Raw genomic sequence first — 72,089 nt, 5'->3', positions numbered from 1 at the left:
AGGGGAGGAACTGCATTCAGAGATGGGTACAGTAGGTGTAACAGCAATGGCACCAGCAGACAGTGGCCCTCCCACAACAGCCTGGCAGGGAGGCAAGCAGGCTCGTATGGGGTTAGCCCAGGAGTGCCCAAGATCCTATGGGGCGCCTCAGGCTATGTGTGCACCACCACATGCCAGTCCTTTCAGCGTGAATCACCAAATCAACTGGACTCATAATTTATACTCAGCTTGGGCTGGGCACAGTGGCTCATGCCTATAATCCCAGCACTTTGGGAGGCTGAGGGAGGCAGATCACCTGAGGTCAGGCGTTCGAGACCAGCCTGGCCAACATGGTGAAACCTCTGTCTCTATTAAAAATACAAAAATTAGCTAGGTGTGGTGGCAGGTACCTGTAATCCCAGCTACTTGGGAGGCTGAAGCAGGAGAATTGCGTGAACCCGGGAGGCAGAGGTTGCAGTGAGCTGAGACTGTGCCATTGCACTCCAGCCTGGGCAGCAAGAGCAAAACTCTGTCTCAAAAAAAAAAAAAAAAAAAAGAAAGAAATTCACACTCAGCATCTGTGGCCCAAACTCTATCAATTACTTTATGATAAAATCACATCATGCTGTTTATTAATTAGTGCCTGTGGTCTCCAGTAGTTTAGGGGATAGGTGTGTGGCCAAGAGAAGACACCTCACTACATGGTAGCTATGGTTTGAATGGGGGTAACCCACAGTGCAGGGTGGGAGGGTGGTTCCTGGACCTAAAAACCAATACGTCAAGGTAAACTCAGCCAGGAAAGAAAAACGAGTCTACTGCCAAGTTCAAAGAGGCATGAATTGGGAGAGGATGATGTGGTGATGTTATTGCATGGTCTTTGAGCTTGTGGTCTGAACTTGCTTAGTAGACCATTTTATATTCTCTTCTCTAAAAAAAAAAAAAAATCAACATTTCCCAGGTGTTTGGCATCCTGCTAAATGCTTCACATGCATTATCTCCTTTAATCCTCTCATGAACCATATCAGTACTGTTCTCACTTGACAGATGAAGAAATTCCATGCTTATCCTGTACCTACAAATTCTTCATGCACCCGTTCCACTTGATGAAGCCCCAAAGACAACATCTTTGTGTTTGTGCTTCCCGTGTGGACAGCCAGCAGGTCTTGCTGCTGGACCTCTGTGCTGTGGTGGTGAAGTGAGTGCAGACAGCAAAGCAAACCACAGGGCAGCACAGGCTGCTGCAATCCTGAAGCAGGATCCTGGGGCTTCAGTTATATTGAGCTGTGAGCACTTGCAGACAGATATGGCTGTCAGTCCCCCTCTCCTCCAAAGCTCTGAGGGAACCCACGCTGAGTCTTCAGGGCCTGACATCTCAAGGATCTCCTGTCTGGGAAATAACAAAGTGGCTGCTCCTGGCCAAGCATGGTGGCCCACACCTATAATCCTAGCACTTTGGGATACTGAGGTGGGAGGTTCGCTTGAGGCCAGGTGTTTGAGACGAGTCTGGGCAACATAGTGAGACCCCGTCTCCATGAAATTTAAAGAATTAGCCGGGCCTGGTGGCATGCACCTGCAGTCATAGCAACTTAGAAGGCTGAGGCAGGAGGATCACTTGAGCCCAGGAGTTCAAGTCTGCAGTGAGCTGTGATGGCACCACTGCACTCCAGCCTGGGAGACAGAGTGAGACCTGTCTCTAAATGAACAATCAACAAACAAACAAAAACAAAGTGACTGTTCCTCCATCAAGGAGTCATGGTTAGTGGTTAGTATGAATATCTTGTATTCTCATCTCACTGCCACAAGCCACAATTTAGGGAATCTCCTTTACATTCAAGCATGATCACATATTCCCCATACGGGAAGAAGGGCAGACAAGGCTGCTGAGCCTCAGAAATAAAAGGATCTGCCTCATAGTTTACTGGCAAAGGAAGGAGTTTCTTCCCAGGTTTGACCACTTTTCACTCTACAAGTTCAATGTTTCTTAATCAACTTGGTTCAGATCTATACATGATGATTCAAGGTACTGTTGCAGTAAGATGCCATTTGTGTGCTCTTGGGAATGGTAGGGTGGGGTACAGGACATTGGGTGGAAGACAGGTTGAGAAAGACCCCTAGACAGCTGGCAGCCATCATCACCAAGAGAGATAGCAGAAAAACAAGTGGAAGCTTCAGTTGGGATTATGCGAGAAGAGAGGTCAACATTGGCACCAACCGGACCAGCGACACTCCTTCCATTTGCACACCTGGCTGTTAGCACAGAGAGTTAGAACCAGGACTCCAAGATGAAAAGAAGTTTGAGTGCTTCTTAAGAAATGAGCCAAGGACCTGGGCAGAGGGCAAGTCCAGGTTCGGAGTCCACTCAGACCTAACATCAGGGTAAACCCCACTTGCCCAGGCCAAGTGTATTAGTCAGCGTTCTCTAGAGGGACAGAACTAATAGGATATATGTATATATGATGGGAGTTTATTAAGGAGAATTGACTCAGACAATCACAAGGTAAAGTCCCACAACAGGCCGTCTGCAAGTTGAATAACAAGGAAGCCAGTGGTGGAACTGTCTGAGTCCCAAAACCTCAAAAGTAGGGAAACCAACAGTGCAGCCTTCAGTCTGTGACCAAAGGCCTGAGAGCCCTTGGCAAACCACTGGTGTAAGTCTAAGAGTCCAAAGCTGAAGAGCTGAGAGTCTGATGTTCGAGGGCAGGAAGCATCCGATACAAGAGGAAGATGAGGGCCAGAAGACTCAGTAAGTCTGCTCTTCCATCTTCTCCTGCCTGCTTTATTCTAGCAGTGCTGGCAGCTGATTAGATGGTGCCCAACCAGATTGAGGGTGGGTCTGCCTCTCGAAGCCCACAGACTCAAATGTTAATCTCATTTGGCAGCATCCTCACAGACACACCCAGGAACAATACTTTGCATCCTTCAATCCAATCAAGTTGACATTTGATATTAACCATCTGACTGAGTGTCCTGGAAACAAATACTCTAAGTTCAGTAAATCCCTCTCTTTCTCCTTCTTTCCTTTTCTCCCCCTTGTCCTCTTTTTTCTTCTCTGCTCCCTCTGTTGTAGCATTTTTTAAAAAATAGTATTTAGTTCTTGGATAAACTTTTCAGAAGAGAAACTGTGCCATAGATACCTGGACTAATTCATTTCCACACCTAAGGGGTGTGAACATCTGTGGTCTACAAAGAACATGGGTCTTCAACTCACCAGTGTGCAAAGTAAAAATCAAAGCAACACTCTCACCTTACTTCTATCCCCCCACTAATAATGTTTAAAAAAAATCTCAGATGGGCATGGTGGCTCATGTCTGTAATTCTAGCACTTTGGGAGCCCGAGATGGGGGAATCTCTTGAGCCCAGGAGTTCCAGACCAGCCTGGGCAACATGGTGAAACCCTGTCTCTACAAAAAATACAAAAATTAGTTGGGTGTGGTGGCACCTGCCTGTAGTCCCAGCTACTTGGGAGGCTGAGGTGGGAGGATCTCTTGAGTCAAGGAGGTTGAGGCTGCAGTGAGTCATGATCACACCACTGTACTCCATCCTGGGTGACAGAGCGAGACCCTGTCTCAAAAACAAACAGGTTGGTGCGGTGGCTCACGCCTGTAATCCCAGCACTTTGGGAGGCTGACGCGGGCAGATCACGAGGTCAGGAGATGGAGACCATCCTGGCTAACACGGTGAAACCCCGTCTCTACTAAAAATACAAAAAATTAGCCAGGCTTGGTGGCAGGCGCCTGTAGTCCCAGCTACTTGGGAGGCTGAGGCAGGAGAATGGTGTGAACCCGTGAGGCGCAACTTGCAGTGAGCTGAGATCGCGCCACTGCACTCCAGCCTGGGGGACAGAGCGATATTCCATCTCAAAACAAAAAACATAAAACAAAACAACAACAATAAACAAAACTCAACCTCAAACCATTTCATTAAAATTCATGAGAAAGTAGACATTGTATCAATGTTTCAGAAGTCATACATGTGATTAACTTATCCAAGCAACAAAAAGCAATCATATTACAAAACTATATTTAGCAATTCTCTCTCTCTCTCTCTCTCTCCCTCTCCCTCTCCCTCTCCCTCTCCTTCTCCCTCTCCCTCTCTCTTTTTGAGACAGGGACTTGCTATGTGGCCATGGCTGGTCTCAAACTCCTGGGCTCAGGTGATCCCCCTGCCTCAGCCTGTCTAGTAGCTGGGATTACAGGCAGGCACCACTGCACTCAGCTGGTTCTTTAATAAACACACCATGAATAGTGTTCTCTCAGGAGTCACTTCTAGAGACTCATGGGGTTACAGATCTTCTCTGAAGACTGTAGGACTTTGCAAGCATCAGGAGGCAGCCTGGATAGCGCCAGGCAAGAAAATGACCCATTGGAAAATGCTGAGTCCACATTTAATAACTAACATTTAAGGGGTGCCCGCTATATGCCAAACACTACACTATCATACTAACACATATAATTTTATTTAGTCATGAAACGGCATTGAGAGGCAGATATTAACAAAAAGGATCTGAGACTCATAGAAGGAATACAACCTGCCCGATTTGGCCCTGGCAAGTAAGTGGGAGCACTGGGCTTTGAAATGATGTCTTCTGAATTGAATTCCTGGGTTCTTCCTAGCCTACTGTCATTGCTTTGAATTCCTTGGACAAAATGACCCACAAAAGTACAAATCTTTACCTTCTCATTGCCTGTGTCAGCTATGGTGAAGAGAATAAATACAGGTGGGGAAGAGCCAAAAATCGGGTGCATTTGTAGATAGGTTGGTGCATGAAACAAACAGGAAGATATAAAGTCTTTTCTTCTTGGGTCATCAGACACTAATTAGGAGCAATGGATAACGATGCAAACCTATGAAGGCTTAATGCAGTTGCAAAGGGTTCACAATATGAAGCTTCAATGAAAGAGTGACTTTTTCCACAAACTTAATGGGGAATAGTTATTCAATACCTGGTACAAATGGTGAGGGTGAAGAAAGTTGTGATTTTTTTTTTTTAAGAAAAAAATTTGTTTTGCTGGGAAGTCATGAAGAAGCAATGTCATCTCAGAGACCTAATAAGGCACGATGGTCCTGGACTTAATGGCTGTGGGAGCTGTTCATTCGTGACCTCAGGACCGGGCTGCTGCTTCCTGAGAGTTATTCCACCCTGGAGTTAAGACTCCGCTGTGCTAGGACCACTGTGAAACCACAACACACACCTAGTGGTTCTATTTTCATGGACTGAGAAAAGCAAGTTGGAGCCACTTCCTGATCTGGCTGCCTTTGCCCAGAGTCTGTTCCCGGGGTGCGGCATGGGGGCTGTGACCCTGAGGTCCTGCCCTCTCCTTCTCCTAGTCCCAACCCAAACCGTGAACCAGAAAATGGAACCCTGGCCAGGCCTGGTCTGAGGGACCATGTTCACATTTGACATCTTTGTGACTCTGGCAGGTCACAGACCCATCCCTCTCTCCTTCCCCAGCCCCCTCAGAATCTCCAGGGTGCCTGTGGCTGAGGTTTGGGTCCTCAGGATGGGGCAAGACTGGGGCAAGTGTGGTGGCCCATCAGTGAAAGAGCCTGAGGGAGGGTGATGGAGTTTGGATGTTGTCCTCTCTGAATCTCATGTTGAGTTGTAATCCCCAGTGTTGGAGAAGGGTCCTGGTGGGAGGTGATTGGATCATGGGGGTGGAATTCTCATGAATGATTTAGCACCATCTTCTTGGTTCTGTCCTCAAAATAGTAAATGATTTCTCATGAGATCTGATTGTTTAAAAGTGTGTGGCACCCCCCACCATCTCTCTTGCTCATGCTCTTGTCTTGTGATGTGCCTACTCCTGCCATAACTAAAAACTCCCTGAGGTTCCCCAGCAGTTGAGCAGATGCTGGTGCTATGCTTCTTGTACAGCCTGCAGAACCATTAGCCAATGAAACCTCTTTTCATTATAAATTACCCAGCCTCAGTATTTCTTTAAAGCAATGCAAGAATGGCTTGACACAGAGAGCATAGCTGAAATTATTAGGAGAAAGTCAAAGACCAAAGTCATGAACACCAGCTTGAAAGTCAAATTAAGAGTTAAGCCATCCCCAGAATGTGGGACAAGGCTTGGAAGTGTGCAGAACTGGAGTGGAAGGAGAGACAGGTCAGGGTAAAGGGAAGCAGACTCCAAACTCTGTATGATTTCCCCACCTTGGAAATTCGTTGCTCTTCCTGACCCACCACAGGCGAGCCACCCTGGGCTTTCTTTCAATCCCTCACATATCCCAGGCTGGCTCTGCTCGCAGGACCTCTGCACCTGTTGTCCCAGCTGCCTGGAATGCCCTGTCCGATATTCTTCTTAGTACTTAGATATCAGCTCAGATGTGACCTCTCAGAGAAGTCTTTCTCATTCTCCCCAGATAAATGTAGTAACTTTACCTCCTAAGTCACAATTGCATTGCCCTAACTTCATAGTATCAATTACCGGTATTACAGTGCTGCATGTGTGTATGTATGGATGTCAGTGGTCTGTCTTCCCCAATGAGATGGAAATTCCAAGGGGGTGGAGACTTTGCTTTGTTCTATGCTATATCCCTAGCACCTAGGATAATGCCTGACACTTAGCAGGCACTCACTAGATATTGCTGAATGAATGGAGATCCTGGTTGATGGCTGGGACTGGTGTGGAAGTGTAAATGGCTGTCTGATTGGCTGCTGGCCATTGATCAAGGATCAAAGAAGTCTTTCTGCATAAATCTGGGGAAATCTGGGGAAGAAGGCGAGGACAAATTTTCATCTCATTTGGCTCAAAGTAAGAACCAGTCCCTGCTTCCATTGCAAAAGGGGAAGAGGAGCACTTGTCTGGGTGTAATCAGATCCTTGGGATGAACTGGTACTTGCTACGCTGGAACACCAAGTAGAAACATGGCCAGAGAAAACAGATTGTCTGAAAGCATCGTATGGAAGGCACTATGAAACTGAGACAGCCCTGTCTGAAATGTAGGAGCAGGGTTTGCACATAGGCTTATGTATTCGAATATGTGAGCTGCTATTACAAACTCCCAAACATATAATGACTCTAACAGAGTAGAAGCTAATTTCTCCCTCACTGTCATCTCAAACAGGTGTTCCTGGTCAGCAGGCAGTTCTCTTTTAGACAGCAACTAAGGGATGCGGGCTCCTCCATCAAGGCTGCATCAGCTTGACATGCAACTCCTACGGTTCCCATTTTAGGCTGCCTGAAGCCAGGAGAAGAGGAAGGAAAGGGTGAAGAAGGTGTACTAGCTTGCTAGTGGGCTCAGCCCAAAGGACACGTACCAATTCTGCTCCTGCTCCTCATTGTGGAGCAGGACAATGTACCCCACTACACACCAGGAAGCAGGAAGTATAGTTTTGGCTAAGCAGTCACTTCCCCTCATAACACCATGCCCTGGAAGGGGAAGCGTCTGTCGGGGCGGATGCTTAACCTCCCTCCCAGAGGTTTGCAGTGAGATTTTCTCAGGGATCACATTGCCCATTTACTACAGCATTAGTTTAAACTGGCTGTTCTATGGAGCAGAGCTGGTGGCCAGTGGGACTCATGACAAAGGCAGCCAGTGGAACACATGGATTATGCTTCTCAGTGGTTTGGCAGCTAGGGTTGTAGAGATTGGAGAGTGTGGGTGTGACAGGTGTGGCAATCTCCCACTGATGCCATCCCTGAACCTTCCATCTCTATCCCTTGGTTTAGCAGCCCAAACTAATCCGGTTCTAGGTCTAGCTTTCCCAGGTACCTGGGACCATTTCCCTCGAGTGTCTCTGGCACTTGCAATCTCTGAGTGGGTAGGCCCATGGAGGTCATTTTGCTCTCTGCTTCCTCTGTCCCTCAACCCAACCCCCTACCTGCCAGTGTTCTGAGAAGGGAGCAGACAGGATGTGCTATTCCACATCAGAAAAGTGGTTTTCCTCTCCCTAGTTCATCAACCAAATGCAGGAGAGGAAAGGATCAACATTAACATGGGCATCTGAACATGAACAGCAGTTGAAGAGATGTCAACTATGAATGTTGTGAACACATTTTCAATGACTCTATAGGAGTATGGGAAATGGCTTTAAGTTTTAGAAAAAAAATTGTTTATTTTCCATTTACTGAGTATCATTTTGTATTATACAAATAATCTATGGATGACAGTTTAATGCTGCTCCATGCAGTGCTAATTTGTTAGAGCACTATTTGTCTCTGGAGCATTTTCCTAAAATAGATGTGTGTGTGTATGTAAAATAATCAGTTGCAAAAAAGTCATATAACTTGTGTTTTTTAATATAAAACTTCCATTCTCTGAATGTTTTTGAAGCTAGGAGCAACATTACAAGCTCTGAAAGAAACACCAAACTACAATTTTGAATCAATTCCTTGGACAAAATTAGATATGATGGGTTCCAATTCTAATTTATGGGAAGCCTTGGTAGGCTCTATGTTGAGGTGAGCCCTTTGAAAATTTTAGTACAGGTTGCTCTACTGTGTGTCTCAGCTAGGTAAACATGAGACAGGTACCATCACTGTCACCAAAGATGATGATGAATCCAGATCCCCCTTAGAGACCAGCCTGGTGAGGCCAAGGTCCCTTTTAAAATTAAAATTAAAACTAAACATGCTCTGTTTCTTATCATCATGATTGCAGTTTCTTTCTTCATGTTTGCTGACATACAAGAAGCAGCAGCAAAAGTTTTTTAAGTAATTCCATTTTATAATTATATAGTTTTAACTTTACTTCCTGGGAAAGCAATTCTTTAACTGAAAAGCTCATAATAACCAAAAATATTAAAAACTGTGTTTGTTGTAGGAAACCATAGTCGTTTACTTTTCATTTTTTTTGAGACGGAGTCTCATTCTGTTGCCCAGGTTGGAGTGCAGTGGTGCGATCTTGGCTCACTGCAACCTCCACCTCCTGGGTTCAAGTGATTCTCCTGCCTCAGCCTCCCAAGTAGCGGGGATTACAGGCACCCACCACCATGCCTGGCTAATTTTGGTATTTCTAGTAGAGACAGGGTTTCACCATGTTGGCCAGGCTGGTCTCGAACTCCTGACCTCAAGTGATCTGCCTGCCTCGGCCTCCCAAAGTGCTGTGATTACAGACGTGAGCCGCTGCGCCCAGCCTGTGGTCATTTACTTAAACCACAAATTGTTTGTATAGAAAATTGAATTTGCTTACTTAAGCTGTGTATGAACTCCCCAGTCTCACGTTAATTAACCCACCACTCTCATAAATGAATTCACTAGCTTTATGTTAATTGACTTTCCATTGGATATACTGTGTCTATTCTCTTGTTAGTCAGAAAGCAACCAATTCTAATCTAGTTTTCTCCCTGTAGGACTGTTTGAAATAATGGGTGGCTCATGCAGATTTTGACCCAAATATAGTGCAGAGCTTCATTCTTCCATAATATCCTCTGGGACAGTAAAAGCTAACTCTTCAGATTATACTTTTTTCTCTATATACATTGATTTTTCTATTTCAGGGCAATGGTCATTAATGTACCACACTGCAAATATTTTCAAACAATGACTGCTTTATCATTCTGTCCTGAATTGAGAGTATTTTGCAATGCATGTTGTTTACTCTGCCTGCCAATTATTTTGTGTTCTGGTGAATTGTCTTAACCCATAATAGTTCTCAAAGGTGTGTGAGTGATAGTGCTGGACCACCAAGAGCCACATGAGAATATCCGTGGCGTCTGGAGTTTATTCAAGGACATCGTGGAGGAAGCAGAGGGTAAAGTTCAGGAAGCAGTTGTGGCTTTGTGGATGTCCTTTGACATGATGAACAACACCATAAAAACAATTGCAACCTGGGAATGATTGGTTAATAACAGAACAAATGGAGGTCAGAAGAAACTGGGCAGAGAGTCTTGTTTTGACTTCAGTGGATTAGAAGAGAAAGCCCCATTATTACCAGGGTACGATTCCAGGGCCACATCTTTACTAAGTGAAATGTTACAACCACCTTGAGGGTCTGATAAAGTCAATGCTCAGTTTCCAGGAATGTGTACCCCTCCCCAATACCTCCACCAAGTCAAAGTCGTATTTATTTACGTTATTGCGTATAGTTAAAAAAACTAACCATCCAGTGAGAAGACAATGAAAAATGCAAGTCTCTATCCTCTGTTTTCCAGTTCCATTGTCTAGGAGTGACCATTGTTAGAGTTTCAGAAATTTCTAATACCTATATATGCATATAGGTGATTCTAAACAGGGGCAAACTTCAGGCCATACATTCAGGTGGCAGGAAGTAGAATTATTAATAGTATTTTTTCCTATAACATAAATTACTTCTATTTTTAAGCTGCCATTGGGAAATGTGAACTTAAGCACAGGCATTTCAGGGTTTACCCCCGCCCTTTCCTGGAGTTGTGACTGAGGGGTGGTGACTGAGGGGTGTGACTGAGGGTTGGTGGATGGAGGGTGATAGGGTGCAAGGTGCAAAGTGGATGAGGCAGGAGCTCCTTGGTGTCGCCTGCCACCCAGCATTTTGGGGCTCTTGCCCCATTCAGTATCCAGCCAGTGGTTCGTGCAGAGAGCTGTTGCAGACTTTCTCATTCTGGCTTCAAGGCCTCTGAGATCTGGCTTCTCAGTTACTTCTGGGACCCTTCTGGGTGCCTCAGGAAACACTTGATTCTCCCCATTCCTGAGTGGGTGTTGCACAGGGGAAGTGTGCGATGTCTCAGGGCCACGCCACTCAGTTGTCTCTGCTCTTCTGCTGCCATGTCCTGCAGCACATGAGGAACTCTGGAATGTTTGCCACCTCCCTGTAGTGAGGCTGTATCTTCTCTGCTCTCAGATCTCCCAGTGTGTCTGGGATTTCTACCATATCCTTCCCTGGTGCGTGGTTGGGGAGGGCCCTTTCTTAGGGACCCAATTGCAGTTAACTCACTTCCCTTTCCTGGTCCATGGAATCTCTGTTTAGTCTGAGAGTGAGCAAAAATGGGTTCAGCTGAGCATGCATTCTTCCAACATGATGGCTTGTGGCACAAATGATGTGATTTCAAAAGCCAGCTTCTTATAACTCAAAAACATTAGCTTTTGAAACTTTCAAAGCTATCATGCCTGCAGAATCAATAGCCTATTTAAAAATTCGAAAGCCAGGAATTGACATCTTTGTTCTCTGCGTAGTGCTTCTCTGAGGCAGTACATGTAGAATGTTCTGACTGCAGCTGGAGTGTCAGAAAGGTCACAGAGAAACAGGAAATATCAAGAACAAAGATTACATCACTATTCAAATAGTTCACCACTGTAAATGTTTATCCTTTGAAAAAATACTCACAGGATCAATATTCACCCTTCAACACCTTGTCTTTTCTGTTTCTTTGTTTAATTGTATATTTTGGAGACATTCCCATATCATTGCATATGGACCAAACTTACTCTTTTAAACATTTGCTTACAATTATTTTATATGGCTGCATCATAGTTTATTAGGTGTTTTCTTGTTTCTTTCTTTCCTTTTTTTTTTTTTTGAGACAGGGTCCTGCTTTGTTGCCCAGGCCAGAGTGCAATGTTGAGATCATGACTCACTGCACCCTGGGACTCCTGAGCTCAAGTGATCTTCCCACCCTGCCTCCCTAGCAGCTGAGACTACAGACACATGCCACCGCACCCAGCTAATTTTTAAATATTTGTTGAGATGGGGTCTTACTATGTTGCCCAGGCTGATCTCAAACACCTGGACTCAAGTGATCCTCCTGCCTCAGCTTCCCAAAGCACTGGGATTACAGGTGTGAGCCACTGCATCCAGCCTGGTTTATTTGTTATTACAAAAAATGCTCTGGCTGGGCATGGTGGCTCACATCTGTAATCCCAGCACTTTGGGGAGGTCGAGGTGGGTGGATCACCTGAGGTCAGGAGTTCGAGACCAGCCTGGCCAACATGGCAAAACCCCTGTCTCTACTGAAAATACAAAAATCAGCCAGGCATGGTGGTGGATACCTCTAATCCCAGCAACTCAGGATGCTGAGGCAGGAGAATCACTTGAACCCGGGAAGTGGATGTTGCAGTGAGCTGAGATTGCGCCACTGCACTCCAGCTTGGACAACAGAGAGAAACTCCTTCTCAAAAAAAAAAAAAAAAAATGCTCCAATGGGGGATGGCCTGCTGCAACATTACACCTTCGGGGCTTCCCTGGAAGGGGTTAAGCCCTTTGAGTAAACAGTTTTCTACATATAGTAAATTTTTGCCTAGCATTTCTCAGTGTGGTTATTTCTCTGAGTTAAATAGAGAAAGGTCTGTCTGCCCAGGATGAATTTGGCCAGTGGTGAGCTAGGACTCCCCAGGAGCTCACCTGAAAACCATCCCAGGACCTGAGTCCATGGAAAAGGCTTGTATAGGTGGCAACCCCGTTGGACGTTAAGTTTCCTTGAACCATCAATGAAACATGTGATCACCTGCTGGTGGTCTTCTCTAAGACAGCCCCCACTGTAGTCAAGATTTAAGAGAACAACCCTGTAATTGTTCTACTCAGGATCTTTGAATTATTCAATGAGGTTCTCTGGGGAAAAAAAATAGTTGGCCTGATTGAACCTTAGTACATAGCAGATGCTCTTAATACTAAACATAGGTAGCTATGACCAGCATTTACAAATACCAATTCATAAAGTTAGGAATATATAATGGAAAGTTATATGGCTATTTTTAATATTAAAATATGCTATTTAAGTAGCTTTAAAAAATTAAAATTCCTTCAGTAAATACTACTTCTGTGCTACAGTACTAAAATTTTGGTGCTAGTGACTCTGACTCTGTAGCAGGTGGAGAGAATATCAGCTTACGTTGGAAAACTTTTAAAAAATTTAAATTATTCATGCATGCATGTAACCAATGTTTATTGGACGTAAATGTCTACTGGGTATGTGCTGTGTGAGACACCCTGTGTTAGGCTTCCCTTATCATTGATCTCATCCATACTCCCATCAGCATCCTCACAAAATACTAATACTCCTTTTCTTTCTAGCATTTCATTTCCTATCCCCCTCTCTTCCAGGCTGCTGTTAACATTAGTATGACACTGTGGGGTCAGGAGGGGACAAAGCACACAGCACGTTTCCCAGTCCACCCCCCACACCTATCTCTTGTTCACATCAGGGCCAACCGAGAACCACCCACCTGGAAACAGAGGTGACACATTCTGGCCTCAAGGGCAGGAAGGGATGTGTTGATATCAGGGAGGGGGAGGACTTTCACTAAGACAAGAGAGACTAATATCTGTAAAATCCTTAGCATGGTGTCTGATCAATGATATGAACTCAACAAATGCTTCTGCTATGACTGCTGACCTCGTCTTTAGGTTGGCTGCCTTCTGCAGTGTCCTTATGGCCCTTACACATCTGTTCCTGCTGAGAGAGCAATATCTTCCTCTACTTATAGGGACACAGTCCTATTGAATTAGGGTTCCATCTTATAACCAACCTCATTTAACCTCAGTTACCTCCTTAAAGACCCTGTCTCCAAATACAGTCACATTTAAAGAAGAAATTATTCAATGATAATTAAAGAAATTATTCAGTGATATTTGTTAAAGCATGATAAGGAAGACTTTATTCAGGACCATTGTGATAGCTATAGAGACCACTGCAATGGGTCTTGCAGTGAAGGAGAGAGATTGGGATCAACTTTGAATACAGCATGAGCATGTGGGACTTTATAGTCAAGGAGCAGGATGGGCGTTGGTGGATGGAAAATTACTAAGAGGAAACATCAGAGGTAAGGGGGATTGTGGCTAAACCCACTTAACAAGATTCCAGCTGAAGACAGGCTAGGATGATCACACATCACCTGGGGGATGAGGAACCTGATCAGATGTCAAGAATGATCTGATGTTGAGGATGGGGGGGTAGGGTTCTTGCTAAACTGACTGATATGGTTAGGCTTTGTGTCCCCACCCAGATCTCATCTTGAATTGTAATCCCCATAATCTCCGTAATCCCCACATGTCAAAGGAGAGACCAGGTGGAGGTAACTGAATCATGGGGGCGGTGGGTTTCCCTCATGTTTTTCTCATGATAGTGAGTGAGCTCTCCAGAGACCTGATGGTTTGATAAGGGCTCTTCCCACTTTGCTTGGCACTTCCTTCCTGCTGCCTTGTGAAGGAAGTGCCTTGCTTCCCCTTTGCCTTCTGCCATGATTGTAAGTTTCCTGAGGCCTCCCCAGCCATGTGGAACTGTGAGTCAATTAAGCCCTTTTCTTTATAAATTACCCAGTCTCAGGCAGTTCTTAATAGTGGTGTGAGGATGGACTAATACACTGACTTAGCAGGATTCTTTGCTAAAACTAGGCTTTACAATGGAGTGCACAGATGGACTTGGAGAAAGTTTAAAAGCTTGACTCAGTTTTGGTCAACAGAGAATATTTTTCAGGGGGTTAGGGATTCAACATCAATTTTGGGGGGCACAGTTTAGCTTAAAATGCTACATAAGGCTTTTCTGCAAAATTTTTCCAAGTATATTGGTTTGCCATTCTTGCATAATTACTTCACAACACAGTGGCTTAAGACAACAATGATTTATTAGCCTTCATGAGCCTGTGAGTCAGCTGGGGCTCAGCTGATGTAGGCTGGCCTGCTACTCTGCTTCAGGCTTAGGCAGCTGGGGCAGCTCTACTCCAGATGTCTCTCATCCTCCTCTGAGGTCCAGTGGGTTAGCCCAGGCACGTTCTTCTCATGATGAAGGCAGAGTCACCACTGCGCAGGGGCAAGCCTTTGCCAGTAACTTACCTACCAGCATCCAATTGGCCAAAGCAAACCACATGGCCAAGCCCCAAGTCAAGGGGTGGAGAAATGCTTTTATTTGTTTATTTAGAGATAGGGTCTTGCTCTGTTGCTCAGACTGGAATGCAGTGGTGCTATCATGGCTCACTGCAGCCTCAAACTCCTCAGCTCAAGTGATCCTCCCACCTCAGCTTCCTAAATAACTGTGACTTGAGGCAAGCACCATGCCTGGCTAATTAAGAATTTTTTTGGTAGAGAGGTTTTACTGTGTTGCCCAGGCTTGTCTCAAATTCCTAGCCTTAAGCAATCTTCCTGCCTGGGCCTCCCATAATATTGAGATTACAGGTGTGAGCCACCATGCCCGGCCTATTGGACTGCAAAGTCACATAGCTAAAAGTCTGTGTGCAGGGAGGGATGAAGAATTGAGGTGAGAATGAAATCTACCAGTCTGTCTTCTTGGCCACAGTGATTTGCATTTTTCCCACATGCAAAATATGGTCACCTCATCCAAACTTTCCACAGACAAGAAACAGGCTGTGAAATTTGGTAAGCTACTAAAATGTGCATATTTTCTAATGTTCTCTTCAGACGCGTCCACAGAAGTGATAAGAAAAAAAAAGGACATTGCAGAGGGCAAAGCCAAGAGGTTTGGAGAGTGGTGGATAAGGAGCTACTCCAGGAAGCAGAACAAGGACTAAGTCAGGTAACACCGCCTACCCTCAGAATGGGGAAGACCTAACAACATTTGACTAAGTGATTTCAATTTTTTCGGACCAGTGGCGACTGTATGCCTGCAATTATTATTCACTATTTCAAAAAGAAAGGCTTATTGCAATTACACTATTTCTCCATTGTGTCTCAGGAATATGGAGGTAGATAATTTATAAGTCTCCAAATTAAGAAGAGTCACATCCAAACCTAATATAGATCACAAGATCCTAGACTTTGAGTCTGAAGCTATGGTGGAATGAGACTTTGGGGTTCTTGGGATGGCAGAAAGGAGTTGGGGTGAAAAGTACCATTCAATGCTGCAGGGACCTGGGTTTGAGTGTGTTTTTTCTACTATGTAAATTCACAAGGGATCATTCCCCTAGGAACCCATCCTTCCGTTATCTGTGCTGGGAAAATTGTAAGCGATGGTAATACTATCCCCAATCTATACTCACTGATGCCAAACAGGTAATTTGCTAATATTTATTTATTTATTTTTGAGACAGGGTCTCACTTTATTGCCCAGGCTAGAGTGCAGTGGTGTGATCATAGCTCACTGCAGCTTTGATCTCCTGGGCTCAAGTAATCCTCCTACCTTAGCCTACCAAGTAGCTAGGACTACAGGCGTGCACCACCATGTGCATGGGCTAATTTTTTTGATTTTTAGTAGAGATAGTGTCTTGATATATTGCTCAGGCTGGTTTGGAATTTCTGAGCTCAAGCAATACTCCCACCTCAGCATCCCAAAGTGCTGGAATTACAGGTGTGGGCTATGGCTTCTGGCATTGATTAAGTTTTAAAAAATTATATTTTATTTTATAAAAATCTTAGTCTTAACCAGGGAGAGATGCAACCTTGGCTTTTAACCATTTTTAGGATAGGGCCTCACACCAGTCTGTTACTGAGCCCAAGGGAAACTCGACATCTTGATTTTCCTGCTATACCAGGACTGTGAGAAGATGAGTAAAGAGAGAAGAATCTAGTGGGAGGTGGATAGGGTGGTATGATCACATTCTGCAGCACAAGTTGGCCATTGTCTTGGTAATAATGACTAATATTTTTGAGCACACGCAAATGTATTGAAGTGGTTCTAAGCACTTTACATGTTTTAGCTTAGTGACTCTATGAGGCAGGTACTACTCTTACCCCAATTTTTCAGATAGGAAACTGAAACACAGAGCTTAAGGAGCTTTTCCAAGGTCCCGGAGCTAATAGGTGACAAGGTTGGGATATGAACCTGGGCAGAATGATTCCTAATCTGTAGGCTTAATCACTGTATTAGTCTGTTTCATGCTGCTGATAAATACATACCCAAGACTGGGTAATGTATAAAGAAAAAGAGGTTTAATGGACTCACAGTTTCACGTGGCTGAGGAGGCCTCACAATCATGGCAGAAGGCACATCTTACATGGCAGAAGCAAGAGAGAAGTGAGAGCCAGTGAAAGGGGAAACCCCTTATAAAACCATGAGATCTCATGAGACTTATTCACAGGAGAACAATATGGGGGGAACTGCCCCATAATTCAATTATCTCCTACTGGGTCCCTCCAACAACATGTGGGAATTACCAGAGCTACAATTCAAGATGAGATTTGGATTTCGGTGGGGACCCAGCCAAACCATATCCACCACTATGCTATTTTGTCCTGATGATTCAGGAAAATGACCTGCACCTGAAATAGATTTACTACAAGAAACAGAGGCCAATTTTAGAAAAATATCTGCTGCAATTGTTCAAAAATATGTAAGGGGACATTTCCTCAGAGAAACAAGAGTCAGCTATTACAAAAAAAAAAATGTGAAAAATCCAAGACAAGAAAAGACTGTAATAAAGCTAAATATAACAGTATAATGATACCAGGTTGCAGGCAGCAAATAGCAAACTTGAAACCATGGAAAAGGGAATTCATATAGTAGAGGACAAATTTAAGGAGGGTTTCAAAAGTGTAAGAACAAAAGACTTAAACTGATGAGCTAATAGTTGGATGACAGGTCTTGGAGATCCCAATTCTTTGGGAATAACAGTTTCTGAAGGAAAAAACAACAAAGAGAACAACATGTTCAAAGGAACAAAGGAAAAATAATCTTCAATTAAAGAAAGTTTTCTGCTTGAAAATGAATGACCATTGGTTAGAGGTAAAACTTATGAAAAGAGATTGTGTTGGTTGTCTATTGCTACATAACACACTTCCCTAAAATTTAGCAGCATTAAAACAACAAGCATGCATTTATCTCAGTTTCTGAAGGTCAGGAATCTGGGAGTGACTTATCAGGATGAGATAAGTCAGGCTGTCAGTTGGGGCTGCAATTATCTGCAGGTGAAGTTCTAAATTTGATAATTAAAATATTCAATAAGTATATTGGCAAACATTTCAAAGAGAACACAAAAAACATACATAGACAATAAACACACGAAATAATTCAAAAAGAACTTTGAAGGAAATAATCTACATAGGTAAAAGTAGAAAAATAATGAGAAAATGAACAATAAAAACACATGCTAACTAAACAGTGTAGGAAAAAAGAGAGAATGATGTATTGATAGTATAGTAGCTGATTTATATTGCTCTAACTGCACTTTAGGCACTAACTCATTTATTAGCCAGGATTTTTGGATTGCTAGTGACAGAAACATAAATTAATTTATGCAAAACATTTATTTACAGAAAAGTTATGTGTGGATCTGTTTAGTTGTGGCTGGGTTCAAGGGCTTCAATGTTGTCTTCAGGACTCAGTCTCTCTCTCTTTCTCTTTCTTTCTCCTCTCGTCTCCCTCTGAGTTAATTTTATTTCCATGCAGCTTCTACTTTTGTGGTTCCAAAGATGCTCATTGCATAGGCTCTAACTTACATCTTTGGAGCTGGTGATGTCAGAGAAAAGAGGGCACCTCTTTTCAATAACTCCATCTAAAGTTTTAGCATTGGAGTCTTATTACTCTGGATTGAGGTATGGGCTCCTATCAAGATGATGGCTCAATTCCTGAGCCAGAGAAAGTGCCCCAAAATAAACGTGGTGAAGGTGAATAAAGGGAGTCAGTGGTCACTAGAAGTAACCATAACAAATTTTGTTGACTTATTACAAGCTAGGTGCTCTGCTACTAATACAGATTATCTCATTAAAACCTCACAGCACATTCCCGGGGCTCTATTATCCTCCTTTTACATGGGAAGAATTTAAAGCTCAGAGAGATTAAGCAAATTTTCTAAGGTCTCATGACCAGTGAATTATGGATGCTCAATTCAAGGTCATGTCTGTCTAACTCCAGAGTCTGTCTGTAATTTTAAAAAGTAAGGGAGGAAATCACTCACAATCCTGCCATCACCATCACAACCCTGCCATTTCAGCATGAGAAAACATTTTGGTGTATCTCTTTCCGATGCTGCTCTCGCTCGCTCTTTCTCTCTGTCTGTCTTTCATTTAATTATAGGTTTCTGTTGCTTGTCTATTTATAATTGTAAGCCTTTCATACTAGATTGAACTGGACAGTAAAGTAGAATTCTTCTTTAATGTATATAACAATATTTCTGTCAATTCAAAGTATTTCTCTCCTTTTTGTTATGGCTTTTTCTTGTTTAGCTTTCTAATAAACTATTTTTCACTTTGTAATAAACTCTCTTTAGTTGAGATAAGCTCACTTGCACCTTTTAATCTTTGCTTACGCTAATGCATTTCTTTCTTAATAATTGTCATTATGAAATGTATCATACACAAAAAGAGTATATAACACATATGCTTAAAGAATAGTAACAAAAATAACGCTCATGTACCCATGTGATATAGTGTGGATCTGTGTCTCTGCCCAAACCTCATGTCGAATTGTAATCCCCAATGCTGGAGGAGGGGCCTGGTGGGAGATGTTTGGATCATGGGGGCAGATTTCGCCCCTTGCTCTTCTCGTGATAGTGAGGGAGTTCTCATGAGATTTGGTTGTTTAAAAGTGTGTGGCACCTCTCCCCACGCCCCAGCTCTTCCTCCTGCTCCAGCCATGTGACACTTACCTATTTCCCCATACCTATTTCCCCTTTGCCTTCCACCATGACTGTAAGTTTCCTGAGGCCTCCTCAGCCATGCTTCCTATACAGCCTGTGGAACCATGAGCCAGTTAAACCTCTTTTCTTTATAAATTACTCTGTCTCAGGTATTTTCTTTCTTTTTTTTTTTTTTCTTTGAGACAGTTTTTCTGTGTTGTGCAGGCTGGGGTGCCGTGGTGCAATCTCTGCTCACTGCAACCTCTGCCTCCCAGGTTCAAGCAATTTTCATGCCTCAGCCTCCTGAGGAGCTGGGACCACAGGTGCCTGCCACCATGGCCAGCTATTTTTTTTTTTTTTTGTATTTTTAGTAAAGACGGGGTTTTGCTAAGTTGGCCAGGCTGGTTTTGAATTCCTGGACTCAAGTGATCTGCCTGCTTTGGCCTCCGAAAGTGCTGGGATTACAGGTGTGAGCCACTGTACCTGGCCCTCAGGTATTACCTTATAGCAGTGTGAGAACAGACTAATACACCATGATACACATAAAGGAAGAGGATGTTTCCAGAACCCTTGATGCACCTCTAGTTGTATCCCTGTCTTCAAAGATAACCATAAACATGACTTTGGGCGAATATTTCTGTTGCATTTCTTTCTATTTTTACTGCACATATTATGTTAATTGTGTGACTGTGGGAAAGTCACTTAACCTCTCCGTGTTTCAGTGCACTCATCTGTAAACTGGGAATAAGAAGAGTACTTATCTCACAGAGTTGTTATAAGGATTAAATGAGTGCAATTAATTAAATATGTACAGTGTTCAGACTAGCATCTGGCATAAATACTATATAATAATTTGTTATTTTAATTAAGTCCTAAACAATATATTATTTATTTTGCCTGTTCTTAAGCTTTATATAAATGAAATTATACTGTACATATTCTTCTGTGACTTGCTTTTTTGGTTCAGTACTGTCTATGAGGGATTTATTCCTACTGATGTGTGTGAACAGTTCTTCATTTTTACTGCTTTGTAGAATTCTATTGTAAAAATATACCCCAATTTATCCATCCTACACTTGATAGACATATTTTAAAATTTCTTGTTTTTATGAACTGTGCTGCTATGCAAAGTCTTACACATACTTCCTAGTGTCCATGTGTTGGAGTTTCTCTAGGTAATATACCTGGGGTGGAATTGCAAGATTATATAATATGCACATTCTCTATCTTCTATGAATCTTAATATTTCTTTTATATTTTCCAATTCTTTGTCTCCCTATGCTGCGTTCTGGGTAATTTCTTCAAAACCACTATAACGGATGGAGTCAGTGGTCCGTCTGTATGTATCCCTCTGTCTTTACCACATCAGTATGTCTGCCTAGCTTTTAACTGCCAACATCTGAATTTCATTGCTCTGGTTTTCAGAGCCCACTTTGCCACTCCTGTGAAGGTCAGAAGTGCCTGGCAATTAACGGCTTAGCAGGAACAGCCCTCAACCAGTGACCGATGGGTGAATGAACACAGCAGCTCAAGTGGGACAGCCTTGAGGTATGTGTTCTAGATGGGCTTCTGGAGTGCCTCCAGCATGATGAAGCTCCAGTTTCCCACAGTGGTAAAAAGCTCAGTATCACCTTAATTGGCTACTTTGCCTTCTCTGTGCCTTTTACTCACTTCTTCACTGGTGTTTCTTTCCCCTCCCAAATTAACTACTTACACTCAAATCCTTGTCTCTCAGGGCTGGCTTTAAGAGAACTCTGAGATATCTGTATATCTGTTCTTCTAGTTCACTAATTCTCTCTTTAGCTGGGTCTAATCTACTGTTAAACTTTTCATGAAGTTTCTAATTTCAGTTATTTTATTTTCATTTTTAGAATTTCTATTTGGTTTCTTAGTATATCTGCTTGGTCACCTTCCATAGTCCCTGATTCTCTATCAGTCTTTTAATTTATATTTTTAAAAACAATATTATTCATTCTTATTTTGTAGTCGATCTTTGGTAATTCCAACATCTACTGTCTTTGCCATTCTGATTCTGTGGTTTGTTGTTTCTGCCTCCTCTTCCTCATGGCAGTTTCTTTCCTGTAGTCTTCAGTGATTTTTGATTGTGAGCTTTGTCTGTGAGACTTATTTGAGGCCTGGTTTAAAAATATATATTTTTCAGGTAGGATGCTCATTTGGTTTTTCTAGGTGCCTGGGGGCATTTATCCACCTGGGACACTTTAAATTCCATTTTTGGCTTGAGGTTTCTTTTTCGTTATAGAGGTGGTTTGAGTTCTTATTCTAAATCCCTTAAATGTACATTTGTGGTTAGGAATTCTTAGGGTAGAATTTTTTCTTTCTTTCTCTTTTTTAGCTTCACCAAGAGCCAAGATGCGATAATAATGTATCCTACTAACTCCCTCTGTGGGGTATTTTTCCCCCTAGGTCATCCACTTAGAAAAGGATGTTTACCCTCTTGGGATCGCTGCTTTAAAAAGTGAATATCTTCAATTTAACCTCACATCCAGTTAAGGCCCCAGGCTTTATCTTCTTAGACCCCCAAAATAAATTTCCAGCTTGAACACTAGTTATTTCTTTCAATTTGAGCTTTCTTATCTTTTCTGGCCTTCAGAGAATACCTTTACTTTCTTGGTAGCTCATTCATGTGTTTAAAAGTTTTCATTTTGGAATGTATCCAGCTTTTATCAGTGTACTGTATTGGGAGAGTTTTCTCTAAACATCTGATCCACAATATTGTCATTTAAGGCTCCAACGTGCTTTGCAATAGTGATGTATCTTGCTGGCTTCCTCCTTTTCTTTTTAATATTGAAAATTCTTATTTTCTCCCATATATTTGATAATCCCAGTATCAGTTCCTTCAACCAATATTGAATGTGCCCAATTATGTGCCAGGTATTCTTCTATAACTTTCCTGTGAATGAATCAGGCAAGGCCATGGTCTTGTGGAGCTCACATTCCAGAGACAGTGTAAACCCAGAATTTCATTGCTATTATGCCATTGGGGCAGCTTTGAAATATACAATGTTAACAGTTATGCAAGGCTGAGAAAGATAGTGAGCAGTATTTTGTGTTTGGTTGCTGATATCTGCAAGTCAAAATAGGAAGAAATTATGGCATATTAATTTTTCTGCTTGGAAAGGTTAATGAATTGTATCTAGGTCTGAAGATGCAAGGTAGACAAGAGGTAAATGTGGATAAGCTTATTTTTGTGCATACAGAGGAGAAGAAGGAATGAGATTCTCATTCATGCAGCGTTATGCAAGGTGCTTTATATGTATGTTCCCATTTAATTCTGACCCCTTCCCAAGTAAATTCCACGCAGTAGATATGGTCTCTATTTTCAGGTAAACTGTGGTTGAAACCGTTAGTTGTCCCTTAATATTTTTTCCATTCGTCAATACCAATAGGTATTTTTAGCTGGTTATATGACTGTCTAGCTTAAAGATGATATTTTCCATTATCCCTTACAGTTAAGTGTGGCCATATCACTAAGTCTGGCCAGTGGGATTTAGAGTGTAGTAGGCAGTAGCTTATGACAATTTCTCTAAGAGACCGTTTGTATATGCCTTTTATTCCTTCTTTCATCCCGCTGCCTAGAATTGGAAACTTCTTAGGGCTGTGACAGTGAGGCCACATTCCAGAACAAGATTGAGAATGGAAGGAGTTAAGTCCCTGAGGGCTTTGGTCAGCCAGACCTTCATACCAGTCTTAGACTGCATATCTCTGAACTTTTATACTAGAGATAAATAATCTTCTATCCCATTTAAGGTACTGCTATTTATTTTTATTTTCCCCCTGAAATCTGTCATTGAACCTATTCCTAACTAATATATTGATTATGTAACTTGCCCACTAATACGTCTGGGAAGAGACAGAATAAAGATTTGAACTTTGTGCTTTGTATTTAAGTACAGTCATCCCCCTGGTATCTGTAGGGGACTGGACCTCCCAAGGATACCAAAATCCGTGGATGTTCAAGTGTATGATATAAAATGGTCTAGTATTTGCATTTAACCTATGCACATTCTCCTGTGTACTTTAAATCATCTCTAGATTACTTATAATACCTAATACTGTGTAAATGCTATGTGAGTAGTTGTTATACGGTACTGTTTAGGGAATAATAACAAGAAAAAAAGTCTGTCCACGTTAGTACAGATGAAATTTTATTTTCCAAATTTTTTTTTTTTTTTTTTGAGATGGAGTCTCGGTCTGTCGCCCAGGCTGGAGTGCAGTAGCGGAATCTCTGCTCACTGTAATGTAAGCTCCGCCTCCCGGATTTACGCCATTCTCCTGCCTCAGCCTCCGGAGTAGCCAGGACTACAGGCGCCCGCCACCACACCCTGCTAATTTTTTCGTATTTTCAGTAGAGACGGGGTTTCCCTGTGTTAGCCAGGATGGTCTCGATCTCCTGACCTCGTGATCCACCTGCCTCGGCCTCCCAAAGTGCTGGGATTACAGGCGTGAGCCACCACGCCCGACCCAAACATTTTTGATCCATGGTTGGTTGAATCCACAGATGCTGAACCCACAGATAGGGAAACCCAGGGATATGGAGGGCCGACTCCAATTATGGCTAAATCAATGACTAGTATTTGGTAAAAGGGAACTACTGTTTTATTTACACCAAGCTCAATTACTTGGTTGTTTTTTAGGCCTCCTTTGATTTTTCCTCCTTTTTACCCACCTATCCAAACTTTCCCTACAGTCTGTAACACACACTTCTTCATTGAGACTGGCCTCCTATGGCCTCTCATTCATACAGGTCTAGTTAGTCTGTAGCATATGGAGTTCCAACTTTGAAAGGCCGAGGAAGAATATTTCAAGCAAGAAAGAGAGTTAGAGTTGAACTTAAAGCTGGTCATGATGGCTCGCATCTGTAATCTCAGCACTTTTGGAGGCTGAGGGAGGAGAATTGCTTGAGCCCAGGAGTTCAAGAGCAGCCTGGGGCAACGTGGCGAAATCCTGTCTGTATAAAAAATACAAAAATTAGGGCGCGGTGGCATGTGCCTGTAGTCTCAGCTACTTGGGAGTATGAGGTGGGAGGATTGCTTGAGCCCAGGAGGTCAAGGTTGCAGTGAGCCGTGCTTGAGTCTCTGCGCTCCAGCATGGGCAACAGGATAAGACCCTGTCGCAAAGAAAGAGTTGGACTTAAAGATAAACATGATTTGGATGGATGCAGAGTGGGCAACAGGAATAAAGACATGGATGTACTATCAATTTTCCATGCAAGGTGGGTCCTCAGGTAATATATTGTGTCTCCCAGTAATTAAATTTTATGTGCTAGGAAAATCACATTAACATTATGAAAGAGAACAGTAAATGGGCCACTCCTTTAATGGTAATGAAACCTTTCAAGACTTAACTTTGCCTTCATTAAGTCATTTTAAAGGTTATGAGGACAGTGTAGATTATTGCTGTAGGATATCCTGGAGTTTGCCCTTACAATTAATTTCATGCTAAAATGAACAACAGAGCAGTGCTAATATGAATTTCTGATTTAAAAAATCCTTTTTTCATACCTTATTTTAGTTGTATCTATCATTCTTGTTTCTGGCTTTCAATACTCCCACACACATTGATAACTGAGGCTTTTGACTGGTATAAAAATATTTAGAAATGTAAGGAATTACTTTTAGAAAGAGATTTTAAAAATAATCTCCTGTTTCTTCTCTCTTGATACAGTTTCTTAAAGGACTGATTTTTAGAGACCTAGATCCTGAGGATAATGTGTACGTCAGGTAGTGCTGAATCCTGAAACCTGACTAGTAATGTGTGCATGTGGTTGCAATTCTAAGCAGGTGGATGCCCCTGGCTCTCCAGGATTGTCGGTGGTGATGGGATGATTCTAAAAGGCTCACTTTCTTTACAAGCATGCATAACCCAAGCCTATGGCTGTCTGATGGCTGTGATTCTTTGCTGATGGTGCGTTAGGGCTCATAGAGAAGAAAGGAAGGCTTGGTAGGGTATAAAGTAACTGATTATCATTAATCCAAGTCATTGCTTCACAAAGTGTGACTGTTGACTGATATTTAGCACAAGGGATTATGATAAGTTTAAAAATGTTAATCTGAACAGAGTTATACTGGTTTCTGGGTTGTTGGACATTTCAGGGTCCTTCACATGCTAAGGTGCTAATATGCATTGTGAATCTCTAAGAGCAGAATGGAGTAGAAAGCATTCCCAAACTTTGATTCCAAGACCCATTTTTTTTTTTTTCTTTGAGGCAGGGTTTAGCTCTGGCTCTGTCACCCAGGTTGGAGTACAGTGGTGTGATATCTGCTCATTGCAGTCTTTGTCTTCTGGGCTCAACTGATTCTCTCACCTCAGCCTCCTGAGTACCTGGGATGACAGGCATGAGCCACCATGTTGGGCTAATTTTTTTTTTTTTTTTTTAGAGATGGAGTTTCCCCATGATGCCCAGGCTGGTCTTGAACTCTTGGGCTCAAGTGATCTTCCCACCTTGGCCTTCCAGAGTGCTGGGATTACAGGTGTGAACCACCACACCTGGCCTCAAGACCTACTCTTTACTAATAGTCTGACAAAAATGATGCTGCATGGAAACCCCACTGATCTAGGCAATGTAGAAGTTTCAGGCTGTGTTGTAATGAGGACCAGGAGGTCAAGAGTGTGACCAGCGCTGTCAATCTCATCTGTGAGAGTGAGACTGGACCATTTCTGAACACAGAATTGTTTCAGTTTTCAGCCCAAGGACTCTACAGAGATCTAAGTCCAACCTCATCATTTTATATATCAAGGAACTGAGGCCCAGAGAGGTTCATAAGTGTGTTCAGGGTTGCATCCTGGTTAGTGGGAGCTGATGCTAGCACCAAGGTCCTTTGATTCTCAGAGCCCATTGAACTGCCTCATTTGGTGGGCAGGCTGCAGGGCACACTGTGAGTTCAGTTAGTGGAATGGACATTGGTGGTAGAGTGAGCAGTCCAAATGGGCTGGATCAGTGTTTGGTTAGGGATATTGCTATTCCTTCAATCATGCCTTGGTGACATAGTCCAGATGCCTCAGCAACCTGGTGACTCTGGACAAAGTCTAGTTTGTCAGTTTCCTTATAAAACATGGAGCCCACATCTAGTTTTGACTTTCCAGCTGTGCTTTGACCAGTGCAGAGTGCATAGGGATACTTCTCTTCTTGCATCACTATTGACATACTATTTTTGAATCAATGAAGACCAAGAACAAGATAATTATTTTTCTAGGAACCAGTTATCACTTTTTGGCTCATTTTAAGCTGGGTGGTTGACCCTAGCTCTGTTTTATATAAGTTACTGTCTAGTCAAGTTTCTCCTAAGCTTACTTGATTAATTTTTCAAACCTAAATGTAAATCTTCACATTAACCCTGTTTCATTTCATTTTAGTAATTTTGGCCCAGAACTCTTGAGTGTCAGGATTAATTTTGAATCTTGACTCATCATTTATTCTTACAACTCTCTCTTCTAGTACTGCAATAATCGTAGAGGTAGTATGCAAGCCTCTAATTTCTCTGTTTTTCAACCAGGCTGTTTCTCTGTAAGGACAAGGAAGGGAAGCTGAGGAAGATTTATTTAGCAACTATAATTTGCCAAGTACTGTGTCAGGTGCTTTACACATATTTTGTTATTTAATCCTCATAGCAACTGTATGAGACTGTAACTTCTTTTGTAAAAGGAGAATGGAAGTTCTTATCTTACAGTTCTGGTGAAGAATAAATGAGATAATTTAAATTATGTACTTATTAAAGTGCTGGCACACAGTAGGCACTTGATAAATATAAATTGCAGTTATCTCTATCCCTCTTCCTTCATCTTCTCTTTGGACAGAATCGGGAGAAGGACAGAAAGATATGTGATATGGTTTGGCTCTTTGTCCCCACCCAAATCTTGTCTCGAATTGTAATTCCCATAATCCCCAGATGTTGAGGGAGGGACCTTGTGGGAGGTGATTGGATCATGGAAGCCGTCTCCCCCATGCTGTTTTCATGATAGTGAGTTCTCACGAGGTATAATGGTTTTATAAGTGTTTGACGGTTCCTCCTTCACATGCTCCCTCTCGCCTGTCACCATGTTAGATGTGCCTGCTTTCCCTCCTGCCACGATTATAAGTTTCCTGAGGTTTCCCCAGCCATGCAGAACTGTGAGTCAATTAAATCTCTTTTCTTTATAAATTACCCAGTCTTGGGCAGTTATTTATAGCAGTGTGAGAATGAACTAATACAATATCCCATTAAATGATCCATCTCTCAGCTGCCACGGAAACACCAGTCAGCTCCTACCAGCATGACAGACAGTTTCACATCATGAATTATTTATTGTGCATTACAAATTGCCCCCAAACTTAGCAGCTTCAAATAATACACATTTATTTGCTCACAGTTTCTGTGGGTCAGAATCCAGGCACAGCTTTGGGATCCCTCATAAGAAGGCAACAGAAGTGCTGACCAGGGCTGCATTCTGATCTGAAAACTCAACAGGGAAGGATCTTCTTTCAATCTCACTCATGTATTTATGGACCCAGGGCAGTTCCTGGATGGGTGTTGCATTGAGGGCTTCAGTTCCTTGCTGGTAGTCAGGTGGAGGTCACCCTCAGTTCCCCACCATGTGTACCTCTTCAACTTGCCTCATCAGAGCAAACATGGAGAGAGTGAGAGCGTGGATAAAGACAGAAGTCAGTTTTTTGTAACCTAATACCAGAAGTGACATCCCATTACTCTTGCTGGACTCAGTTCTTTAGAAGTGAGTCATTAGGTCAAGCTCACATACAAGAGGAGGGAGTTACACAAAGGAGTGGACACCAGGAGGGAGGGGTCATGAGGGCCCTGCCAGCAGCTTCCAACCACATGCAATTATCTTCTTCATCAGCTCACCCAATGTATTCATTACTGGCAGTTCTGGGATATAAATCCAGGTTTCTAGGCCCTTGCTCTTTCCCCAAGAGTCTACCCTGGGAGGAATACTGATTGTCAATTGTAGTTGAAATTGTAAGCTGATTATGTAGCCATTTCTACCTACATTTTCTACATTTTTTTCCCTTGGCTTTGTTTTTGGGGCAAGTGCAATTTAGTTGTGAACATATTGCAATGAGGGGACTTTCCTCACATTTACTTATCCTTTATCCCCTCTCTCTCATTCTCTCAAGTAGTGTTTCAACCTCTTCAAGGCTTCAAATCTTTAACATTCTCACTCTCAGCAAATAGCTTTGTTTCCAGCTGCATAGAGAAAGTAGACAATATCAGCTGTGAACACTTTCAACTCCTGTCTCCCATGCACATGCTTCTCTCCTACTTTTTGGTTTGAGAGGATGGGAAGTCATTTCTTCTGTTTGCTCCTTCTTTGTAAAATTTCCTTTCCTTTCCTTCATATCTTAATTAATCAATTATTCACAATGTTGAGTCCACTGAGGACCAGTAAGCAGCCTTCTGTCTTTTCCACCTCAGTGCTGCACAATTCAGGAAGTGAATCAAAGAATAAAGACAGAGGCCACAGCAATATTATGGATAGAGCTGAGTTGGAGGATGTGGCTTGGTGTCTCTGTCAAATGGACCTGAGATCTGAACCCCAGGACTGGTCAGTTCTCAGCAGTGCTGTATGGTAGCCTTTACAGGTCAAAATTACATCATGGAGGAGCAGAGGCAAATTTGTGCCTTCTGTGGGCAGGTTCACTTCTGATAGGGCAAAGGGAAGACTTGAGCCAAGATTGCCATTTTCTTCCTAAATTTGCCAATCAAATAAGATAGAGTAAGCAATGTTAATTGAAGTCTTCCCACAGGAAGGCAATGTGTGGAATGGAGAAGGCTGCTTCAGCAACATCCTCTCCCATGCACCTTAAACGTCTCTTTCTTTCTCAGCTCCTTTCTGGAGTTAAGATGGAAAAAACTGGTGTGTGCTTATTGATGTAGCCAACAAGCATACATCAGTTTTTTCCAACTTAACTCCAGTATTTTCCCCAATTCATCCTGAAATTGCTGCCCTATCCATTCTCCCTCCTACACAGCCAAGATTCTTAAAAAACCAATCCAAATTTGCAGAATCTCCTCACTCATTTCTAACACATTTCTCAAGGGTTTTGACTTCAAAACTCAAGTAGAGTTTTGACTTCTACTCTCACCAGTGCATAGCAGTTGCCTTGGCAGGGGCCCCCAGTGACTTCCTGCTCATCAAAGCCAATGGACCTCTGGTGGTTTTAAGTTGAACTAACTTCTCTTTAATATTTAACCCTCCTGTACACTTCATTCCTCCAGAAAGGATCACTTATTTCCAGGCTTCATCGTTGATTCCTCTTGCCATGTTCACTATCAATGCTTTCCAGGACTCCTCTCAAATTTGATTAGTTTTATTCTGTTTACTCTTGGGTGAATTTTTTTTTCTTTGAGCTTTAACTGTCACCTCTTGCTAGTCACTCCTGAATATTCAGCTGGAGTCCAGACCTTTGTCTTGAATTCTAGATCCACATGGTACATTGCACAATCTGGCAATGCCAACCTTTCCACTCTCATATTTTCTACCTGTCTCCCCTTTACACACCCTGACCTAGCTATACTTTCCTGCATTATTCTTTGATCATTCTAAGCTTATTCTTACCCCAGGGACTTTGCACTTACTGTTACTTCTGCCTGGAATGCTCTTCCCCTAGAGGTGTACAAAGCTCATTTCTTTCATGTCTCTGCTTAAGTATCACAGCTTCAGAGAGTTCTTCACTCACCACTCCCACCTCTGTTTACATTTTATCGTAGAATTTATCACTATTCAAGTGTGTGCGTGAAGTGGGTGTGGTGTGTGAGCACACATATATGTGCTGATCCTAAAATAATTAAGTTCCTCAAGGGCAAGAACTTTGAATTATTCACTGGCATATCCCTAGTACCTATAATATGGATGCTAATGACACTTGTTTAATGGGTAAATGTTTGCTTGAAATTTGTCTTTATGACTCATCGTCTCTCACTAACTCCTACAAAGTGGTTTGTTACTAACATCCCTGTTTATGAATTTAATCTCAAATTTCTCTATTTAGTTTTCTCCTAAGTAACAATTTCAACAATTGAGGCTGGAATTTTATTTTCTTATAAGATTAGCTCAGAAAGCTAAATAAAACGCTTTGGGTTTTCTCATCAGAAAAAAGAAAGCTCAGGTGCACCGAGACTGGCCCCACAGTGTTTGCAATCGCTGTCATGATTGGGTTTCTGCAAGCTGGCCCCATGGGACAACTTCATCTTTCCTTTTCTGCCTGACGTCTTGCAATTGGGATTCCCGCTAGTACTGCCCTAAATCCTGGCAAGAAGACCTCTTGCTTTGAGCCCTATGCTTTAGAGAGCTCCACTCTCATCCTTCTTTGTTCCTTTCCCTCCCCATTAAGCAAGAAGTCCTTGGGATAAGAGAATAAAACCATCTGGACCCCATATATCTTCCTTCTGGAACACATTCCTGATACATGAGACCTCAGAATTCTCTGCCCAAATGGTCACAATTAAACTTCCAAGGCTTGTGGCCCTCTTTCTGAGGTCTTTCCTCTCTAGAGTGAAGTATGCTGACTGTGTGTGCCCACTTGAGCCAAGTGATGGTCAAATCATTACTGTTTCAAGGACCACGGGTGAAGCTTTAACTTACGTTCTTGGTTGTACACTGGACTGCTTGTGGTAGGAACTGGAGGTGGGAAGAGACCATTTTTCAGTAGATTTCTGGAAGTCTAAGGATTCTGAATTTGGGTATATTTGTGGAAGTAGCAATGTTTTAACTAGTGATGCTAGCTTGATATATAACTCATACATTGGATGTATAATCTATGTGGGCCTCCATTTGTACTCTTGGCCAAGGCAATGCTGATATTAGGGGTGAGCCTGGTTCCACAACTGTCTTCATAGAACTGCTGCCTTAGACTTATGTCTGTGTGGATGCACTGATTCTAGATGAGGTGTTTGCACTTTTTTTTTTTTTTAAAAAGACCTGAGTTTTTACATAACCAAAATCTTACCTGGAAACCCAGCATATAAATATAGATATAAAATGAATATATAAATATAAAGATGTTAAATAAGTATATAAATATAGATGTAAAAGGACTCTGGCTAACCACAGGAATGAAAGGCTCAGGGCTCTGTTGGCTCAGGGACTCCCCACTTTCGTCTCCTCCCTCCCTTTCTTGAGTAGCCTTGAGGCACAGCCATGGAACTCCAGGACTTCACGGGCAGACACAGTTCAAAAATTAGGGCTTTGATCAGCTTCTCACATTGGCATTTAGTGCACTTATGTTCCATGGAATGTCCTTGGAATAGTGCTATTTAAACAAGCTTGGCAGAAGCAGGGCACTCTTAGACCCCATCAGCAATCTCCACGTCCCGCAAAGTGAAATTCCTGCAGAAGAGAGACTGGTTTACCTTGTATAACCCAGAGTTTCTCTAGCATATCTTACCATGCAATTCTCTGCTCACAGAAGTCCTTTTAATAACTTGGTGAAATGTTATCTAAGACAATCCCCTAATGTGAAACAGAGCTACATTCCCATAAAATCTAGTCACTTATTTTTTCCCCTATAAAAGTTTAATGAGTAATTATAAATGATTAATATAAAATTTAGATTTAAAGGGATATAGCCCTTTAGAAATATTGTGATAAATCTCTCTGTACATTAAAACTATTTATTTTCACTACCTTAATTTTGTATTATGTATTTTAATGCTGTATTTAAAAATGTCTTTCAGCCAGGAATAGTGGCTCATTTCTGTAAACTCAGTGCTTTGGGAGGCTGAGGTGGGAGGGTCACTTGAGGCCAAGAGTTCAAGACCTGTCTGGGCAACATAGCGAGACCCCTTCTCTACAAAAAAATAAAAAAAAAATTACCCAGATGTGGTGGCATGTACCTGTAGTCCCAGCTACTTGGGATGCTGAGATGGGAGGGTCACTTGAGCCCAGAAGTTTGAAGTTACAGTGAGCAATGATTGTGCTACTGCAATCCAGCCTGAGAAACAGAGTGAGAGTCTGTCTGTTAAAGGTTTTTTTTGCTCTGTGGAGAAATGTCTAGCTTTCACTCATTTATTAAAAAATTCCGTAAGCCCTATTCACAGCTCCTGGCTTATTCTTGTAACTACCTCTGTAACTGGAATTCTATGTCTTTGCTGCAAATTCTGATCATAATAGCAAAAGATTTATTATGTTCTGATAATCTCAGGCTGCCAGAGTTCCTGGATATTGTTTGGATGTATGAGAACTAATTTTCCATTTAAATAGCTACTGTCTGCCATCTTCAACTTGGTGTTCAGCTGGAAGATAGAGACTAAACACTATATTAAGTCCACACAGTGTTTAGATTGGAAGTGGGATGGGTGGTCCTTCCCTACTGTCTCTTTCAGATTAGAAGACTCTTAGTCACTGCCTTCTTGTCATACCTGTATTGATATTCTTCATTAATTTCATGTAATACTTATATCAGACACAATGGGATATTTAGCTTCCAGCTCTTCTCAGATGCTAATGGTAACTTCAGTATTTGATTTTTCATCTGACCTATGTTTTTTGCACAGGAGGCCATGAAATAAAAAGCTTTTATTTCCTTTTCAGCTTTAAAAGGGTTACAGACAGATCAAGAAAAAAGTACAGTTTCTTTTGCTTGCTTTTAATAAGTTCTCAGAATATGACAAGATGCTGCGGATCATCAGTTCCTTCCTGCAGATGCCTCTGACCCTTACTATGCCCTCTAACATCCCACCCTGGGCTTCTCTGCCATTGCAGTCTGGGTGCCAGGTGCCTGGAAACCCACCAGGGCTCACATATGCATAAGCTGGAAGGCACTGGGGGTGTTAACACTTGGGGCATGACCTTTGATCAATGGGTTTTGGAAACTGGTGAATAAATGTTTCTTCCTCTATTCACAGTTCTAAAACATATTTCATATGGCTTGTCAAATAGTCCTTCAGGACTGAGAAGCCAATTACCCACAGTGGAGGCCAACTTGCCAATGCCCATTTCTAGGGACCCTTCCTCCTTGCTCACTTGCTGACACTGTCATTCACATCCTCTCCTTGGAATCATGTATCTCAGGAAAACAATCACACGTAAGTCTTTGCCTCAAGCTCTGCTTTCAGGGACACCCAAGCTAAGATAGTAATTAAGTTATAGCTATGTTTACTATATTTTACAAATGTGGGTTAAAAAAGTGAACCATCATTTTATGATTCTGAATGTGTTTATGAAATAAGTTTAGAGAGGTATGAGCATTGAATCACATTTACTTATACATTTAATAATTCTCCTAAGGCTGGGCACAGTGGCTCAACTGAGGCCAGGAGTTCAAGATCAGCTTGGGCATCATAGCAAGAACCTATCTCTACAAAAAATAAATATAAATAAATACATTAACTGGGCATGGTTGGATTGATAGAGCCCAGGCATTCGAGACCAGCCTGGGCAATATGGCAAGACCCTGTCTTTCTTATATTCAAGAAATAAAAATAATTCTTTTATAAGTGGGATAGTCTCAAAACTTTATCCATTAATTCTTCCTTCCATCTCTATTTGTTTATTTATTTTTTTAGAGTTGGGGTCTTGCCCTGTTGCTCAGAGTGCAATGGTGCTATCATGGCTCTCTGCGGTCTCAACTTCCTGGGCTTAAGCAATCCTTCCACCTTAGCCACCTCAGCCTATAAGCATGCACCACCATGCTCAGGTGATTTATTTTTATTTTTAGTTTTTGTAGAGATAGGTTTTTGCTGTGTTGCCCAAACTGATCTTGAACTCTTAGCCTCAAGCAATCTTCCTGCCTTGGGCTCCTAGCTTCCTGCTGGGATTACAGTCATAAGCCAGCATGCCTGGCCTCCATCCCTCATCTTTAAGACCATTCTGAAGATCCAGAAGGTGGAAGCTGCTTGCTGGTGATGTGAAGGACATTCATTTGATGAAACTCAAAAATATGAGTGACCATAGCATAAGAATCCTGGTCCTAGACTCATTGGGTACCATCATAGACATTCTCTCTGGACGTTTGCTTTCCTGCTCCACAATATATGTTGATGCTCTCTACCGACCTGCATAAATTACAGACAGATATATATCAACATTTATTCCCTTGGCTAGCATTTTATTTTTTATATACTACAGAAATAACAAAGAGGACAAAAAAATAAATAATGAAGTCAGGGTGAAGGAAAAGTGAGGGTAAAAAAAATAATACCCATATACATGTCATAGGCTCTGTGTAATGACTTCAAGAGCATTACAACTGGATGTGTGCTTCCTGCTAGCCAAAACAAAGGCAAAAATTAGTACAGTAGTATCCATAAAATAAAAATTTACCTGCTTCCTAGGAGATTCAGAGCTTGTCTTATACCCAGATCTGAGAAGAGTTTCTTAGGAGGTTCCACAGAGAGGTATTATATGCCTGGCCGATTAACACTCTCCATGACATCCCTGCTGCACAGGCAAAGAGGATGTCATAGGCCTGTTTCTTTTTGCATCCCTCAGTGTTGCTTAGGCAACTCCCTGATGGTCTCATTGACTGAGTAAGGGATGGACAGCTCCCCCTATCCTCCCCCTTTTTTTTTTGAGATGGAGTCTCACTCTGTCGCCCAGGCTGGAGTGCAGTGGCGTGATCTCGGCTCACTGCAAGTTCCGCCTCCTGGGTTCACGCCATTCTCCCGCCTCAGCCTCCCAAGTAGCTGGGACTACAGGCGCCCACCACCACGCCTGGCTAATTTTTGTATTTTGAGTAGAGACGGGGTTTCACTGTGTTAATCAGGATGGTCTCGATCTCCTGACCTCACGATCTGCCCACCTCGGCCTCCCAAAGTGCTGGGATTACAGGCGTGAGCCACCGCACCCGGCCGGACAGCTCCCCTTTTTAAAATTTTTTGTAAAAATGGGATCTCACTATGTTTCTCTGGCTGGTCTCAAACTCCTGGTCTCAAGCGATCCTCCTGCCTTGGCCTCCCAAAGCACTGGGGTTACAGGTGTGAGCCACCATGCCCAGCAAAGAGCTCCTTTTTGAGGCAATATTCCACAAATGTTATTTCTTCCTTGTGGACTTTTGATGAGAATTGGGCTAGCCTGGAATATGCCCTGGGACTACACTCTAAGTATAAGTAGGCACAATATCAATTAGATATGTATCTCCTCGTGTGATAAAAACTTAAACTCTATAGTGCTGTTTCAGGTTTTTGGGTGAAAAAATTATAGTAATTTGGTCAACAAGGAGACGGGACCACATTATCTGGACAGCAGAGTCCTTTCTTCCTTTTGTCAAAAGGAGTAAAGGCCACACTTCTATTAACACGTTGATTAGTTTGCTTTGCATTTAGTTGAACATTATTTCTTTTTCTTTGTATTTTTTGTAGAGATAGGGGTCTCACTCTGTTGCCCAGGCTGGTCTTGAATTTCGAGGCTCAAGCAATCTTCCCACCTCGTCCTTCCAAAGTGCTGAGATTTCAAGTGTGAGCTGCTGCGGCAGGCCAGTTGAATATTTATGTCTCTGTCTTGGTGACAGTTAATGTGGGGATCTGAGCTGTCAAATGCTGTCACTACTGAAAACATTTCCTAACTCTTTTCAGGGCCCTGGGCTGTTTGCTTGGGGGATTCTTCCTGAAACCCTGGGCCAATAGAAATCTGTGTTTTCAGACTCTGCTGTGAAGTGGAACCTCTAGGAATGGGTGCGACTCAAAGAGCATAAAGATGTGCGTTGTTTCTTGGGTTGGTAGTGATTTCCATGCCATCAAGAGTGTCACAATCATTTCTCACAGTCTCTGTGTGACACTCTTGATGACACGGAAATGAAATTACTATAATTTGTTCACACAAAAACCTGAAACAGCACTATAGAGTTTAAGGTTTTATCACATGAGGAGATGCATATTTAACTGATATTGTTTCTAGTAAGACTTAAGGTGTATTCCCAGGGCATACTCCAGGCTAGCCCAATTCTCATCAAAAGTCCACAAGGAAGAAATAACATTTGTGGAATATTGCCTCAAAAAGGAGCTGTTTGCTGGGCATGGTGGCTCACACCTGTAGCCCCAGTGCTTTGGGAGGCCAAGGCAGGAGGATCGCTTGAGATCAGGAGTTTGAGACCAGCCAGGGCAACATAGCAAGATCCCATTTCTACAAAACATTTTAAAAAGAGGAGCTGTCCATCCCTTGCTCAGTCAATGAGACCATCAGGGAGTTGCCTAAGCAACACTGAGGGATGCGAAAAGAAAAAGGCCTATGCCATCCTCTGCCTGTGCAGCAGGGATGTCATGGAGGGTGTTAATTGGCTAGGCATATAATACCTCTCTGTGGAACCTCCTAAGAAACACTTCTCAGATTTGGGTATAAGGCAAGCTCTGAATCTCCTGGGAAGCAGGTAAATTTTTATTTCATGGATACTGTGACTACTATACTAATTTTTGCCTTTGTTTTGGCTGGCAGGAAGCACACATCCAGTTGTAATGCTCTTGTAGTCATTACACAGAGCCTATGACATGTATTTGGGTATTATTTTTTTTACCCTCACTTTTCCTTTGCCCTGACTGACAGTGTCAATTGTCTGTCCTGTTTTATGATAAATAAGCTGACAGATATGTATGTGAAGGAAGAGTTCTGCAGTGAAACTTCTCACTGAGGAATTTTTAAAACTGATTTTTAAGTAACAAATAATTGTGTATGTTTATGGGACACAATGGGATGTTTTGATCTATTGTGCATTACAGAAAGATTCAGTCAAGCTAATTAATATAGCCATCACCTCACCAATTTGTGATTTTTTTTTGTGGTGGGAATGTTAAAAATCTATTGTGGCAATTGGAAATATACCATACATTATTGTTAACTGTGGTCAACATTCAGTGCAATAGATCACTAAAACATTCCATTGAGGATTAAAACAATTTTTTTCCAAGATGGCTCTTTTCTTGACTTTGATCTATGGTTTTAAACCTTTCAAAACTGACTCTAATTTCAAATTTTCTGTAAGGCTTTCTCTGACCTCTTCTGATTGAGTACAAATTTTCTTCCTCCAGGCTCCAGTGGAGCTTTATGCAAACCTTTATTTTAGAATTTATTATAGTTACCTGCTGTCATTCAATACTTGAGGTCAGAGACCAATCCTTTTCCATCTCTGTAAGCCTGTTGTCTTGCACAATATTTGAAAATGGGCCTTATAGAGTTCTTTAATGTGACCTGCCTATAGTGATCAATTTATTCTGGAACTTTTCTTTTCTTGTAAGGGATTACCTTATATATAAGATCCTATTGTAGAAACCAACAGTTATCTTTTGATAGACAATGAAAACCCCATTTGACCTTCCTTAATCTTCTAAGAAACCAAGAAATTTTCTGCTCATATGAGAACCATACAGCAAAAGTAATGAAGTCATGTGTTTGTAATGGGATAGATGATTCCATATTGCTCTTGTCTTTCCCGAATGATACCTTAAAAGCCGATATTAAAAGGATGTAAGTATTGTGTTTCCAAATAGCATTGCATTATTGTGCAGGATCATTGTGTTGACAGTTGGAAACTCATGAAAAGCTACAGTCACTGCAAAGTAGCCCCTCAGCTCTGCAGAAGCTAAATGGACCTTACCATAGGGTGTATTCCAGCTATCAAGTGGCCTATGCCAAGCAGTAAAGATGCCGTCTGTTGACAAGTAAAGCCATCGACCCTAAGTCTTTGCTCTGGAGTAGCTGTGTCCATCTTCTTCCTCTACTAACCTCTGCTTAACTGAGCTGTATCATAGATACAGCTTCCACTACTAACTGATAACACAGGACTATCACCACCTGAGAGTTAACAGTAGGCTCAGAGGGGAGAATGATTATGATCTTTCATGTATCCTAAAACACCCTCCATGACATGAAACTTAAAGTATTAAATTTTATTAAAACTTAAAGTATAATTAAAAAAAAGAAAAGATGCTCAATGATTATTTGAATAAATTTTTGGTGAGTAAATACAGATTAATGCCTCAGTTTTTCCTTCTGTGAAATGCTTTTATTAACTTTTTTGAAGGATAAAATAAAAATAGAAATATCTGCACAGAATCTAGAATAGCTAAAACAATTTCGAAAAGAATAAAGTGGGAGGAATCACTTTACCTGATTTGAACATGTTAAATATCTACTCTAGATCAAGGCAGTGTGATATTGACAAAGAGACAGACACATAGATCAATGGAACAGAATAGAGAATCCAGAATCAGACCCACACAAGTATGCCCAAGTAATTTTTAAATTAAAAAATTTCAGTTTTACTAAAAACACAACATAAAATGGGTCATCTTAACTATGTTTAAGTGCACAGTTTGCTAGTGTTAAGTACATTCATGTCGTTGTGCAACAGATTTCTAGAACCTCTTCTGCCCAGCTAGTTTTTGGCAAAGAGGCAAAAAGCAATTCAATGCAGGAAAGACAGTCTTTTTAATAAATGGAACTATAGCAATTGGACATCTATAGGCAAAAAAAAAAAAAAAAAAAAAGAACTAGACCTAAACCTTACACTTTACACAAACATTAACTCAAAATGGAACATGGACTTAGACATAAAATGCAAAACTATACAACTTTTAGGAAAAAAAGGCCCCAGGGGTTGGTGAGGAGTTCATAGACTTGACACTAATAATATGATCCAGAAAAAGAAAAATTGGTAAATTGGACATCGTTAGAATTGAAAACTTTGCTCTGTGGAAGACCCTGTGAGGGGGACAAAGAGACAAGCTAGTGGATAGGAGGAAATATTTGCAAACCACATATCTCATAAAGTACTAGTATCTAGATTAATAAAGACTCTCAAAAGTCAGCAGTGAAATAACACACAATCCAATTAGAAAATGGGCAAAAGGTGTGAACAGACATTTCACAGATGAGGCTGTACAGATGGTAAACAAGCACATGAAAAAGATGATCGTTAGCCATTAGGAAATGCAAATCAAAACCACAAAAATATATCAGTACATACCTATTACAATGGCAAAATAAGAAGTAGTGACAACACCAAATGCTGATGAAGATACAGAGAAACTGGATCACTCATACATTGCAGGTTGGCATGTAAACTGGCCAGCCACTCTGGGAAAGCACATGGCAGTTTCTTTAAAAACTAAACATGCTTTTACCATATGATCCAGCAATTGCACTTTTGGGCATTTATCTCAGAGAGATGAAAACTGTGTTCACACACAGACATGTACACGAATGCTCATAGCAGCTTTACTTGTAATAGTTAAAAACTGGAAATGCAATGGCTCAGGCCTGTAATCCCAGCACTTTGGGAGGCTGAGGCAGGAGGATTGCTTGAGCTCAGGAGTTTGAGACCAGCCTGGACAACACAATGATACCTTGTCTCTACAAAAAATACAAAAATTAGCCAGGCATGGTGGTGCACATCTGTGTTCCCAGCTACTCCAGAGGCTGAGGTGGGAGGATTGCTTGAGCCCGGGATGTTGAGGCTGCAGTGAGCTGTGGTCATGTCACTCTATCCTGGTTGACAAAGTGAGACTCCATCTCCAAAAAAAAAAAAAACCCAAAACAAAAAACTGGAAACAACCCAAATGTCCATAAATGGGCTAATGATTAAACAAATGGTGGTATGTCCATACCATAGAATAACACTTAGCAATAAAAGGAATAAACTACTGAAATACTTAACAACTTGAATGTATTTCAGGGGAATTATGTGAGTGAAAAAAGCCAGTCTCAAATGTTAAATACAGTTTGAGTCCATTCATATACTGTCTTAAAATGACAAAATTATAGACATAGGAAGCAGATTAGTGGTTTCTGGGGGTTAGGGAGAGGAGAAGGAGGGAGGTGGTTGTGACTACAAAGTGGTGGCAGGAGAGATTCATGTGAATCTTGACTGTGATGGTGGTTCCTGAACCTGAACATGTAATAACATTTAATGGAACTAAGTAATACACATATGCACACAGAGACATATACCACTTGAATGAGTGCATATAAAATTGGTGAGATCTGAATAAAGTAGGTGGATAATAGCAATGTCGATTTCCTGGTTTTGATGTTGTATTATATTTATAAAAGATGTAACCAGTGGAGGAAACTGAGGAAAGGGGAGATGAAATCCTTCTGTATCATTTTTTTAACAATTGCATCAAAATTTGCAATTATCTCAAAATAAAAGGTGAAAAAAATATTGGCCTAGGATGCAAAGTCCTCTGCTACAAATAAAATTTAGTGTAATCCCATTTTAGCTGGGGCCTAATAATAATCAACCGTGTTTCAGAGTTGCAGTGTTTGAGAAGATTAAGGAATTCACAGTCTAGCTGGGAGGAAATCTGCAGCTTCTAGAGCTGCACTGTCCAATAGACATTTCTGTGATGATGAAAATGTTCTCTATCTGTGGTGTCTAATACTGTAGCCACCTGTGCTGTCCAGTGCTATGGCCACCATCAATGTATGTGGGTCGTGAACACTTGACGTGTGGTTAATGTGACTTAGAAACTGAATTTTCAATTTTATTTAATTTAAAATAATGAACATTTAAATTTATGTAACACATGTGGCTGGTGCTACCATATGGAATGGTGTCATTTTAAAGAAGCAGTGGGTTCAGAAAGTGGGAAGGAGCTTTTTGAACATTGGTAGCTGAAAGGAGTCGACGCAAACCATGTTTTCTCATTGAAGGGGAAGTTTAGAACAGGAGAAAACTTTTGGTTAGAATTTTGGAAGTTACTAAGTCAAGTGACTTACAAAAAACAAGACTTGGAGAGTGTGTGTGGTGGCTCATGCCTTGTAATCCCAGTGCTTTGGGAAGCTGAGGCAGGAGAATCGCTTTGGCCCAGGAGTTCGAGGCTGCAGTGAGCTATAATTGTGCCAGTGCATTCCAACCTGGATGCCAGAGTGAGATCCTGTCTCTAAAAACAAACACTCCCACCCCTAATAGACTTGCAAGGGAGAGGTGAACCCAAGAGATATGACTTTTCCTGTGACCTAGGGTAATAATGGCTTTGCACTGGGATTGGTGAGCATAATAGTGGACTCTGAAGGAGAACTACACCAGACCACATCAACATCTTGTATAATATGGTTGGTGCAAAAGCGGTTGCGGTTTTTGCCATTAAAAGCAATGACAAAGACCACAAACATTTTTGTACCAACATAATAAATCATACTGGTCCAAGCTGAATGGCATGTAACTCTGAATCCCCCAACTGGTATAGCATATGTGTCCTGCGGCCCTTTACTCTTACCAGTGTCAGAAGTATGGAGCATAGAAAGGCTGTGGCCTGTGGCCCCAGTTGCTAATGGCTCTGACTGTACCCATGAGAGTTGGGGCCTCTCTCTGGGCCTCAATAGAGGATTGGACTTTTGGTACTTTCCGACTCTCAGGTTTTGTTTGCTTGTTTATCTATTTTAGCATGCATACTTCATTCAATTCAGCACATCTGAGGATATTCTATTGACAGAGCGCTTCCATGGGCAAAGTGCCACAGAATGACTGTGACCTTTAGATGCAGAGACTCTTCTCCCATCTCAAAAACTGAAAGTGGAATGCTATGCAAATAGCAAGAAATCAGATGAGAAGTCTGTTTGGTATATGATCCGTACTGTGATACTATGAATGCAATATTTGTTTAATTAAAAAAATTATAAGAAAACCCAGACTTAATCCAGGGATGATTTACTCTAAAAGACAAATTTTTCCTAGAGTGCTTTGGAGGGTCTTAGCTTAACAGAGAAGTGTGATTGCTTATTAGATAGTTTGCATATGGGGGCATATTTATTTATTTATTTATTTTTGCTAAGAAGCTCTGCTCTATCCCTCTGAATGCCTGCAGCACAGCTCTAAACAAGATATTCCCTCAGGGTCTCTTGCATTGACAGAACTAGGAAACATCTTATAATTTCTTCTGGCTTCTGGAGTGACATTTCTAGGATTAGTATTCAAAGGAGAATGCTTGCAAAAGAGAATGCATGCATAGACTTCTTTTTCTTAGGGAGCTCAGAGAACTTAATTGTCACTTTTCTGTGAGTCTCACAAGTGGTGCTGAGGCTTCTCTCTCCCTATTGTGTACTAAAGGCCCCGATCCCCTAGATAGACCTGTTGAACGTCCCTCTGCTTTCTCTACTAATTAGATCTCCTCTCTTGAGTTCAAAGTCTCACATTTACAAATAGAATGGTGTGCAGATGGAGAAGACAGAACTCTTTGAAGGAATTAAGTCCTGGAGGTCCCCAAGGAAACGTTGGTGAGATAGCTGTTGGCTGTTATTCAGGAGTTAGCAGACTTCATTTGGAAAGTTTCATGGCCAAAAATCCTTACTTGATGTGTGGCTGCAAGCATGGTACCTGTAAACACAGACCAGGGAACGAATGGATTTCACATGTACTACTCGATTTGTGTTTACCTTTTCTACAGGTGAGCTTGGACCACCTCAAGAGCAGAGTACTGGGGTGGCTGAGGGGCTTGGCATAGCTGGCTTCACATTCGTGTAATATCATGTATATTACACGATGTCATTTAGAATTTAAAATTTTATTTTAGCTTCTGGCCAAACAACTGTTAGTCAAATTCTTATCCACAAACATGTATGCCTTTAAGTAAAAGAAATTAACTATGAAGATTAATGTGGGACTTAGCCGGGTTTTTTAATGAGGAGCATGGTACCTAAACCTGTGTCCCAATCAGCTGAGACAGCTGCTGCTGCTGCTTTGTCATTTTTGCTCTTGGACTTTCTTGGACTTTGAAGTCTCTCTTGGTTTGAAGATTAAAGAGAGAGAGAGAGAGAGTGTGTGTGTGTGTGTAGTGTTTTGGGGAAAGGTAGAGGAGAATAAGAGGAAACCACTTTGGGTTTTTCTCTCTGGGTTTGCTGGCTTGTGTCTCCTGATTTATTAATTTCTTCAGACCAATTTCCTTTTTGGCCACTATATTATGTCTTCTCAGCAATGAATCTTTCCATGATATGGGGAAGATAGCAGTGGGATGAAGGAATCCAGTTATTTTAATGGTGCAGACACCTTTTTAAAGATTTGACTTGCTTTCATTAAGTCATTTTAGAGGTGATGAAGAAAGTGTAGATTATTGCTTAAGATACTCTCAACTTGTGTCCTAAAAATGAATTTTATGCTGAAATGGACAGCAGTGATGTGCCATTAAGAATTATAGATGGTAACATTGAAAAAAAAACAGTAGAAAATATGCATATTTCTACTGGTTATTCTTTTCAATGTTACCATCATGCATTCTTTATTGTGTCACTAGAATAAAGCCGAGTGATTGCAGGGATCATGTATCGAGCTGTTAATTTTCATTGCCTTTGACCTTCATTAATTACCTGTTTCAGAAATGAATTTTCTCATGTCCATTCTTAATCCTACAGAGAATTGTAGATGAAGTTTTAGGAAAATTTGCTCAGTTGTTTGGGAGATATCCAAATGCAAAAACAGAAAAAGTATTTGTCAGCTATTCAAAAAATTATTCAGATCTTCTGTTGTACTCAGAAACCTTGAAAATAGATCAATTTACATATGACATTTATTATAGTTATTTATAGCTTGATTTACAAAATATGCTCAGCATGCAAACTTGCTGGGTGCATACTGAAAGAAAGAATACTTAAAGGCATTTTAAGCTAAAGATAAAGTTTAAGCTGAACTCATGCACATGTTGGTGGAATGTGCATGTTTTTGAATGGGATATGTTTTGTCTATAAAAAAGATAAATGAATATGCCTTTATTAAAGTAAATGATTACAGGTTGAAGCCTTCAAATGAAGGCTTTTATCTTTAATTCTATTATTTATCTCTTTAAATTCTAGTTTAGATTGAGTAATACCAGGCACTGTAGGAAATGTAAGATATAAGACATGATTTCTTTTAGGTTCTTGCAGTTTAATTAGGGAGATATAAATAGCATGTGTGAAAACATTGCTGTATACGAGGCAGCGTGTAATCAGGAGGTGCATTGTGAGGTATGGGTTGTAATTACCAGTGAACTTTAGAAAAGGAAGAGAAGAATGTGGATTGGAATAATCAGACGGAAGAGCTGGTATACCGGTTGTGTCAACTTGAGTGATTTAAAATTCAAGCTTTCTAGATTCATTTGGCCCTCGAATGAATGAATGAATGAATGACCAATCCCTTCTTTTCTTTGGTTGGATCTCCTTCTAGAACTCTTTTTCATTTTATCCTTTCTGTTTCTTAACCTCTTCCTGATAGTTTCATCTGTTTTTGTCTCTTTGAGATTCAATTGAGCAATTTCCTCAGATCTAGCTTTTTGTACACCAAATCTCTCTTTTCCTATGTTGACCTTGCTCTTTGATGCATTTGCTGAATTTTATAATTTCGATGGCTATACCTATTTTTTATTCTTAGAAATTTTACTTATTTTCTTATTTTCTTATTTTTTTTTTTTGAGATGGAGTCTCGCTCTGTTGCCCAGGCTGGAGTGTAGTGGTGCCATCTCAGCTCACTGCAACCTCTGCCTCCCTGGTTCAAGCGATTCTCCTGCCTCAGCCTCCCAAGTAGCTGGGATTATAGGCGCCTGCCACGAGGGCTGGCTAACTTTTTGTATTTTTAGTAAAGACGGGGTTTCACCATCTTGGCCAGGCTGGTCTTAAACTCCTGACCTCGTGATCTACCTGCCTTGGCCTCCCAAAGTGCTGGGATTACAGGCGTGAGCCACAGAGCCCGGCCCACTTATTTCCAATGTATCTTCCTTCTCAGCTTTTTCTTTCCTGATTTTAATTTTTAAACAGTGTATTACTCTGAAGTTTTTTTTCCGTATCTTCTTTTATGTCCTTAATCATTTTAAACATAATTATTTTATGGTTTAACTTGAATTGTTTAATTATCTGAATTTACTGAAGATTAACTCTGCAGTTTATTGTGCCTTGGGTGGACAGATTCCTGGTATGCTTATAAACTATTACTTGTGATTTACAGTTATCGAGCTCCAAGTTCATCTTCCTTGGCACTTTATTCATGGGACTTCTATGTGGCTTGTATTGGGGCATAGCCAATACAGGGTTGCTTTGCATTCATATTCCAAGGTATTAACAACCTGGGACAAAATTTTATGTTGGTTTCTTTTTTTTTTCTTTGTTTTTGAGACGGAGTTTCACTCTGTCGCCCAGGCTGGAGTGCAGTGATGCGATCTCGGCTCACTGCAACCTCCACCTCCCGGGTTCAAGCAAGTCTCTCACCTCAGCCTCCCGAGCAGCTAGGATCACAGGCGTCTACCACCACGCCCGGCTAATTTTTGTATTTTTTTAGTGGAGACAGGGTTTCACCATGTTGGCCAGGCTGGGCTCGAACTCCTGACCTCAGGTGATCTGCTTGCCTCAGCCTTCCAATGTGCTGAGATTACAGGCATGAGCTACCACGCCTGACCTATGGTGGTTTCTTAGATTGAGAGTTAGTACATTACATGGCAGCCCAGACCCAGATACATGAGCTCCTAGGGCAGACTGTTTTTTCTACCCAAGGCTAGGCCTGAGACAGACAACTTTTTTTTTTTTAAAGTCTGCCTGGGCTGATGGTTGGTTTTTTCCCCCCTTTTTTCACCTTTTTATAAGGGTGGATTTTAAAGGATCCTAGCTTTACACAGAGGCCCGAATTCTAATCCCCATGTGGACAAAAAACCAAATCCCCAGGGTATCAATAACAAGGCCCATCCCCCTTCCCTGCCTTGGGAAGTGACGTTAGCTTGAAGGCTTTTTGGTTTTCAGCTCTTTTTTGTATCTGGAATTTGAGAATTTTATTTTCTTGCACATTCACCTATACTTTTAAAGAATGGCTTTTATATTTTATCCAGGATCTTTAGATTATATTGTAGAAGAATTCATTTCTTACTATTCTCCCCAGGAGGAGTTTTTTTAAACCTTCTTTCCCTGTTGCACTTCAGGTCTGCAACGATCCTTTACTTTCCAAAATTATCAATGAATCACTCTTTTGGGGGCATCTTTCTGTGTGCCTAATCCAAGTACAGATCTCTTTTATTTGGAAAAAGTTTTCACTTGACTCTCTGCCTTTTCTTCTTTCTGACCTAATTCTTTTCTGCCATTCACAATCGAAGCCATTGATAGTGTTCTAATAATACATTGCTCACTGTATTGTCTGATGATCAGCTCATTTCTGAATGTCTTATGACTTTCCTCTCTAGCACTCACCCAAAACCATTCTCTCCACTGTCACCAATGACAATGTATGCTATATCCAAAAGGCTTTTCTCCTCCCCCAGATCTCATATATTACTTTGCTTCTCTGAGGCTTCTGTGTTGATTGTCTCCTATTTTAAGTCTTATTTCTCTGATGCTTATGATGTAAGACTCTTCTAATTCTCCTCTGGTTCTCCTTCTACTGATGTAGGTCTACTCTCCTCCGACTTCTTCCTTAAATTCTTTTCTTTTCCTCATCCGTTAAATAGGAGTGTCGTTTCTCTTCTTGATCTTATGTTCTTCTTTCTCTATGTTGTCTTTACTTCTATATCACTTTTTTTTTAACAGATGATTCACAAATCTCTATCTTGCATCTCTTGAGCTAAAATCCCTGTTTTTCAGTTGTCTCTCATATACTTTATCCTGGATGTCCTGTTGGTGTGTCAAAATTGTTGGATTTCATACCAAACTCATGCTTTTCTTTTCCAAAATAGCTCATTCTTCTGATTTACTTAATTCTGTCTGTGTTATGACTACTCTTCTCATGGGCTTAAAAGTGATCAGAGAACTCTTTCGTTTTTGTTAAATTTTTCTTTCCAATTTATCTCTGATTTGTCCCTTATTTTCCAATTTTATTGTTTCTCTCTCTGTTTGAACCATGGGCACATTATTTGTCTGGTTTATCTAGCCACAGGTTCGCTTTTCTATAACCCATCCCACCCATCGTCTTTAGATTAGCCTATGTAATTCACCAATGGCCCCATCATTACCTGGCTCAAAAACCTTAAATGATTACCAAATAATAGCAGTATTAATGCCAAATCCCTAACCTGATGGTAGCACAATCCTGGAGAATTTAGTGCCGTTGTTCGAGGTCTGACTTTTTTGCTCTATGACTAATTTGTTTTGTGAACAGCGTGAAATCACAAGTTACCAGGAAATAGTTCTTTTTGCTCTAAAATGAAGTGCTAGGAAAGGAAAAATGGCCAAAAGAGATTTTCCCAAAAGGGCAGAACCAAATGGCCAATAAAAGATGACTAGATGCTCAACCACCATGAAATATCACCAAATACCACCAGAACAGATCATATAAAAAAGATAGGCAATACCACATTTTGACAAGGATGTACAGCAATAGGAATTTTTATATACTGAACAGACAACTCTAGTCCTAGGTGTATTGCCACCAGAAATGTGTACATATATTCACCAAAGGGCACGTACAAGAACGTTCACCACAACACTATTCAAATTAGCCAAAAACTTGAAACTACTTCAATTACCATAGAAGGGGTAAATAGTGGTGTATTCACAAATGGATAACAGTGTTTAGCAGTGAGAATGGGCCAACTGCACAATATGGATGAATCTCACCAACATGATGAAAGAGGCTAGGCACATACAAGTACATGCCATATGACATCATCTCTATAATGTACAAACAAGGGCACAATGAATCCATGCTGTGGTTACCCTTGGTGAGGGGCAGGGGTGGCAACTGAGAGGGAACACAGGAGGGTTCCATGGTGCTAGAAAGCTCTTTTCCCTGGCCGTTGGGCTGGACACAAAGGTGCGTGCAGTTTGTGAACATTAATTGGGATCTGCACTTGTGATATGTACACTTTTTGTATGGATATTATACTTTAATGAGCCCTTTGAAAGTGGGGACTCAGGGACAGAGTGAGACTCCATCTCAAAAAAAAAGTGGGGATTCAGGGTGCTATAGACAAATTGTAGAGTGTAGTAAATTATTCACCTAGTCCCCTTCCCAAATGAGATAACTTTACATCTGTGAAAATGCTACAACTGGCCTGGCATGGTGACTCACACCTGTAATCCCAGCACTCTGGGAGGCCAAGGTGGGTAGATTGCTTGAGGCCAGAAGTTCGAGACCAGCTTGGCCAACATGGCAAAACCCCGTTTCTCTGAAAATACAAAAATTAGCCAGGTATGGTGGCGTACGCCTATAGTCCCAGCTACCCAGGAGGCTGAGGCAGGAGAATTCCTTGGACCCAGGAGGCAGAAGTTGCAGAGATTGCACCACTGCACTCCAGCCTGGGTGACAGAGCAAGTCTCCATAAAAAAAAACAAAAAACAAAAAACAAAAAACAAAAAAAAGAAAAAGAAAAAGAAAATATTCTGACAACCATCTCTCCACATTAATGTCAACGAATGCAGAAACTGTACAATAACTGTGAGTAAAAAGAGAAAAGTCAACAAACACCAGAGCCATTGTCCCACATGCTCCTGCCTCACATGGTGGGGTTTGGAAGCAGGCAAAGGCAGATGAAACAAGCTCAGGGGAACATGCAGAGTGGACGCCAGTGAAGCGGCCTGAGTGTGGAGCGACCCCCAGCAGGATGAAATCCACCTGAAATCTGAAAATATTCAGAGCGTGACAGCAGAGAAGGGATCCGACGTATTCAGCCCTCTTGCTTTTTGAGTTTTTAATAATAACCATTCTGGCTAGGGTAAGATGGTATTTCATTGTGGTTTTAATTTGCATTTTCTTGATGATTAATGATGTTGAACATTTTTCCATATGTTTGTTGGCCATTTGTATTTCTTCTTTGGACTAGACATACTGTTTAAAGGGATAGACATTCTTTAAATGGGAAAATCTGATTTAAAAGGATGGTCTTTTGGGGAGAAAAGCTTCTGGGAGAGAAAAAGGCAAAAGAGAAGGAAGGAAGAAGCATGCTTTGGAACTTGGGTGGTGAAGAGGAAAAGAAAAAAGAGGAATTTTATTGTCCTACAAGACAAAAGAGAACTAAAAACTGGCAGCCTCCTAACCTGCCCATGCCACCAAAACAAACAAACAGATGAAACCCCACTGAAGTACCTGGACTTTTCCAGACAGAAAAGAAATTAAATGAGAAATCTTCTAAAATACTGCAGTATCATAGAAATGAATAAAAGGAAAGTTTTTAGAGAAATAGTTCAGAAAATGAGGGAATGCATTTGCATGCAAATCAACTGAGAAAAAGTCCCTTCCTGAAAAACAACCATGAAGCAGAAGAAAATTGTAGGTCTACGTTCCAAAATGAATTAAATATACAGTCATGCTTCGCTTCACGATGGGGATAAGTTCTGAGAAATGCGTCATTGGGCGATTTTGTCATTGTGTTGTGTGACCATCATAGAGTTTATTTATGCAAGTCCAGATGGTATACTTACTACCCACCTGGGCTGTGTGGTCTAGCCTATTGCTCCTTGGCTACAAACCTGTATAGCAGGTTACTGGACTCAATACTGTAGGTAATTGGAACATAATGGGAAATATTTCTGTATCTAAACATAACTAAATATAGAAAAGGTACAGTAAGAATGCAGCATAAAAATGGGGTACCTGTGTGGGGCACTCCCTATGAATGGAGTTTGCAGGACAGGATGTTGTTTGGGTGGGTCAGTGAGTGAGTGGTGAGTAATGTGAAGGCCTAGGACATTACTGCCCCTTTAGACTAAGCTAACTTTATGAAACAATGTTTCTTCAATCACAAAAGTAACTTTAACTTACTATAACTTTTTTTACTTTATAAATGTTTAATTTTTAAAAGCTTTTTGATTCTTTTGTAATAACACTTAGCTTAAAACACATATTGCATAGCTGTACAAAAATATTTTCTGTCTTTATATCCTTGTTCTATAAGCTTTTTTCTATTTTTATTTTTAAAACTTTTTTCTTAAAAATGAAGACACAAACACACACATGAGCCTAGGCCTACACAGAGTCAGGATCATCAGTATCACTGTCTTTCACATCTTGTCCCACTGGGAGGTCTTCAGGGACAGAAACATGCATGGAACTGTCATCTCCTGTGATAACAATGCCTTCTTATGGAATACCTCCTGAAGGACCTGCCTGAGGCTGTTTTACAGTTAACTTAAAAAAAAATAAGTAGGAGTACACTTTAACGTGATGAAAGTACAGTACAGTAAATACATAAACCAGTAACAGTCATTTAGTATCATGATCGAGCATTATTTATTGCACATAATTGTATGTGCAAGACTTTTATATGACTGGCAACACAGTAAGTTTGTTTATACCCACATTGCCACAAACATGGAATGCATTGTGCTATGACATTGCAATGGCTACGACATCACTAGGTGATAGGAATTTTTCAGCTCCATTAAAATCTTATGGAACCACTGTCCTCTATGTGGTCCATTGTTGACTGAGATGCCATTATTTGGTGCATGAAGGTGAAGCAAGCATTTGAGGATCTGGAATTCAAAAATTAAGAGCAGAAATGGAACAAAAAACAGGGAGAAAAAAAAGAGTTCCTTAAACTCAGGAAAGAAATGGTAGAAAAAGACAAAATTGTCTCAGAAATGAAGAATAAATTACAAGATGTACAAGGGAGAATGGACCAAATGAACATTTAAGAAGGGGCAGGAAAACAGGAAGACACCAAAGAAATGAAAATGAGTAGAGAAAAAGGTAAAAAGTCTCAGAAAGTAGTAAAAATGGAAGACAGGCAAAGAACAAATAATATTCATGTTATCTGAGTCCCCGAAGGAGGAAAATAAAACAAAGGAACAGAACTAACATTTAAAACTGTAATCTAAGAAAATTTTCCAAAAGTAGAAAAAGACGTAAACCCACACATTGAAAGAAGTCATCTGGCAAAATTAATCCAGAAACAATGAATTCTCAGACTTATCCTGGTATAACTATTAGTTCTCAAAAAATAAAGTTCTCAAGGCCTGTCTCCAGGTAAAAAGATGAAATCACTTACACAGACAAATGAATTAGGCTAGCGTCAGATTTTCAAAACCAGTATACAAAGCAAAGCGACAATGGATATTTTCGTATTCCTGTAAATCTCCTGGAGTTTCGCTCTGGGAGGCGTTAGAAACTGTAGATCCTTAGAAATGCGTAGATCCTTTCAGAGCTTGCTTTTTAGATTGTTAGGTGGGTCTGAGCAGTGCTAGTGTAGGGCTAATTATTTCCTACCACTGAGGCAAGATCTTCTTCCGTCCTCTACGTCACGCCCAGTGAGTTTTGAATTTCTCCAATGTGGGTGATGGGAACAGGCACTCTTATTGGCCCTGTGTGAGAGATGCTTTCTCTAACCCTTTTGCCTGGTTCTTTCCTTTGTCTTGAGTAGTTTGTCCATATACATCCATTGATCAGTACTCGGCTAAATGCTCAAGGGGGACCCTTTGCAGATTTCTGGGGTTCTCTATCAAGGTTGAGATAATGGCAGGAGGAAGCCTGAGATAAAATTGGAAAAATAACAGATGTAATTAATTGCTTTGTATCCTGGGTTTGTAGAGCTATTCATTCAGGTCGTATAGTACTGGATCTAAAATACTCAGAAGCTGGGATGAAGTAAGGAATAAAGGACATGACTTTGAGGATTTAATGACCCTAGAAGTCTAGACATACTTTTTCTTGAATTCTGAGTGTTCAGATTCCCTGAACATTTAGATCGAGTTGGATTGCCTCCCTCATTGGAATGAGGTCTCTTTATCATCAGAGCTCCTATTCTGTTTATTCAGACTGTTTTTCTACGAAGGAGACCTGGCAATGTATGTTTTTGTTATGGCTAATGTCATTGCTTCCTTAGGACAGTGGCCAGAGAGATAAATTAGCTGAGTTGACTAAGCTGGAACTAGTGACATTTCCATGCAATCCTATGTTTTTCTGCCCATTCCTTCTTTCATTCACTTAACAAAGAGCAACTGAGCCCCTACTATGTGCTAGGAATTACATTAGGCATCAGGAATATGAAGAAGAATAAGACATGAATTGTGCCCTCGAGATGCTGGCAGCATCCCATGCAGGGCCTGCTCCCCTTATAAGAAAATGAGCACCCCCAGGTAGAAGAGGTGAAATAATGGAAGTTTTTATGGAAAAGAATGTTGGTTTGGGGTGCCATTGTGGTCAGATTAGATCACTGGGTATTAAATTTTGGGGCTGAAATGTCCTACTGTTCTTCACACCAAACGTTCCCTCACTCTATCACAGTGACCTCTCCAGGACTCCTCTTTTACAATGCTACCTGTCCTAGCAGTTTTTGAAGCAATGAATTAAATTTTCAGAGGTGATCAAACCAGGCCTTGGGAAAGTGAGACAAGCAGGAAGGAGGCTAAGATGAGGGCTCATCCTGAAGCAGGAGCAAAATCTGGGAAAGGCAAACCCAGGACAGGTGGTGTTTGGGGGGCCTGGGGCTGTTATGGACCCCAAGAGGGTGCTGGAAGGAGTATTAGGTGGGTGGGGAAGGAGGAATGGGGAAACTATTAATAAATCTACCCATTTCTCATCAGCTATGGCTAAACATTTTGGATTTCAATTTTGATGTACTTCACTCTGGGTTCACCCACCCAGAAGGCAGGAATGGGTGCTTCAGTCCTGTACAAAACTTTCATAGCAACCAGGGTAAGGAATCAGGAAAGGACAGCTTAGGTTCTGCTTTTGGTTAATCAAGGCACACTGATGCACTGGGTAAGATCTGCTTTGAAGCTTAAAAGATGCGTTCAAAACCCTGAGTTTTTACTTACAAACTCCGTAGCTTCTGACATGTTATTTAACCTCTTTGAACCTTAATTTCTTCATCCATAAAATGGGAAGTAATAACACATAGTAAGGATTATCAGTAAGAATTAAAGGAGAGTGTCTCTATAAAGTGCCTTGTATGGTGCCTATTTCATAATAGAAACTCAGCAAATATTTGCTACATTCCTCTGTATACATCCAAAAGCAATTGAAACACAAAACTGGTCTTGTATCCTCCATACCGGCATCTAGCAATTATCCATATAAAAATGTATATGGATGGGCTGGGGTGTGGTGGCTCACGCCTGTAATCCCAGAACTTTGGGAGGGCCGAGGGGTGGGGGGAATCACCTGAGGTCAGGAGTTCAAGACCAGCCTGGCCAACATGGTGAAACCCCATCTCTACTAAAAAATACAAAAATTAGCCTGGCGTGGTGGTGGGCGCCTGCAATCCCAGCTACTCAGGAGGCTGAGGCAGGGAGAATTGCTTGAACCTGGGAGGCAGAAGTTGCAGTGAGCCGAGATCACGCCACTGCACTCCAGCCTGGGCGACACAGTGAGACTCTGTCTTGGGGGGAGAAAAAAAAATAAGTTATGTGGATGAAATCAACTACTCACTCGTCTAGATTGCTACTCAGTCAAGTGGCTTGTTAGTACAAATGAGTTACCTGCTATTGTTTCCACTGGAAAGGACATCTTTATTATGGTGCCTTGTGATTTTCCAGATTAAATCAATCTGGATTATTTTCATTAGGTGTTCCTTTATTACTATTATAGGTATAAGATGCAGGGAGGTAGATTTGGACGGAATGCAACATAGCAGAGATTTTCAAATAATTACTGTTTTCTGAAAATATAATGTCCTGAAGTAAGTTCAGAGTCCTGGTTATGTTCAAGGAGAGGTTAGATTACTACTTATCCAAAATGAAGTGGAGAGTTCGTCCAAATTACTTTCCAAGTATGATGTTTCCTAGACAGATAATTTAAGATTTATTACATCCAATGGAGGGCGGGGGGTGTGGACAGTCTAGTTAGTTATTGAAAAGGTCTTTCTGTTAAGTGAAAAAAAAAATACAAATAGCCAATTTGTAGACAATGGGTAGTATTTTTGGAATGTTGATGAAGAATGTAGATTTTTGTCTTTGAAATGCATGAACATTGGTGAGAAAAAAATTTCTTCAAGTATTATGAAAATGTTCTGATGTTTCAACAACTCAGCCATGGCTACACATTTTGGATTTTTGCTTCTGATTTATTTCACTCCCAAGTTCACCCAGGAGGCGGGAATAAGATGCTTCAGTCCTCTACAAAATTTCCATAGCACCCAGTGTAAGGAATCAGGAAGGAATAGTCGGAAGGTAAATTTGGAAACAGGAATTTTGAAATTATATCTTGACTTAGTCTTTGGTAGGTCACCTAATATAGATATGTCACCTGTAACTATCACCTACCTGTAGATAGTAATGAAAATTGCTGTATTACCTTACCCAATATGATCACTGTGGGACCAAATAGGCAAATTTTTAGGAAAACGGTGTGCCAATTGGCTGGGCCTGTACAAATGTTGGTTGCTATTATCTCAGCTTCACACATTCAGGAACTTAGGAACTAGACACATACTATCTTTCAGTCATGTTGCATTATCTTTGGAAACCCAGAGAGATAGTTTGATTTTGTTTCTTATATTTTATTGATTTCTTCTCACTTTTATTTTCTTTCTTCTGCTTGCTTTGGGTATAATTTGTCGTTTTTCTAGTTCCTTAAGTTAGACGGTTAAGTCATTGATTTAAGAACTTTCTTATTTTCCAATATTAGCATTGAATGCCATGAATTTTCCTTTAATCACTGCTTGACCTGCATCCCATTAATTCTGATTGTGTTTTCATTTTAAATCCAATACCAAATATTTTCTAATTACCCTTGTGATTTTCTTATTTTAAAGTGTGTTTAATTTTCAAATGTTTGGGGATTTTTGAGATATCTTTCTGTTACTGAGTTCTAGTTTAATTTCATTGTATTTATAAAACATACTTTGCATTTATTTAATTCCCTTTAAATTTGTTGAGGTTTTTTTATAGCTTAGAACAAGGTTGCTCTTGGTGAATATTTTATATATGCTTGAAAAGAATGTTTATCCTGCTATTGTTAAGTGGAATGTTACGTAGTATCAAGAAGGTCAAGCTGGTTTATACTATTATTTAGATTTTCTATATCCATACTAATTTTCTGTATATTTGTTTTGTTAATTATCGATAGAGGAACGTTGAATCCTCTAACTTGAATTCTCTAACTGCAATGTCAGCTTGTGGATTTGTCTATTTCTCATTTGAGTCAATTAGTCTTTGCTTCATGTATTTTGGAAAGTCATGTTAGGTACATTTAGGATTGTTAGGATTGTTAAGTCTTCCTGGTGTATTATATCCCTTTATCATTATGTAATATTCTTCATATTTTACAGTATTCATTGTTTGGAAGCCTACTTTGTCTGATCTAGATTTCTTTTGATTAGTGTTATTTTGTTATATCTTTTCCCCCCTTTTCACTTGCCTTTGTCTTTATATATAAAAAGTGGGTTTCTTGTAGACTGCATGTATCTGGGTCTTGCTACTTTTGCTACTTTTCTAATTTGACAATCTCTGCCTTCTAATGGGGAGAGATAGACTTCATTATTATTTAATAAAATTGTTGATATGGTTGGATTTAAATCTACTGTCTTGCTACTTATTTTCTAAATGCCACCTTTTTTGTTTCCTTATTCTCGTTTCTGCCTTATTTTGCATTATTTGAGTATTTTTTTTGTGATTCCACAATCGGATTATTAGTTATACCTCTTTTAAATTGTTTAGTAGTTGATGTAAGATTAACAAAAGACATCTTATCATATTACAGTCTATGGTTAAGTAATTATATTGCTTCCTTTATAGTACAACAGTATATTTTATTTTCTGTCTCATCTTTTATGTTATTTTTGTTATATATTTTACTTCTATATATGTCATAAATTTCACAATATATTGCTATTATTTTGCCTAAGACAATTTTCCTTTAGAGAGACTAAAAATCAGAAAAAATACTTTTATATATATTCTGATATTACCAATTTTATTGCCCTTTATTTCTTTGTGTGAGTCAAAATCTCCGTCTTTTATCATTCTCCTTTTGCCTGCAGAGCTTTCTTTAACTCCCCTTTTAATGCAGGTTTACTGGCAATGAATTTTCTCAACTGTTGTCTTTTAGACAATATTTTTATTTTGCATTTATTTATAAAAGATATTTTTGCTGGGCGTAGAAATCTAGGTTGATTTTTTTTCTTTCAGCACTTCAAAGATGCCTCTCTCGTCTTGTCTTGTCTTGTATAGTTTCTGATGCAAAGTCTGTCATATTATCTTTGTATCTCTGTATGTAATGCTTCTTTTTTCTCTGGTTGCCTTCAAGATTTTCTCTTTATCTTTGATTTCAGCAGTGTGAGTATGATGGGTCTTTGTGTCTGTGTATATTTATCTAGCTTGTGTTTCTCTGAGCTGTTTGGATTTGGTGTGTTGTCTCTAATTATGGAAAATCATCTGTTATTACCTCTTCAAATATTTCTTCTGCAGTATTCTTTCTCTCTTTTCCATCTGGAATTTTAATTACATGTATGTTAAACTGGTATTCTACCACAGTTCTTTAATGCTCTGTTTTTTCTTTTTTCTGTTTTAATTTGGATAATATTTTTTCACTCTTCAGTTTTACTTGTTTTTTCTTAAGCTATGTCTTATTGAAAGAATTTTGTATTTCAGATATCATGTTTATTGAAAGTGATAGAGCAAAAACAAATCCTAAACACATTGTATCATGCTTTTTATTTCTAGCTTTCCATGTGACTTCTTTTAAAATTTTAATTAATTATTATTTTTTTTAGATGGAGTCTCATTCTGTTGCCCAGGCTGGAGTGCAGTGACGCAATCTCAGCTCACTGCAACCTCTGCCTCCCAGATTCAAGCAATTCTCCTGCCTCTGCCTCCTGAGTAGTTAGGATTGTAAGTGTGCACCACCACACCTAGCTAATTTTTATATTTTTAGTAGAGATGGGGTTTTGCCATGTTGGCAAGGCTGATCTTGAACTCCTGACCTCAAGTGATCTACCTACCTGCCTCGGCCTCCCAAAGTGCTGGGATTACAGGCAAGAGCCACCATACCTGGCCATCCATGTGACTTTTTGATAGTATTGCTTTGCTAAAGATTTCTATCTCTTCATGTAAGTTACCCACTTATTCAACTAGATTATCTAAAATATTCTATGGTTGTTTAAAAATCTGTCTGATAATGCTAATGCTCATATCATCTCTGGGTCTTATTAATCTATTGATTTCTCCATGTCTTCATAGTGGTTTGCTTTATCTTATTTTGTCTGTCTTGTTATTTTTGATTGACTGCCACACATTATATGTAAAAGGGTAGTAGTATCTGAGGTAAGTCGTATTTATGTTCTGAAATGGGCATGACTTTTCTTATTTCATGCTATTAGTGTGCGAGCTTGAGTTACTCTTGTCAGTACATGTGTTGAGCTTAGGTTTTGCGGTTATTGTAGTTACCTTCAGTAGACTGTGAGCTTCAAATTCCTTCAGTGGTGGACTGCTGCTAACTTGCACTTGACATGGGGCCTGAGATGTTGAGAGTTTTTCTCTATATTTATGTTTCATCATTAGTTTTCAGCAGCCTCTGCATGGTTCCATCACAGATAGGATATTTATTCGTATTCTTGCCGTCATACCCTCAGGTGTAGACAGCGGTTGTATGTTATTTGGTGTGAGGCTTGTGATGCAGCGGGGAAGATCTTTGTTCTCCTGGTTCAGCATTTGTGTTAGGTAGGTCCTGTGTCATTGAGCCTCAGTGGTGGCACTTTCTCAGTATTCTTATCCCTCCCCTCCATTTCAGCCAAACTCTGCCTTATATTAGGTTGGTGCAAAAGTAATTGTGATTTTTGCCATAACTTTTAATGGCAAAATCCGCAATTTGTTTTGCACCAACCTAATATCTGTGGGAGCTCTTGTGTAGTCAGATTTTTCAGTTTTGCCTTCAGTGGCAACAGGCCACTGCTTTGTATGAGTGTAGGGTCCTGGGCTAGAGAGAGTTTCTCCTGTTCCAGAAGCTTTCTTACCCCTGTAGCAGAGAACTTTTGCTTTCTTTCCCTTTGAGATGCAGGAATCTTTGCCAGGGCTCTGAAAGTGGGAGGTTTTCTTGCTTTCTCCCCAGCAGCTTTAGACTTTTGCTCCATGTTAAAGAAGTAAGCGAGACCTTGTGCTTGTTCCACCGCAGCAGCAGATGTTCATGACCAGAATGTTGGCAACATTGAAGAGACTCACTCAAGTTTCCTATCCTGCCTGAAATCCTTCTCAAGAGTACCTGGTACAGGTTTAAGAAAAATAACTGGTGTGTGGGTGCAGATTCTGCTTGTATATAAGGGGTCTAGGGATTGCATATTGTGTCTTTAGCCTACACTTGACCTTTAAGAATTGGTTAAAATTGTAGCTGTTTTCTTTTTACCTACCTTTATGGCACCTGCCTTTTCCTTTTGTGCTCTGCCAAAAGGGAAATAGTTTGTGTGCCCTGTCTCTCCTTAGAGGGGTCTGTGACTCACTGGAACTTACTTCAGTTGGTTGCTTTGTGTTCTCAGCTCTGACGGGCTCAAGAATAGGTTCTTTGGCTTTTTCTCATTATTGGGGTGGGATCAATATTCTCTTGTGCTTTCTATATCCTAAGTGGAAGTGAAACTTGGGGAAAGTTTAGTAAAGGAATTATTTGTAGGAACGCAGATCAGATCTATGAAAACCACAGGATAATGCAGTGCCCTGGGGCAAGTAGTAACAGGGCTTTGTTACCATTGTGTTACGGGTTAAATTGTGTCCCTCCAAAAGACATGTTGAAGTTGTAACCTTCCGTTCCTCTGAATGTGATCTTATTTGGAAAGAGAGTCCTGGCAGACATAATCAAATGAAGATGAGGTCATTATGGTGGGCCCTAATCTTGTATGTCTAACATCCTTATAATAAGAGGAGAAGAGATATAGACAGAGACACAGGGAAAACATCAGGTGAAGCTGAAGGAGAGATTGGAGTGATGCATCTATAAGCCAAGGAATGGCAAGGATTGCCAGCAACTTTCAGAAGCAAGGCAGGTGCAACGAAGGATCTCACTTACACCCTTCGGAGAGAGCATGGCCTACTAAAACCTTGATTTTAAACTTCTGGCCTCAGAACTATGAGACAAATGTCTGTTGTTTGAAGCATAGAAATTTGTTATGGAAGCCTTAGGGAACTAACACACACCGTTAGGCCTGAAGGGGTGAAGGGACAGAGGGAAAGAGCTGTGTGGAGCTCTCATCTCAGGATGATACTAACATGGGACTGAAGGGGACTCCAGGGAATAAGCAACCCAACCTCTCTATCCTCTGTCCTTTCCTCCTCTTGCTGGGGGGTCGTCTTTGATTAAACTCAACTGGAAGTCAGAGGTCAAGTGTGTCAGTTGAGGTAGTCCATATAAGTCAGCCTCCTGGGGCAGACAGCAGAGTGGGGAAGACTGAATAGAAGATGTGAGAAACAAAAGGAAGATAGTGAGTCCAGCAGGGCTTTGTGTAACAGACAATATAACTCTCTAAATTTGTTTCTGGTAGGTGGTATGGTATCACTAGAAGGACCACAAAGTTAGCAGATCTGTGGTGTGTTCTGGCTCTGCACTGACTCATTGTGACTTGAACACCTCATTTAACCTTTCTGATACTCAGTAAGAAGGGATTAAGCTAGATGACCTCTGCGGTCTCTTCTCGGCCTTTTGTTGTGCTTACAGGAATGAGTAATCTTATGTCAGACAAAATGAGGTCTAAAATAAATGTTCTGAGTTCATAACTTGGAATTTTTATGATTTTTCAACCAGGTTCAATGAAGAAAACTATGATTATTGTTGATGATAATTATACCTTTACTTACCAGCTGTTAAAAAAAATGTGTTTTCATGTCTATTATCTCTTTTTAATGTAGTAGCTCTGTGAAAACTTTGCTACTTAGGGGTTAAAATTCTTTTTGTCTTTGTGTTTACAGTCCATATGGCTCATCTCAGAGAAAAGTTGAATTGCTTGTTAATGAGACTTGTTTTTGTCAAGGAACTCACCACTTACTCTTTGTAGTTCTTTCCTTTCAGGAACTCTTTCCGCATAGAGTTGTAGAGAGAGAGAGAAAAAGAGAAAGTTTTTGGGCCTTATGTATTCTCTAGTCACTAAGGAGCCAAAAGGTTTTTTTGTTGATTCTCTTTCAGCCTTTGAAGTCAAAGGTCTTCTCCCACGTGGGCTACAGAATTGTTGGTGTGGGGATGCCTGTGAGGGCTCTGACATTGCCGGTCCAGATGCTAGAGTTAGCTTTGAGCAAAGGCAAAGACTAATGACCCAGTAATGTTATACATCACAGACAAACCAGATGGAATCAGTTTCAGACTTCCTGGTGTCTGCAAAGGGAGATTTTTCTTTTGTGTGAGTCTCAACTCAATTGATGCCTCATTCAGAATGGCTCCTCTTATCTCAAAAATCCATGGTTATCATTTTCCTTCTGCTCTCCAAATATTTTCAGTTAATAGTTCATCATAGATGACCTTCTGATGTCAACTCATTTATTGAGGCAGGGATCAGGAAGACCTCCAGTATGGTGACATGGAGAAAGATACGCTTATTTAGGGACAAACAAAGCAACCAAATTCATGATAGACACATACTCATGAGAATATATGATTATGTTCTTTCTTCAGTATTGTAACAGGACTATAATATGTAGCTGTGCATTGGATGATTGAGTAGTAAGCGATGCCCTTGTAGGAAGCAACAGGGCAAGAGATATTAGCACCGGGTGGGAAAAAGGAATGACAGTAGGTATGGAAATAAAGAGAACAAGAGAAGGTAGTATTAGTTTATATAAATTCACTTGCCTTAATATGGCCTACCTCTTATGAATTTGGCAATAGTTCATCTGATATGGAGTAGCAGATTGCAAACTAGCTAAGTGTGAGTCAATGACCACAGAAAAAGGCATTGAGGCAGAGGGAAGCCCAGGATTCAGAGAGAACTGCTGGCATCTGCAGGTGAGAGTTTGACCATTGGAGAGGGTTTTGTGTTTACTTCTAAGAAGTGGTGTTTTTGGAACGTCTGGTGCAGAAAAGAAGTCTCAAGTAATCTTAGGTCCATAAACCAAGGGGTCTGTGGATAGAACTCAATTTTAATGTATTTGTTTCTTTTGTGATTCTATGTGTTTTAAAAACATTATTCTGCCAAAGAGGTCTATGGCACAAAAAAGGTTAAGAATTTCTGAATTGGTGGAATTGCAAAATATGGAACCAACCTAAATGCCCATTGACCAACTAGTGGAAAAAGAAAATGTGGCATACATACACCGTGGAATACTACTCAGCCATAAAAAGGAACAAAATAATGTCTTTTGCAGCAGCCTGGATGGAGCTGGAGGCTATTATTCTAAATGGAGTAACTCAGGAATGGAAAAACCCAATACCGTATGTTCCCACTTATAAGAGGGAGCTAAGCTATGAGGATGCAAAGGCATAAGAATGATATAATGGACTTTGGGGACTTGGGGAGGGAGGTTTGGAGGGGGTGAGGGGTAAAAGACTACATATTGGGTACAGTATACACTGCTTGGGTGACAGGTGCACTAAAATCTGAGAAATCATCACTAAAGAACTTAGCTATGTAAAACCACCTGTACCCCAAAAACTATCGAAGAAAATGGAGGATACTTAATGGTTCAATGAGTGAGACAGATTTATGTATTTGTCAACTTTGTTTTGTAGTAAATAAACTACAAAACTTAAAAAAATTCTGCATTAGGAAAACAATCCAATAAAAGGCATTTACTAGGTTCCATGCCAGCAGGTAAACTGAGGTCTGAATCGGCAAGCTGCACACACTGCTAGGTCATAAAGGCAGAACAAACAGCTGGTCAAGGTTGAGGTGATCAATGAAATGTCAACGTGTTGCACAGCCCTTACACATTCAATACATGATGTGTGCATAACACAATTTTTTTTGATATTTGAACTTAGTATGGTTTCCTGGTAAGAGTAACTCTTCCACCTGGTAAAGCTTGTTACCTACTTCCTTTCTTACATCAAAATAAATTCCAGAAGGATCAAATGCTTAAATGCAAAAATATGAATCTATAAAAACACTAGAATAAAACCTTCATGAATTTAAAAAAAAATCTTAGAATGGGTAAGACTCTTTTAGGTATGATGTAAAACTAAGAACCATAAGGAAGAGGATAAACAGATTTGCCTATACAAAAATAAAAAAAATTTACTTGAAAAAATACCATCAGAAAGGCAAAAGACAGCCTGGAAAAAAAATAATGGCAACACTTGTAACAAAAGGACTCATTTTCAATAGTACCAAAATTGCTTCTAAAAACAGGAAAGAAAAAGACCAAAATTCAGAGAAAAATGTGTATAAGACATAAAGAGGGAGTTTGCATAAAAAAGAATGAATCTGTCTTACAGAGACTCATGCTCACTGATAATGAAAGAAATACAAAATAAATGGACAGATTATCATATTACCCCCATTGGATTGGCAGAGATTTAATAGTTCGATAACTCCCTCAGTTGGCTAGGATCTATGCAAACAAATATGCCTGCACACTGTTGTTCCTGGGAGAACAAATTGGTACAAGTGTTTGAAGATCAATTTGGCAATATCTATAAAAATTTTAAATGCTTCATTCCTTTGACTCACCATTTCTACTTCTATGAATTTATTTTGTAGATAAATTCATGTAAACTTGCAAAGTTATGTGTACAGGCTGTTCCTTGCTGCTTTCTAATAATAACAAAAGCAAATATATAGACACAAGGAAGTAGCCTACGTGTTCATCCAAGGTGGCAGTGTACCCTCATGATGGTATGTTAATACAATGGCTTATAGCTATTAAAATGGGCCACACATATTGTATTAATATGGAAAGCTCTCTAACATACATTACATTAAAACATAAGTTGCAGAATAGTATGTAAGAAATGATCTTATTTCCTTTAAAAAACATTCAGAATATTCACAAAGCATGGAATGTTAGCAGTGGTTACCCTGGTAGTGCAGAATGGTAGGTTGGGATGGGGAGTGAAGAGGGAGCAGGAGAAGACTGGAGATTTGCAGAATCTTCCTACCCACTCCCACTCTATAGCTTCCATATTATTTAAAAATTTTAAAGCAAATTTATAAAATATTTTAGTAAAAACATAAATTTTTTTTTAAGAAAAAGGATTACTTACTGCTATGGTTTGAATGTTTGTGTCCTCTGAACCTCATGTTGAGATATGATTGATGTGGGGCCTTTAGGATGTGAATAGGTCATGGGGGCTCTGCCCTCATGAATGGATTAATGCCATTATTGCTGGAGCGGGTTAGTTATTGAGAGGCTGGGTTTGCTATACAAGCAAGTTCAGCCTAATTTCTTATCTCTGTCTCACATGCTCACTTCTGCCTTCTGCCCTCCAGCATGGGCTGACCCTTGCCTGATGCCAGTGCCATGTTCTTGGATTTCCCAGCCTCCAGATCTGTGAGAAATAAATTCATTTTCTTTATAAATTTTTCAGTCTGTGGTATTTTGTTATAGCAGCCGAAAACAAACTGAGACACGTACCAAGAAAAAAAGAATGCTTACCTAGATATTAGATATTCCCGTTTATATGGTGTTGAGAGACAGGAGTGACATATTAAGGTAAGGTTGGTGGCTTTGGGAATACCCCTAGACCAACCTCAGTGGTGTATGTTCACCCTCTTCTATTTTTCTAAAGGTAATATTTCTGTGGGCCATGCAAACTCAGGGTATTAAATCCTCTGGGATGCTACTCGTGGTCATTATCTTTTCCTAAACTCCACATTTTAGCCTTGTACAGAGTGATGTCATTGTAGACCCAGAAGTTACCTACTTCCTTTCTTACCTGTGGTTCGGCCTGTGGTTGTGGCATTCTGGGTTGACCAGGAGATGTGAGGCTGAGAGATGCTCATTGAGTGTGGCTTCCCTATTATCCCAGCATTGCAAAGCCTAGGAAGGTCTGAGCAGGACAGCACTGGCTGGGCCAGCCACACTTGTCCTTCCTGCCATAGTAAGCCTGCTACAAGATGTTGTGAAATGTTAAAGATGCAATGTTTCCACATGCACACTTCACACCCATGTGAGCCAGGTCTTTACTCTCTCCCTTTTCGACTTAGATCTTTTGTTGTGTAAGTGGTGTGAGCTTCAGCTAGAATGGTCTCCCTGTCTTCCATAGTCTCCTCTCTCCAAGGAGAGGTGCCATATCTGAAGAGGTGCTCTTGCAAATGATCAGTGTATTTACTCTCCTCCTCACTGGTAAAACCTGGGCTTTACTGTGCTATTTACTCAAGTCTCTATGAAGCAGCCCTGCTTCAGAGCTGCACGTTTTAGACTGGAGTTGGGTGAATGAATGAGAAGGCTCCATTCCAAGGGCTCTGAATCCCATCCAGTTTCCTGATTTTTCAGTCTGTATCTCTGGGTATTTCTTCCTTGATCCCTGGGAAGCATGGTGAATGAGATTCAGAAGCCTGGCATCTGTAGGTTTCTCCAGGTTATCATGCAGAGACATGGGCTTCCTGGTGATCATGTGACCTGTGGGTTGTCCAGGGAAGGTAGCTGGGAGGTGGTTGGGCATGGGGGTCTGAAGATCCATTTGAGGTCCAGTCACATTTGGAGGGAGCTGATGTGAAAGGCCCAGATGAAACTGCCCAAGGAGCATCTGCAGTGGCAAGAGTTGAGGGTGGGGCTGCATCATCAGGGGAGCACTATGGGCCCAGAGGCTACTACCCCTGAACTTTCCAAAGGTCTAAGACAATATCAGAAGCCCTTGTGGAGGGATTCAAGTGATATCATGTATAGGGTTTCTATGTTCATAGCTCCTTGAGGTCCCTGCAAGGTCTGGTTCTGGGATGGACCTCATCTGGGATTGCCTCCTCCCTTTGGTGTCCCACTATGGACTTGGCACTGCTTGTCTGGTCTGGCCTCTATCAGTGCCTCTCTCCATCCTCAGCCTTCTGTCATCTCCAGGCAATGGTGTCCTCTGCTGTCTCCAGGCAACAGTGTCCCTGTACTGCCCTGCCCCAGCTTCTCAGAACCCAGCCTGGTTACTAGAATCGCCCCTGCATACTGCCAGGAAAGGGCTCACTGTCAAGGGGCAGGCTCAGGAAGTATTGGACACATGATTAGACCTGATTTTGGCCAATTATTTTCCTCCTGATTATACGCTTTCCACTTTTCTCCTCCACCTTCTCTGCTACTTGTCCTGCAGTTTGCTATGTGGTTACAGACAAGTTTCAATGGAGAAGCCAGTTCCAAATGTAGAGGCTAATGAAGTCTGGCTGCTCATGCAGGAGAGGGAAGGAGCAGACTGTTGAGGCTGACTGTTGGTTTGCCATTGTCTTGCATTCCCTATGCCCACCATGTTAGGCTTCCAGGAGTCCACACTCCTGGCCCAAGAACTGTCACAGTAGTAGGGAAACCATGTGTCTAGGATGAGGTTTGTGAGCCCCCAACAGGACTAGTTAGTGGTGACTGGAATGGGGGTGGAGACTAGAATACAGAGGACTAGAAACTAGGCCTAGGAGGAAAGGTAGGGTGAAAAAGAAGGCAGTAGTGGAAATTGGGACCCTGATGAATATAGTGGTGGCAAATGCACAGGTTAAAACCAACAGAAGACAGCTGGGCAGGGCAATCCTTAAGGTAGGGTAGTGGGCAGGGATGATGTTGACAGGTAGGGACGAAACAAAAAGTTGGATGGAACAGGAGAGTAGGGTGCAGCCTGAGAATTGGGAAAAAATGAGAGAAAGGGCTGGATGATGAGAGCAGGAAGGAATGGAAAAAAGTGAAGGCTGGGGTTGAGATGGAGAAATTCAAGATAGCTGTCTTGACATCTTTTCACATGAGAGCTCTAGTTACTCACTTGTCCACAGGAGTCAAAATGTGCCCCAGGCCTATTCAGCATTTATCTCACACACCCACTCCTTGCATCACCCCATAACTGAATGCCCATTGTGAAACTCATTATGCCCCTCCCTTTTGATCTAGTGAATAGGCTCCACCAACCAGGAAAACGGTCCCAGTTTCTAGGTTTAAGAGTAATCATGGGGGCTGGGTGTAGTGGCTCACGCCTGTAATCCTAGCACTTTGGGAGGCTGGGATGGGCAGATCACCTGAGGTCAGGAGTTTGAGACCAGCCTGGCCAACATGGCGAAACCCCATCTCCACAAAAAATATAAAAATTAGCCAGGTGTGGTGGCAGGTGCCTGTAATCCCAGCTACTCAGGTGACTGAGGCAGGAGAATTGTTTGAACCCAGGAGGCAGAGGTTGCAATCAGCTGAGATTGCACCACTGCACTCCAGCCTAGGCGACAGAATGAGACTCCTTAAAAAAAAAAAAAATCATGGGAAATAAAGAGAAGAAATGGGCTACAGTATTAGTCTCTGTTCTTGGGATGTCATGTAGTTTTGCCCCTCAGTAGGCAAATGTTTATCAAAGGGCTAGAAAAGAGTTATGAGGTTGGGCCCTAGGAGAGCAGTTCTGAAGTGGGACTTGGGAAAGTGGGAGAAAGTCAGTGCCCCAGCCTCTTTAACTTACCACATTGTTCAAAGCCCTTTCCCATCATTTACATCACTGCATGAATATATGGGATTACAGAAGGGATATATATATTACGTTCATTTTACCAATGAGGACACTGAAGACCAGAGAGGGAACTACCATAGGCAGGTAGTAGATGACAAAGCAGGTGGGACTAGAATTTGGGGCAAAAGGAGGGGCAGGTAGGAGGGAGCACAAAATGGCTCAAAGCACCTAGCAGCAGCATTACCTCCGCCTATGTCTCTGGGCTGGGTCCTGTAGGGAGGAAGTGCTTAAGAGCAGAACTGTACTTTTTGAAGCTTATCCCTTGGTCCTGGTGGTCCATTGGTTTGATGCATTACTCTTAACCGGAACCAGAAACGTAGAGCCAAAGCTGGTAGAATAACTGCCCACTCCTGAGTGCCTGAAGACTAGATTTGGGCTTCCTTGATCACTACCTGAGCTGCTGACTCCATGGCAGATGATTAAGGAGGCTACTGAACTCTTCCCTCTTCTTTTTTTCTGATGTAGCAACCCTGTCTGCTTTAACATTCCTGGTTTCTTTGATCACTGTACAAATCGTAAGCCCCTTTGCTTTTCTATTCTCTTTAGTACTTTTATCACCATAATATTCTGATTTTTCTCCCTTGACCCAATACTCTTTTCCTCCCTTATTTGACAAAACTCTAAGTTGTACTCCCTAGAAGTCCAGGTACATAATTATCAAACTTCCCTATTTCCTTAGACTGCTTTTTTTTTTTTTTAATTTTAGATTCAGGGGGTACATGTGCAGGTTTGTTGCATGGACATATCGCATAATGGTGAGGTTTGGGTTTCCAGTGTGCTCGTCACCCAAATAGCGAACATTGAGCCCAATTGATAGTTTTTTTAACCTTCACTCCCTCCCACCCTCCTCCCTTTTGCAGTTCCCAGTGTCTATTATTTCCATCTTTATGTCCATGTGTACCCATTATTTAGCTCTTACTCAGAAGTGAGAACATGTGGTATTTGATTTTCCGTTTCTGAGTTATTTCACTTAGGATAATAGTCACCTCCACGCATGTTGCTGCAAAGGACAGGACTTCATTCTTTTTTATGGCTGCATATTTCATGGTGTGTATATATACATTTTTTCTTTATCCAGTCATCCATTGATGGGCACTTAGGTTGATTCCATGGCTTTGTTATTGTGAATAGTGCCATGATAAACATACTAGTACAGGTCTATTTTTTTATGTTATGATTTATTTTTCTTCGGGTAGATGCCCAGTAGTGGGATTGCTGGATTAAATGGTAGTTCTATTTTTAGTAGTTTCAGAAATCTCCATACTGTTTTCCATGGAGGTGGTAGTAATTTACATTCTTACCAAATGTGAGGGGTATAAGGATTCCTTTTTCTCAGCATCCACACCAACATCTGTTGTTTGTAGACTTTTTAAAAGTAGCCATTCTGAATGGTGTAATCTCATTTTGGTGTTACTTTGTGTTTCTTTGATGATTAGTGATGTTGAGAATTTTTTCATATGCTTGAGGATGCTTGTATGTCTTCTTTGATAAAGGTATGTTTATGTCCTTTACCCACTTTTTAATGGGATTGTTAGTTTTTTTTCTTGTTGAATTGTTTGAGTTCATTGTAGATTCTGGATATTAGTCATTTGTTGGAGACATAATTTGTAAACATTTTCTCCCATTCTGTAGGTTGTCTATGTACTCAACTGATTATTTCTTTTGCTGTGCAGAAGCTTTTTAGTTTAATTAAATCCCATTGGTCTATTTTAATTTTTATTGCATTTGCTTTTGAGGTCTTAGTCATAAACTTTTTGTCTAACCCAATGTCCAGAAGAGTTTTTCCTTGGTTTTCATCTAGGACTTTTGTAGTTTCAGGTCTTACATTTAGGTCTTTAATCCATCTTGAGTTACTTTTGTATGTGTTGAAAGATAGGAGTCCAGTTTCATTCTTCTGCATATGGCTAGCCAATTTTCCCAGCACAAGTTGTTTAATAGAGTGTAGTTTCCCTATTATTTATTTTTGTCAACTTTGTCAAAGATCAGTTGGTTTTAAGTATGTGGCTTTATTTCTGGGTTCTCTATTCTATTCCATTGATCTGTGTATTTACTTTTGTGCCATTACCATACTGTTTTAGTTACTATAATCTTGCAGTATAATTTGAAGTCAAGTAATGTGCTGCCTCTGGCTTTCTTCTTTTTGCATAGGATTTCTTTGGCTTTTGGGCTCTTTTTTGGTTCTATATGAACTTCAAGCATCGTTTTTTCTAATTCTGAAGAATGCTGTTGGTAATTTTATAGGAGTTACATTGAATCTATAGATTGCTTTGGGCAGTATGGTCATTTTAACAATATTGGTTCTTCCAACCCATGAACATGGGATGTTTTTCTGTTTGTTTGTGTCACCTGCAGTTTCTTTCATCAGAGTTTTGCAGTTCTTATTATAGAAATATTTCACCTCCTTAGTTAAATATATTCCTAGGTATTTAACTTTTTTGTAGCTATTGTAAATGTGATTGCATTTTTGATTTTGTCCTTTGGTTAGATCATTATTGGTGTATAGAAATGCTACTGATTTCTGTATGTTAATTTTGTATCCTGAAACTTTACTGAATTCATTTATCAAATCTATGTTTTTTTTTGGTGAAGTCTTTAGGGTTTTCTAGATATCATATTATCAGAATTTGACTTTCTGTTTTTCAATTTGGTTGCCTTTTATTTTTCTCCCTTGCCTGATTGTTTGGTAAGAACTTCCAGTACTATGTTGAATAAGAGTGGTGACAGTGGACTTCCTTGTCTTGTTCCAGTTCTTAGAGGGAATGTTTTCAACTTTTCCCCATTAACTGTGATTTTGACTGTGAGTTGGTTGTAAATTGCCTTTGTTATGTTGTGGTATTTTCTTTCTGTGCCTAGTTTGTTGTACATTTTTATCATAAAGTGATGCTGAACTTTATCAAATGCATTTTCTGCATCTATTGAGATGATCATATGGTTCTTGCTGCTCATTCTGTTTATGCAATCCATACATTTATTGATTTGTGTATGTTGCAGCATCCCTGCATCCTTGGGATAAATCCCACCTAATCATGGTGTATTATCTTTTTGATGTGCGGTTGCATTCAATTTGTTAGTATTTTGTTGAAAATTTTTGTGTCTATATTCATTAGAAATATTGGTCTATAGTTTTCTTTTTTTGTTGCGTCCTTATCTGGTTTTGGTATCAGGGCGATACTGTCTTCATAGAATAAGTTAGGTGAATTCCCTCCTCTTCAATTTTTTGAATAATTTCAAGGGGATTGGTATTAATTCTTTGTATGCTTGGTTGATTTTGGCTGCGAATCCATCTCATCCTGGGCCTTTTGGTTGTTGTTGTTGGGAGTTTTTTTTTTTATTATTACCAATTCAATCTTGCTGCTCATTATTTGTCTGTTCAGGGGTTTTATTTCTTCCTGGTTCAATCTCAGGAGGTTGTATGTTTCCGGGAATTTATCCATTTCATCTAGATTTTCTAGTTTGTGAGTATATTGTTGTTCATAATAATCTCTGATAATATTTTGTATTTCTGTGGTATGTACATTTCTGTGGTGTGTTGTAATGTCTCCTTTTTCATTTCTGATTGTGTTGAGATTTTTTCTTTTCTTGGTTAGTCTAGCTAGTGGTTTATCAACTTTGTTTATCTTTTTGAAGAATCAACTTTTATTTCCTTGATTCTTTGTATTGTCTTTTGGTGTCTATTTAGTTCTGGTCTGATCTTTTTTTTTTTTAACTATGGGTTTGTTTTGTTTTTGTTTTCTAGTTCCTTGAGGTATGATATTAGATTGTTAATTTATAATATTTCTACTTTTATGATGTAGGTGTTAGTGCTATATATTTTTCTGTTAGCACTGCTTTTGCTGTATCTCAGAGGTTTAGGTATGTTGTGTTTTCATTTTCATTCATTTCAAAACATTTTAAAATTTTCATGTTAATTTCTTCACTGACCTAATGATCATTCAGGAGCATCCTCTTTAATTTCTGTGTATTTGTATAGTTTCCAAAGTTTCGGCTGTGAATGGTGGCTCATGCCTGTAATCCCAGCACTTTGGGAGACCGAGGCAAGAGGATAGCCTGAGCCCAGGAATTCAAGACCAACCTGGGCAACATGGCAAGACCCTGTCCCTATTAAAAAAAAATTAGCTGAGCATGGTGGTGAGCATCTGTAGCCCCAGCTGCTACTTGGGAGGCTGAGTTGGGAGGATCATTTGATCCTGGGAGGTTAAGGCTGCAGTGAGCCATGATTGTGTCACTGCACTCCAGCCTAGGTGACAGAGTGAGAGCCTGTCTCATAAAAATGGTTCCTATTAGTATTGATTTATAGCTTTATTCCACTGTAGTCTGAGAAGATGCTTAATATGATTTTGATTTTATTTAATTAATTTATTATTTAATTTTTGTTTTTCTTTATTTCTTCTAAAAATAAAATGGGATACATGTGCAGAATATGCAGGTTTGTTACATAGGTATACGTGTGTCATGTTACATAGGTATACGTGTGTCATGTTACATAGGTATACGTAGGTATATGTGTGCCATGGTGGTTTGCTGCACCTCTTGACCTGTCTTCTAAGGTCCCCTCCCTCACCCCCTACCCCCAACAGGCCCTGGTGTGTTGTTCCCCTCTCTGTGTCCATGTGTTTTCTTTGTTCAACTTCCATTTGTGAGTGAGAACATGCAGTATTTGGTTTTTCTGTTCCTGTGTTAGTTTGCTGAGGATGATGGCTCCCAGCTTCATCCACGTTCCTGCAAAGGACATGATCTCATTCATTTTTATGGCTGCATAGTATTCCATGGTATATATGTACCACATTTTCTTTATCCAGTCTATCATTGATGGGCATTTGGGTTGGTTCCATGTCTTTGTTATTGTAAATAGTGCTGCAGTAAATATATGTGTGCATGTGTCTTTATAGTGGAATGATTTATACTCCTTTGGGTATATACCCAGTAATGGGATTGCTGGATCAAATGGTATTTCTGGTTCTAGATCCTTGAGGAATCACCATACTGTCTTCCACAATGGTTGAACTAATTTACATTCCCACCAGCAGTGTAAAAGCATTCTTATTTCTCCGCAGCCTTGACAGCATCTATTGCTTTCTGACTTTTTAATAATCACTATTCTGACTGGTGTGAGATGGTATCTAATTGTGGTTTTGATTTGCATTTCTCTGATGATCAATGATGTTGAGCTTTCTTCATGTTTGTTGGCTGCATGAATATTTTCTTTGAGAAGTGTCTGTTCATATTTTTTGCCCACTTTTTGATGGAGTTGTTGTTTTTTTTTTCTTGTAAACTTGTTTAAGTTCCTTGTAAATTCTGGATATTAGACCTTTGTCAGATGGATAGATTGCAAAAATTTTCTCCCATTCCATAGGTTGCCTGTTCACTCTGATGATAGTTTCTTTTGCTGTGCAGAAGCTCTTTAGTTTAATTAGATCCCATTTGTCAATTTTGGCTTTTGTTGCAATTGCTTTCAACATTTTTGT

General features: G+C 40.6%; 1 long non-coding RNA gene and 1 other non-coding gene across 2 annotated transcripts; one reads left to right on the top strand and one right to left on the bottom strand.

Moving 5' to 3' along the window:
- The first annotated feature begins 29,189 nt into the window (after window positions 1-29,189).
- MIR3148 (microRNA 3148) lies at window positions 29,190-29,266 on the top strand. The gene has a single exon (NR_036104.1). It is a non-coding gene; the product is annotated as a microRNA 3148 (primary transcript).
- Window positions 29,267-32,928: 3,662 nt separating this feature from the next.
- On the bottom strand, window positions 32,929-65,025 carry LINC02209 (long intergenic non-protein coding RNA 2209). The gene is given in 3 exon segments (NR_024473.1): window positions 32,929-34,348; window positions 63,217-63,501; window positions 63,889-65,025. It is a non-coding gene; the product is annotated as a long intergenic non-protein coding RNA 2209 (long non-coding RNA).
- Window positions 65,026-72,089: the final 7,064 nt, after the last annotated feature.

Source organism: Homo sapiens, chromosome 8, assembly GCF_000001405.40.
Source record: "Homo sapiens chromosome 8, GRCh38.p14 Primary Assembly".
Classification (NCBI taxonomy): Eukaryota; Metazoa; Chordata; class Mammalia; order Primates; family Hominidae; genus Homo; species Homo sapiens.
The sequence above is the reverse complement of the archived record's forward strand: the minus strand, read 5'-3'. Positions and strand labels throughout refer to the sequence as shown.